At 40.3% G+C, this 72,089-nt stretch overlaps 1 protein-coding gene across 5 annotated transcripts; it reads left to right on the top strand.

Annotated features, from left to right (window-relative positions):
* Positions 1–30,845: 30,845 nt before the first annotated feature.
* On the top strand, positions 30,846–47,982 carry SKA1 (spindle and kinetochore associated complex subunit 1). 5 transcript variants are annotated; one of them, XM_078348163.1, is made up of 9 exons: positions 30,846–31,153; positions 31,619–31,714; positions 33,921–34,064; positions 36,179–36,303; positions 37,847–37,944; positions 40,353–40,490; positions 46,458–46,627; positions 47,425–47,534; positions 47,824–47,982. In XM_078348163.1, the coding sequence occupies exons 3-9, from the start codon at positions 34,049–34,051 to the stop codon at positions 47,866–47,868; spliced, it is 702 nt and encodes a 233-aa protein (XP_078204289.1). In that variant the 5' UTR covers positions 30,846–31,153; positions 31,619–31,714; positions 33,921–34,048; the 3' UTR covers positions 47,869–47,982. The 5 variants fall into 5 exon arrangements, with proteins under 5 accessions (XP_078204289.1, XP_078204290.1, XP_035126974.1 ...); XM_078348164.1 differs by having other exon boundaries at positions 30,846–30,997; XM_035271083.3 differs by lacking the exon at positions 33,921–34,064.
* Positions 47,983–72,089: the final 24,107 nt, after the last annotated feature.

A 72,089-nucleotide genomic window follows, 5' to 3' on the forward strand; every position in this document is an offset into this window, starting at 1 on the left:
GAAGGCTGACCCTATCCCCCTCTAATTGCTCTGCAGCTGCATTCCTGAGCCCCTACCTAGGCACCACACAAAGGCTGCCAGACATGTGGCAATTAAGCAAAGCCTAATTACAGCCATCCAGGCAGCTCGAGGGAGGACAGGGAAAACATATGTTGGTTATTCATACTTGTAAATTCCTGTTTGATACATATCTGTAAAAAATACCAGTTTCTGTCTTTTTTTTAAGAGACTGCCACCACAAAAGTCATAGGATGATATACTGTAGGCCTGTTACAAGTTAACAAACGATCTCTGTGCCTCTTATCAGCAGATAGATTACCTCACTCCTAAGACCCCTTATTCCCCCGCCAACTCACCCCATATAAACCACTGATTTTTTAAGCTCAGAGCTGCCTCCTCTGAGTGTTACAGGGCAGCCTGGCAGGTTAATAAAACTTTATAGCCTGACATTGGGTCTATTCTCCTTTCTTTTGGCTACCCACCAGCAGTAGAATACATATTTCTCTCAAGTACACACAGAACATTCTCCAAGATACACCATATATTATCCCACAAAAAATTATCAATCAATTAAAAAATATTGAAATCATACAAAATATCTTCTCCAGAAAAAATAGAAAGAAGCTATAACTCAGTAACAGATGGAAACTAGAAAATTCACAAATATTTTAAAATTAAACAACACATTTTTTAAAAATAAGCCAATGGGTCAAGAAGTCACAAATGGAATTAGAAAATCTTTGAGACAAATTAAAATGAAAACATAACATGCTAGCATTTATTGTATGCAGCCAAAACAGTGATCGGAGAGAAATATATAGCAATAGAGGCCTACATTTAAAAAGAAGATCTCAAATCAATAACTTAATTTTATACTTAGGAACTAGGAGAAAAGCAAACTAAACTTTAAGTTAGCAGAAGGGAGAACATCATAAAGATTAGAGTGGTGATAAATAAAATAGAGAATGAGAAAATAATAGAGAAAATCAACAAGAGTTTGTTCTTAGAAAAGATCAAGAGAATTGACAAACTTGTAGCTACTCTGATAGAAAAAGACAGTGAGGGAGGGAGGAAAGGAGAGACAGAGAGAGAAGGAGGAGGAGGAGGGGGAGAGAAGAAGAAAAGTGGAGAGAAAAAAGATGCAAATAATTAAAATCAGAAATAAAAGTGGGGGCCTTACCTCCAATCTTAAAGAAATAAAACGTTTTGGAGAGAATTCTATGAATTGTATATCAACAAATTAGATAAGCTAGATGAAATAGACAAATTCTTAGAAACACAAAAATGGGACTGCTTCCCCTACTGACTGGAGTTTGGAGCTCCGGGAAATCAGAGCCGCTTGTTGCGGACTCAAGAGGGAAGCCAGACCAGAGATTCCTGGGCAGAAGAGCACCATCAGTCTTATCGCTGCTATTTAGGCTGCCACAGTGGGTTGCTCAGATCCCAGCACTGGGAATCAATAAGTCAGACGTCGACTCAGAAACCTAATTAGAAAGGCGGTTCATCTACAATGAAGGGAAAAAAACAGCCTAAGAAGGCCGAGTATACTCAAAATCAGAACCCATCAGCAACGGAACAAGCCCTGATGGAAAAGGACTCATCAGCAACGGAACAAGCCCTGATGGAAAAGGACTCATCAGCAACCGAACAAGCCCTGATGGAAAAGGACTCATCAGTAACGGAACAAGCCCTGATGGAAAAGGACTGTGTTCCATTATCTGAAGTAGGCTTTAAAAGGTGGATGATAAGAAACTTCTGGGAGTTAAAGGAACTTGTTCTAACCCAATGTAAAGAAACTAAGAACTTTGAAAAAAGGTTCGATGAAATGTTGAAAAGAATAGACAATATAGAGAGGAATACAAATGAACTTATGGAGTTGAAAAATACAACACGAGAACTTAGTGAAATATGTATAAGCTTAAGCAGCCGAATGGATCAAGCAGAAGAAAGGATATCAGAGGCCGAAGACCAACTTAATGAAACAAAATGACAAGACAAGAATAGAGAAAAAAGGATAAAAAGGAATGAGCAAAGTCTCCAAGCAATATGGGACTATGTGAAAAGACCTAATATATGCTTGATTGGTGTACCTGAATGTGACGGAGAGAATGAATTCAAGCTGGAAAATACTCTCCAGGACATTATCTAGGAAAATTTTCCTAATTTAGCAAAGCAGGACACTATTCAACCCCAGGCAATACAGAGAACACCACAAAGATAGTCTTCAAGAAGACCAACCCCAAGGCACATAATCGTTAGAGTCACCAAGATCGAAATGAAGGAGAAAATATTAAGGGCAGCCAGAGAGAAAGATCAAGTTACCCATAAAGGTAAGCCTATTAGGCTTACAGCAGATCTCTCAATGGAAACCCTACAAGCTAGAAGAGAGTGGGGGCCAATATTCAATATACTTAATCAACAGAACTTTCAGCCCAGAATTTCATATCCTGCCAATTTAAGCTTTACAATTGAAGGAAAAATAAAATCTTTTAGGAACAAGCAAGTACTCAGAGATTTTATTACCACCAGGCCTGCTTTACAAGAACTTCTAAAAGAAGCATTATACACAGAAAGGAACAACAAGTATGACCCTTTCTAAAAATACACCAAAAAGTAAAGAGCATTAACACAAAGAAGAATTTTCATCAATGAAAGGACAAAATAGCCAGTTAATATCAAATGGCAGCAACCCTAAATTTAAATCGACCAAATCTCCCAATCAAAAGATACAGACAAAATCTAACGGTATATCCAAAGATATACATAGACTCAAAATAAAGGGTTGGAAAAAAAAAACATACCAACCAAATGGAGAGCAAAAATAAATAAATAAAAAGCAGGAGTTGCAATTTTCACATTTGACAAAATAGATTTCAAAGCTACAAGGATACAAGGGTAAAAGGATTAATGTAATAAGAGATCTTAACACCCAGATACATAAGACCCATAATGAGATTTAGATTCAATGAGACAGAAAATTGATAATGATATCCGGGACTGGAACTAAGATCCAGAACAAATAAACTCAATAGAGCTCTCCATTTTAAACACACAAAATATACATTATCCACAAAATCTAACGATATATCTAAAAATATACAAAGACTCAAAACAAGGGGATGGAAAAAAACTCACCAACCAAATGGAGAGCAAAAATAAATAAATAAAAAGCAGGAGTTGCAATTCTCACACTTAATAAAATAGATTTCAAAGCTACAAGGATGCAAGGGTAAAAGGATTAATGTAACAATAAGAGATCTTGACACCCAGATATATAAGACACATAATGAGATTTAGATTCAACGAGACAAAAAATCGATAACGATATCCAGGACTTGAACTCAGAGCCAGAACAAATAAACACAATAGAGGTCTCCATTTTAAACACATAAAATATGCATTAACCACTTTAAACACTCAAAATATTGATCAGCCATTATTGAAACCCATTTTAGGAATAAAGTAATATTCCTTTTTCCCTCTTTTTCTTTTTTTCCTCTTCTTTTTCTCTTTTTCCCTCTAAAAAGAGCAAAAGAAAAAAAAAGAAACTATTTATATATTAGGAATATTAGCTCTCTCTCAACTCTATTATTACTAAGAGGGGCCTAGTAACGACAAGGTCCTTTTCACATCAACTTCTTAGAGCCTAGATTTTGGTCTATAATATAAAAAAAAAAAAGAAACACAAAAATGATCAAAACAGACTCAAGAAGAAATTAAAAATTCCTAAGCAGATGTATAAGTAAAGAGATTGAGTGAGTAGCCTAAAATTTCCCGGGTAGTTGGCAGAGGCTGTGGAGAGAGGAATGAGGGGTTTCAGTTTGGAAAAATGAATGGTGATGCTTGGAGAACGATGTCAGTGTACTTCATGTCACGGAAGTGTACATATAAAAGTGGGTAAAATCGTACATTTTATGTTGTACATATTTTACCACCACAACAAAAAATACATTCATCAAGTTGAAAATTAAAAATAAATCTCTCAACAAAGAAAAGTCCAGGACCAAATGGTTCCACTGGTGAGTTACTAAACTTTAAAGAAGGATTAGCACAAATTCTTCCCAAACTTTTCTGGAATTGTAAAAGGACAGAACATTGCCTAACTCATTTGATGAGTTCTAATACCAAAGCAGATGAAGATATCACGAGAAAAGAAAACTACACAGCAATATTGCTTATGAATACAGATGTACAAAATCCCCAACAAAATGCTAGCAAACTGGATCTAGTAGCATAGTAAAAGAGATTATACACATTAAACTCCGTGATTGTTATGAACTGAATGTATCTGTCTTCCCAAAATTGACATGCTGAAATCTTAACCCTCATTGGTGAGACTGGATGCTTGTGGAGGCTAAAGACACTTGATTTCATATTCTTTTGTTTTGTTTTGAGACAGAGTCTTACTCTGTTGCCCAGGTGGAGTACAGTGGTGTGATCTTGGCTCACCGCAACCTCTGCCTCCTAGGTTCAATGATTCTCCTGCCTCAGCCACCCTAATTGCTGGGATTTCAGGGATGTGCCATAGCACCCAGTGCATTTGGAGTAAAGAGAGGTTTTTGCCATTTTGACCAAGCTGGTCTTGAATTCCTGGCCTCAAGTGATCTGCTTACCTCGGCTTCCCAAAGTGCCAAGATTAGAGGTGTGAACCACCACACCTCGCCATCTTATATGGTTATCCACTCTGTTGATTTCTTAGGAACCCCAGTTCTAGAAAGGCCTCCAAGATTTCTACTTTATTTACTCTTCCTGTGTAAGCCAAGACAACTTTGATGTTATGGTAAACATGTTGTTCCCATAAATCCTGCCTTAGGCAAATTATAGACTATGATGCACATAGCATCTTTTTCTTTCTCAAAAGAATATACTTTAATTGTCCTGCACATTCCTCCTGTAGCACCATACCCTTTCCCTGTGAATGTAATGCCTGGATTTGGGGGTAGTGATATGGAGATCTACAAGTCTTGCTACTGTCCCAAGACCATACCTCTCTCTAAGTTCCCCAATAAATTACCTTTTCCTGACAAACTGGATTTATCTACCTCACTCTTTGGTTTCCTGGCTCCTGCTTTTGGGGGTCACTTTGCACATACGGCCCTTTCACGAAACAATGATTTTCCCCTAAGATCAGGACCATGACAAGACTGGCTCTCATCACTGTCATTCAACATTTTACTACAAATTCTAGCCAGAGAATGAGACAAGAAAAAGAAATAAAAGGCATCCAACCTGGAAAATAAAAATTATCTCTAGACTTAGATAACATGATCCTATATTCAGAAAATCCAAAAGAATCTGCAAAAAGAAATTACTGGAACTAATAGACAAATTAAGCAAAGTTGCAAGACAAAACTTACAAGATCAAATTTTTAACCTGATAAAGTGCATCTATATAATATCTATAGCTACCATCACATTTAAATAGTGAAAGACTGAGTGCTTTTTCTCTAAGACTGACAATAATGTTTGCTGTTGGGAAAGGCAGTCATGCACAGCTTCTTCCCCTTTGCATGATTTCATATAAGAGTGGCCTTAGGCTGCAACATTTACTTGCAAAGATATAAGGAGCCCTCACAGACTGTGCTGGGCATATCTCTTTGTTTGGGAATATTTTTTCTGTTCTAGGCTTGATGTGTACTTCTTCATTCTGCTTGAGCATATGAATTATGTAGCACCTAGCGCACCCCACTGGTCTATCTGTTTCTGGAGGGAAGGGAATGGGGTTCTTTGCTTGCACTGTAGGAGGAGGGTGTGCAGACCAGCTCTCTGCATTGGCTGTGAGGAAAGACCTGTTGGCAATGGGGGACTGACATTCACTATTGAAGCTGATCTTGCTCTGTCTCTTCTCTATGTCAGTAGAGCATCCAGGGTCTGTGTTCCATCCAGACTGTGAGTCTGTGACTGTGTGAGTCACCCCCTTCTTGGCAGCCATGCATTGGGTTGACATCCTGGGACTGCTGCTTCTGGTAGGAGGGGTTGATAGGACAAGTTCTCTGCTCACATGGTGCTCATAGACTGGCAGTGGAGGTAGTGACAACTGCTGTGAAATAGCAGTGAGTGTTAAGAAGAAGGATGGGTGGCACATATTAGTCAGAGTGAGGAAGTGAGAGAAACAAGGCAGAAGGAGTGTCACAAAGCAGGTGAGAGAGGGGTATCCTGAGCAGGTGGCATTGGCAGAGAAGGCTGAGAATGGTCTACACTTCCAGTGTTTGTTTCTGAGTGGTGGGATAATGAATTTTTTGTTTTATTCTTTATATTGTGTGTGTGTGTGTGTGTGTGTGTGTGTGTGTGTGTGTGTGTGTGTGTGTTTGAGACAGGGTCTATCTCTATCACCCAGGCTGGAGTGCAGCAGCATGATCTCTGCTCACTGCAGCCTCCACCTCCTGGGTTCAAGAGATTCTCATGCCTCAGCCTCCTGAGTATCCGGGATTAGAGACATGCACCATCATGGCTGGCTAATTTTTAAATTTTTTGTAGAGTCAGGGTCTCACTATGTTTCCCAGGATAACATTTTCAATTAAAAACACGTGCTACTTTTTCATGTTAAATACAGTGAGTTCTAAGTTTCTCTTCAAAGAATCGGTATGTCAGTATGTTCAGTTCTTTGTTCTCCATTTTAAAGTTTAACTTCTTTATTCTCATTATCTCTTTGCCTCTAGTTTCAGTAAACAACCTTCCCACCAGTTCTAATCAGTAGTTCACATCTGTTTTCCTGGTCACCTTCTCCATCTTGAGTCATCCGTGGTCACCTGCTTTGTCCTGAGTCACACATGGCCACCTGCTTTGACTTGAGTCACCTTTAGTCACCTGTTTTGTAACTGTCTTTCTTGCTGAAACAGCTCACCCTGCCACTCTGGCTTATACCCCTGCTCTCTTTAAAATAGGCAATGGGAATTAGCTTTGACTTTGTGGGAATGGCACAGTAGTAGGGGCTACCTGCATCAGGGATAAGAACCCCTTCCTCTACCTTGTTCAGGTGTGCCCTCACCATTGCTTGATCCATGAGATGCACCCTACTATAGAAGTAAATTTGCCTTGCTGAGAAAATTTATGTTCTAGTCCTATTTCTTTTACAGCACTGAACATTTGTTTTTAACAATTTTGTGGCTCGTATGGGGAAGTCATTTTCCAGGAAGGGTTCTGGTCCTCTCTGGTGAGGAGGCATGCCCTGCTGCCTCATTGCAGAGGCCTCAGGGGTAAGGAATCAAGAATAAACCTGGACTCTCAGCAATGTGGGAGGAAAAGGCCTACAAATACCATGGTTATCATGTAACTCTGTGTACAAACCAAGGTAAGAAATGCCATGGGAGCTGGCAAAGTATTTCCTTGATGGTCAGGACTAAGGTAAGAAAAGCTGCAGGTGTGGCGAAGTATTCCTTGGTTGGGACATACCAGGGCAAGAAAAGCCAAGGGGGTGATGAAGTATTCCTTGCTTGGGGTATCTTGGAGGTTGAGAAGATGTCCCCTAAGCCTAATGTTAAAATATTAGAAGGATAAAGAAAAGACCTTAAAGAAATAATAATTAAAAGAACTCAAGAATCTGTACCCCACATTCAAAGCATTACAAAAACTTTCATATACAACAAGAAAAAGATAAAAGACCTATAAAATTCCTTAAAAGACTCAAAGACCAAATGATGAAATATGTGGGTCTAGAATTAGAAGACCCCTTTGGATGAGGAATGTTAAAGCTTCATTTTGTAACTAACAGTTGTCCAGATATTAACACGATGTTATAAAAGATAGAGAACTGGAAAGATAGACCTATAGAAGAGCTTCTAAAAGAAAGCCAAAAAGTATATGTAAGAAGAGAGACAAGAGAAACTGGGAGAAGGAAGAAGGGAGAAAGTGAAAAGGGAAATCAGAGAGAGGAAGAAACTGAGTGTGAGGAAGAGAGGACACAGGCAATGACAGAGAGAGAAAGAAAAAGAGAGAGCAAATGAGATAGAGACTTATGGAGGAAACCCTGTGAGTCTAACAATGAAAAATTTAGACAGAAACAGAAAGATTAGAGAGAGAGACAAAAGGAGAGAATGAGTGAGAGACTAGAAGAGACAGAGATCAGAGAGGGACACAGAAAGTGAGACTGGGGAGAGATAGTGTAGAAGAAAGAGGGAGGAAGAGACAAGAGACAAAGAAACAAAAAATGTGAGTGAGCAGGTAAGGAAAGAGATGAACAACTAGGAGACGGCAACTAGGAGACAAAGGACCTGGGAGACTGCCTGGGTGCCGTAGCACCCACACCATCCTCTTGCTGCCTGTCATTGGGAATCCCAGAGCTGGCCCTTAACAGAGGAGAGCTGACCTCACAGCAGCCTGAACCTGGCCAGCAGTGCCTTCACCATCTCCCTGCTCAGCAGCCTAAGTCCCAAACTATATGTGATGTAATTCTCAGAGTCTGTGGATGTATACAAATTTATACTCTGGTAAAATAAGTTACAGATAGTTGCCTAATATGTAAAACAAACAAAAACACTAATAAGCAAACTCTAAGAAGGTCACCCCTTGGAGGAAGGGACCCAGGATTAAGGCCATTCCAAAGTGTCCAAATTGATTATACTAAAATGGCCCCAAATAGGTTGCCTAAAGTACCTATTAATAACAGTAGATCACCTTTCTTACTGGGTAGAGGCTATTCAGTTTTCAGGTGCAACCATCAGTAATGTAGTTAAAGCATTAATTGAGAATATTATACCCAAGTTTAGATTAATAGAAAATATCATTTAGTGAAAACTCATTTCACTGAACATGTCATCAAAAAAATTACCCCAAGTACTAAACATAACAGAGGAATACCATACTCCCTGGCACCCACCTTCATCAGGAAGAGTATAGAGAATGAACCAAACTCTAAAAAGTCACTAACCAAATTAGTTTTAGAGACTTGGTTACCATAGACTAAATGCCTCCCCATTGCCTTGTTAAGAGACAGGACTGCCCCTCGAAAGGATGTTGGTTTATCCCCTTGTGAAATGCTATATGGGTTGCCTTATTTGCACTGCTGACATTCCTACCTTCGAAACAAAAGAAAACAAAACAAAATCAGTTTCTCAAGAACTATATACTTGGTCTGTCTTCCACTCTTCCCTCAGAACTAAAGGCCTTTTAGCACAGGCACTACCCCTAGAGTTCCCAGCACACCTGAATCAACCTGGAGATCATGTTTTCATTAAGAGCTAGAGAAAAGGAAAACTCAAACTGGCTTTGGAAGGACCCTACCTACTGCTTCTAACCACCAAGACCACAGTTTGAACAGCAGAAGGATGGTCTCATCACACCTGGGTCAAAAGAGCACCACCCCCTCTAGAATCAGGGGCCAACTCCAACTAAGGGCCAACTCCAACCAAGCTAAAGCTTTAACAGATTTGATCCTCTTATGTTGCATCTCTTTCTTTCCCCCTTCTATTACTAGTTCTCTAATTATTAATGTAATTAGGTCAAGTTCACTGCAAACTATTACTTTTGATGCTTGCCTTGTGATGCCCTGTGGAGATTTGCAAACCCAGAGGCAACTCTCTACTTCAGAAAATATCTTTGTCCTCCCTAGCTCTCCCCAGACTAAAAATCTGTTAACTGGGATAAGCTAGTTTAGGAAGAGTTTGATGAAGATTCCAGTATAAACTGGGAATCTCATCGTCCTAGAGCAGAACTTCCCTGCCAAAGCTGGTCCCATGCTCTATGAAATACTAAAGAGCAAGGATGGACCACCCCACCTAATACGTGCAGTTTCTTAAAACCATATATTCATTTTACTAAAGAAGTTACCCCTCCCAACTGTCAGCTGAACCAATGTAATCCAGTAGAGATTACTATCTCTGCCCCCCAGAATTCTCCCCCTTCATTAAGCTGTTTCTATAGTGTAGGAGCAGAAGTCTCAGGAAGGGACCCCATAGGATACTTTAAAATGCACTTCATTGCTCCCCAACCTCTGCACCCAATTCTCCCTCTCCTAAGCTCTCTGCTAACCAAACCTTTTCTTGTTATATACCAATTATAAAACCAAAGTAGCAGTTGTAGAGGTTAAATATTTAAAACAAACTATAGCAATTAAAACAGGTATCAGGATGCAAGTGCTTGGCTGAAATAGATTAAATATTCTGTTTGCACATTAAACAAAAGTAACTGTTATGTTTGTGCAACAGGCAGGCCAGAGACCTAAACTGTCCCCTTTCCACTTGAGTGGCCCTCTCACAGACTGGGCATAAGCTGTATGGTAGCTTTTTTCCAGACCCCACAGCCTGGGGTGATGAGTCATGCAAGACTCTTTCACTGCTGTTCCTTAAGGTCAAGAGCCCTGCAGGTCAGCCCCCAAGGGCCATCCAGCCTCCAGGCCCTAATGTTAACTTCACCTCCTGCCTTTCACAGCAGGAGAAAAAGTTAGCATTCCTTGGAGACTTAACAGGGTGCAGTGAAACCAAGTCTTTTCAAGAGCTTACCAATCAGTGCGCCCCTGTTCATTCCTGAGCAGATGTGTGGTGGAATTGTGGGGGACTATTGCTGGGTACTCTGCCAAGTAATTAGTGTGGCACTTGTGCTCTAGTCCAATTGGCCATCCCTTTCACCCTGGCATTTCATCAACAAAGAAAGATAAAAGCAAAGAACCATAAAACAAAAAATGCCCTCTTGAGTCCTTTAACCCTCATGTTTATATAAATACTACCAAAGTTCCATGAAGCGTACCAAATAAATTTAAGGCCTGTAATCAAATAGCTGCAGGATTTGAGTCCGTATTGTTCTGGTAGTTGACTATAAATAAAAATGTAAATTAAATAAATTACATCTATAACTAGCAACAATTGGTTAATTATACTAAGGATGCTATTAAAAGTATAGGTAAACAGTTAAGGCCTACTCATCAAATGGCTTAGGAAAATAAGGTGGCATTAAATATAAACTAGCAAAAAAAGTAGAGTTTGTGTCATAATTAAAACTCAATGTTGTATTTTATCCCTAATAACAATCCCCCCAATAAAACCATAGCAAAGGCGCTACAAGACCTTCTGCTTTATCCAATGAGCTAGCTAAAAATTCTAAAATAAATGATCCCTTCACTAATTTAATGGAAAAATGTTTTAGCAAATAAAAAGGACTTAAGTCCTCAATCCTGACTTCCCTTACTATTATACTAAGTGTGTTTATTCTTTGTAAGTGTTGTATTATCCCTTGCATCCAAAGGCTAATTCAGAGGCTTATAAAAACAGTACTTACTAAAACCTCCCTTAACTCTCCTCCACCTTATTCAGAGAAACTTCTTTTAGAAAATCAAGCAGAACAACTAAGCCAAGACACGTTAAGGAAGTTCGAAGAGAAAAAACTGCAAAATTCAAAAGGGAGAAACTGTTAAACACAGTGAGTTCTAAGTTTCCCTTCAAAGGATCAGTGTGTCAGTATGTTCAGTTCTTTGTTCTCCATTTTAAAGTTTAACTTCCTCATTCTCTTCATCTCCTTGCCCCTAGTTTCAGTAATGAACTTCCTGCCTGTTCTAATCTGTAGTTCACATCTATTCCCCCTCATCATCTGCTCAGTCCTGAGTCACCCCTGGTCACCTGCTCTGACCTTTAGTCACCTGCTCTGTAAACTGCTCACCCCACCATTCTGGCTCATACCCCTGATCTCTTTAATACAGCCAATAGGAATTAGCTTAGACTGTGCTGTCCAAACTTAGCCAATAGGGGAAACGGCACAGCAGCAGAAGCTACCTGCAACAGGGACTTTAAAAAAACCTTCCCCTTCCTTGTTCGGGTGTGCTCTCAACATTGGTCCATCCACGAGATACATCCTTCTATAGAAGTAAATTTGCCTTGCTGAGAAAAGTTATGTTTGAGTGCTATTTCTTTTGTGGCACCGAAAGTTTGTTTGTGACATTCAGAAAAAGGGAGTGCTAAAAAAGAGAGAGAAAGTTCAGCTTCATAAACTTTAAGAGCACTGCTTACTTCCTACATGTGGCCACATAGTCCTGGCTGCTTTTTGCTTTGCTGGTGGCTTCCAGAATGTTGCTGCCCTGCCACCTTGTGGCCATATGGCAAGTAAGTCTTCTAGCTAGAATTACATTAAAGCCAAAATATGTTTTCTCAAGTTTGAAGAAGATGACAAATATTCAGCATTCTAAGTAAGCTATGATTTGGTTAGAGCTTTATTGATACCATACAGAGATAAGGTGTTCTACTTTACGGTAATACCTCATCCTTTTGGCATCATCAAGAAACAGTTTCTCCATTCAAAGCTTAATTCTTGAGGACATACACAAACATTAAGTGAACATTCTCATCCATTTCTTAAACAGAGTGTATTTCCCACAAACCTTTTCCTTTAGAGCTCATGATTTTAAAAAACAATATCTCCTCAATGCATAGATAAGTTCAATCCATCACCAGGAAGAATCCAGGCATAGCTCATCAGAAATACAAGTGAATCCAGGGATGGTGGAGTGTTTTCTCTTTCCTTCCTTCCTTCCCTCCTTCCTTCCTTCCTTCCTTCCTTCCTTCCTTCCTTCCTTCCTTCCTTCCTTCCTTCCTTCTTTCTTTCTTTCTTTCTTTCTTTCTTTCTTTCTTTCTTCTTTCCTTTCTTTCGATACAGGGTCTTGTTCTGTCAACCAGGCTGGAGTACAGTGGCACAATTATAGCTCACTGCAGCCTCATCCTCCTGGGTTCAAGTGATCCTCCCATCTCAGGCTCCCAAGTAGCTGGGACTACGGTGCATGCCACCATACCTGACTAGTTTTTGTGTTTTTTGTAGAGACCTGGTTTCACCGTTTTGTCCAGGCTGGTCTCAAAATCCTGAGCTCAAGCAATCCGCGGGTAGGGCTTTTTCTATTGTTACCCTCTGTATTGATTTGTTTGGGTTGCCATAATAAAGTACCACAAACTGAGTGGCTTCTTACACAACATAAATTTATTGTCCATAGTGCTGGAGGTGAGAAGTCTGAAATCAAGGTATTGGCAGGATTTGTTACCTCTGAGGGGAAGATCTGCTCCTAGCCTCTCTCCTTGGCTTGAAGATACCCATCTTCTCCCTGCCTGTTCATATAATCATCCTGTGCCTGACTTCATGTCCAAATTTCCTCTTTTTTTATAAAGAAAATGGTCATATTGGTTTAGGGACCAGCTAATGACCTCATTTTAACTTGATTACCTCTGTAAAGACCCTATCTCCAAATAAGATCACAATCTGAGGTACTGGGGGTTAGGACTTTGAAATACAAATGGGGGGTGAGCAAAATTCAACTCCCAACACCTGTCTTGATGTTACATTTCAGTAGAAGACCAGTGAGCCTCAGGTAGGAACCTGGAAAGCCCTACTGTCATGTTTCCTTCCATCTTCCTTTTCTTTTCCCTCAATGGCTTTCAACTCTGATGCACATTAGAATTATCCAAGGAGTTTTTAAAATTTCTGATTCTGAACCCCACCCCTAGACCAACTAAATCAAAAGAAAACTCTAAGAGAAACCTAATCCAAGAAGGGATCAAGGAAGGCTTCTGATGGGAAGGGATTTGCTAAATTTTGAAAAATGGATGACTGAGACAGAGAATAATGAGGGGTGCAGAGAGAAGAACATCATGACCAAAGACTTAGTAGTGTCAGACAACATGGGTGGACTGGCAAGGCTTGTGTGTGTCCTAATGGCACAGGGAGGAGTGCAGGTCACACACAGGGGCACAGGAGCAACCCTACAGGCAGCTGTTGCTGTGAGATAAACGTCCACACAGGAGGTGCTGAAAGATAAAGCTGATGAGGCAGGCAGGGGCCAAATAAAGAGGGGATGCGTGCCTCAAGCAAAGGGGCCTGGACTTCCACATCAGTGTTTCAGAATTGGAGCTGCCATCATCCTGGAGCTCACTCCTGACTGTCATGTCAGGTATGGCTGCCCTCCTGTCAACTGCATCACCATTCTGATTCTACTTTCATAAGCAATGGCAAGTGAGTTCACTGTTATGACAAAGGATGTTGTTGCTAATCCTGAAGCTGCTGTGGATGGCAGTGAGGCAGACTAGAGTGGAAGTGGCAAGACCAGGAGCTGGGCAAGACCACCAGAGTGTAATGGATGGTGGAGAGGTCTAGACCCTAGTTAGGAGGGCAGACAGTTAAGAAATTCATTGTGTGAAGCGGGGCCAGGGGATGAGGTGATCAGCTGGATTATATGTTCCAGCCCAGGCACTGAGGTCAAGTGAATGGTTTGGCAGCAGGGTACAAGGGAAAAGGCAGAGGTGAAAATCTGGGCCAGTGAAGGTCCTTGGAACAGCTTCATCGAGTCTGGTGAGGGAGACCCAATCCACTCAACTGCGGAATGTGCATGTGACCACTACATGGTGAACAGAGCACTGTTCTGTTCCACATGTTACCACATCATGGTAGGGGCACACATGCTGCTCCCCTGAATGTAGCCAGGCTCTGGGAGAGCTCCCCTACACCTTGGACTCCTTCTGGGCAGCCTCAGTTTTTCTCAAACACCAATTGCATCTAGGAAGGTGAATCTACTGTGCCTGGGTTTGTCCCCTCCGCTATAACAGTGTTGCAATGTCACATGAAAGATTCCTATCATAATTTAACCATTTTCTAAATTATCTGGGAAGTTTATTTGGAGGTTTGGGAGTGCTCTCATGATGTATGATAACTCTTTGATTCAAAGATCTGCAATCTTGCAATTTATTATAACCATCTCTGAAGTATGTGAGTTGTTAATTCAATCTTAAAGTTTATATATAGAATGTATACCTCTGTATTCTTGGTTGTATCTACACAGAGGACTTCTAAAACACCAAAACTGCCTCATTATATAGATTTGCACATCATAATGGCAGTTAATAAAATGAAATTCTGTGTTTTCCTTTTTATAGCTAAATTTTCCTTAAAGAAAATAACTTTCAGAAGCTAAGCAAGAAAAATGCCTTGGCCTGGAAGATTAAAACGTATCTGGCAAAATGAAAATGTTAATATAAATGACATGAAAATGGTTCTGTCTGGCTTTCCCGTGGCCTGTTGTTAGAGATCAGAGAGGCAGTTGCCTCCGCAACTAATTGATTCTAGGGAATTTGGCAAACCTTACACTTTTCTAGCTCAGAAACTGGACAACTGCCCACTTTGTAAATGCCGATATAACAATACCCTTTAAAGTACTTTAAATGCATTGGGGAAAATCCCTATCAAATAAAAGTTATGCTTATGTAACTTATTGTAGTACTTGATTTCAAATATTTATATATAAAATACTAACGCCTGTTATGATAAATACTTTATCAAATTCAAAAAGAAGGTTAGTATGTGAACAGCATAATCTCAAGGCTTGTGCTGGTGTCTTCCATTTGCTCCCTAAGATTCACTCTCCATGGCTTTCCATCCAGCCCTGGACCCAGTGGAGGAATGTGGGTGCTGACCTAGGGTTTCTTTTACCTTCTGGCTTCAGGTTGGGTTCAGCCAACTGGTGTGGGGGTTACTAGCAAATGATCCATAGGTGGGAGGAGAATGGAGACAGGTATTTATTCTCCCCATGGGTGTTCTCTGAACCAATACTGAAGGCCCAGCTCTTGTCAAGTGACCCCTTCCATAGACCACCTCACCCCACAACCTTCAATCTTTGTGCTTAGAGGTAATAACACTTTCCTGAGATTGCAAGCCCCAGGGAACTCCATCATCACTTGGTATCTTCCATAAAATATCAGTATATTTTAAATAGTTCTTTTTATTAAATTCTGCTCCAGTAATACAAACTGAATTTTCTACCTTGAATGAAAACAGCACTACTCTTTTCCTTTGTGTGAATGAAGCATGGGGCAAACGGTGCTCAAATATAATCTCTGCTTATAAAAAAAAAAAAAAAAAAAAAAAAAAAAAAAAAAGGGCTACCACCTAGAGAAATTACTGATTCATTAAAAAAAAAAAAGAAATTTAGTACCACAAAACTGCTATGTTAACACATCTCTCCTTCCTTTCCTTCCTCCCTCCCTCCCTTCCTTCCTTTTCTTCTTTTTCTTTTTTTTGACAGAGTCTCCCTTTGTTGACCAGGTTGGAGTAAAGTGGCTCAATCTCAGCTCACTGCAACCTCCATCTCACAGGTTCAAGGGATTCTTGTGCCTCAGCCTCCCAAGGAGCTGGAACTACATGCATGTGCCACCATGCCCAGCTAATTTGTGGGGTTTTTTGCTTTTTTTTTTTTTTTTTTTGTATTTTTAGTAGAGATGAGGTTTCACCATGTCGCCTAGGCTTGTCTTGAACTCCTTAGCTCAGGTAATCAGGCGACCTCGGCCTACTGAAGTGCTAGGATTACAGGCATGAGCCCTGTGCCTGGCCTCCTTTTCTTTATGGAAGACACTGCTCCAATTTCCAGTCAGCTCTGAATTACTCTTTATTGTTGTTTTTAAAAAATTTTTTTAAATAGAGATGGGGGTCTCACTGTGTTGACCAGGCCTGAGGTCAGGAGTTGGAGTTGGCCTCAAACTCCTGGCCTCAAGTAATCCACCCATCTAGGCCTCCCCAAGTGCTGGGATTACAGGCATGAGCCACCATGCCTAGTCTCTGAGTCACTCTTGAGGTCAGTGCACTTGCAGCCTGTCAAGGTTTGTGGGGTTGTTCAGATATTATTATTGCTTGGGTTGGACATTTTATATCTACTTATGCAGCAGCCATCCTCTAGAACATGTGAACTAGAAGGAGGAAAGTTTTTCTTTTTTTGAGATGGAATTTCATTCTTGTCCAGGCTGGAGTGCAATGGTGTAATCTCGGTTCACTGCACCCTGAAGGAGGAAGGCTTTTCTTTCCATTATTGGACATTGTTAAATAAATTTTGTTATGTGTGTCTTTGTCCCTTCCCACCTTATTTTATTCTCTTATTCTCTAAACACATTCTGTCACACTAAAATGCTAGATAGTAACAGCTGGAGACATGAAAGTTTAGCCTTTCATAGTAAAAAAAATATATATATATATGTATGGGCTATAGACTGTATTGTGTTTCCCAATAATTCACATGTTGAAGCCCTATAACCTCCAACATGATTGACTTTGGAAATACAGCTTTTAGGAGGTAATTAAGGTTAATGAGGTCTCAAGGGTGGGGCTCATAGGATTGGTGGCCTTATATGAAGAGGAAGATCTCTCTCTCTGTTCATCACATGAAGATAGGATGAGAATGCAGCTACTTGGAAGTCAGGAAGTGGGCCCTCATCAGGAATTGAATCGGCTGGCACCTTGATTTTAAACTTCCCAGCCTCCAAGACAGTGAGAAATAAATGTTGTTTAAGCCACCTGGTCTATATTTTCTTATAGCAGCCTGAGCTAAAACAGTGTGTGGCTCATTTATGTCTATTGAAAATATAGGCTAGGTGAGGTGGCTCATTACTATAATCTAAGCACTTTGGGAGGCTAAGGTGAAAGGATTGCTTGAATTCAGGAGTTTGAGACCAGCTTGGGTAACATAGTGAGATCTCATATCTATTTATTTAAAAATTAAGTAATTAAATAGTTTTTAAAAAGGAAAATAGTTTTAAAAGAAAACATCCTACAATGCTGTAGCAATGTATGTTACCTCCTCAGCATATTTGCTTCTCATCCAAACTCCTCCTTTTTTCTGTTTGCTTTTTGTTTTTTTCTTTTTGGAGTCAAGGTCTCACTCTGTCACTCAGGCTGGAGTCCAGTGGCACAATCATAGTTCATTGTAACTTTGAACTCTTGGGCTCAAGCAATCCTCCCACCTCAGCATCCTGAGCTGGGACTGCAAGTGCATGCCACTCAGGTAATTCCTTTTTTTACATCAGATAATTTTTAAATTTTCTTTTTAGTAGAAATTGGGTCTTACTGAATTGACCAGGCTGGTATTGAACTACTGGCCTCATGATGCACTTGCTTCCACCTCCCAAAGTGCTGAGGTTACAGGTGTGAGCCCCTGCACCCAGCCCAACCTTCCTTTTTTATAAAAACTCATGCTGACTTTACTTTTTTATTAAAAGGATTAATACTTATAAAAACTCAAGAGTACATCAAAATGCAAAAATTAAAATAAAAATCACACCACATCCCACTGCTCAGAATTAATCATAATTACTATTAGTTGAGCATCATTTTACAGAACTCTTCTTAGCTATCTCTTCTGGTTCTCTCTGGTAAACTAGATGGCTTTGTTCTGATGCATTAAGAGGAGCTACCAACCTCCTCTTGCTTTACACCAAAATCTCCATTGTTTCCAAGGCACCCTTAGGCTTGAACTTCCCCACACCCTGTCTCAAAGTCAGTTCCTTTCTGCAGAACTTCAAGACTCTGTTCTTAAAGGCTGTCTCTCTCTTCATAGTCAGAACATCTGAACCAGTACCGTGGTGCTGGACGGGGATAGTGGCTGCTGGTCTTTTTAGCTTCCCTATCTTGGCATAGAACCTCTGCCCAATGAGTAAACTGCAGCAAGGGTGATTGGGACTCTAGTAGGCTTGTACTGCCAAACCCAGGGTAGAGCCTCTATCTTGGGAGTAGGGCTAGGTAGAGAAAGAGTCCCCAACCTTTTGGCCACACTCAGCATAAATTTAGCTATCTTACTCCATCAGGCTACTGTAACAGAATATTACAGACTGGGGTCATATATACCACAGAAATTTATTTCTCACAGTTCTGAAGGCTGGGTCAAAGATCAAGGTGCAAGCATATTCAGTGTCTGCTGAGAGTCTGATTCCTGGTTCATAGATGGCTGTATATGGCAGAATGACCTCACATGGCAGAGGGGTGAGGGAGCTCTTTGTAGTCTCTTTTATAAGAGCACTAGGCCCATTCATAAGCTGTGCCCTCATGACCTAATCACCTCCAAAAGGGCTTGTGTTCTAATAACATCACCAATTTGGAGAGGGACATAAACATTCATTCTACAGCATAAGCCTTGAGAACCAAAGTTGGGTGTTCTAATATAAAGAGAGAGAAGTAAGCTGTGTAATTTTTTATGAACTAGCCTTGGAATTCACGTGATATTGCTTTTGAAATAGTCTATTCATTGGCAATGAGTGACTAAGGCCAGTCTATTTTTAGAGGGAAGGGACTTAGACTCTACCCCTAGATGGAACGGTGTCAAAGAATTTGTGGGCACATTTTTAAACCACAAGAACATATGCATAGATATCTAGGGAGCACCATGTTGCAACATGTTATCATTTGAAAAATTTAAGTGAAAGGTGTATAAATATTTGGTATTCTACTCTTTTCATTTTTACGTATGGTTGAAATTTTTCAAAATAAAAAGTTGGCCGTTGTGGGGAATGTTACTCTGCAGTTGTCTGAGGCCAGCCTGATTTTCTTCCCCAATTGTAGCCAATTTGCTTTTTGCCTGGATGCTTGAAGAACTCTTTCTATAAGTTGTATGTTTCTAGTTGTAAAGTGTGTTTTAATAAATTTTCCTGGACTGCAATGTATGCCTCCATCTAGAGGTTCAATTTTTTCCCTCTAGGTAATCACCTTTATTACATCTTCTGAATTCTTCTGTTTCATATTTTGGGACTCTTTGCATTTAGGACACCAATTATCCTCATGTTAAATCATTTCTATATTCTGATTCAGTGGACTTTTATATATTTCCTTTAATTTCTTTTTTTTTAATGTCTGCATGCTATTTTGTTTATTTTTATTTTTTATTTTATTTTTTTATTGCATTTTAGGTTTTGGGGTACATGTGCAGAACGTGCAAGATAGTTGCATAGGTACACACATGGCAGTGTGTTTTGCTGCCTTCCTCCCCTTCACCCACAATTGTCATTTCTCCCCATGCTATCCCTCCCCAGCTCCCCCTGCCCCCGCTGTCCCTCCCCTATTCCCCCACAATAGACCCCAGTATGTAGTACCCCCTTCCCTGTGTCCATGTGTTCTCATTTTTCCTCTCCCACCTATGAGTGAGGATATGCGGTATTTCATTTTCTGTTCTTGTGTCAGTTTGCTGAGAATGATGTTCTCCAGATTCATCCATGTCCCTACAAATGACACAAACTCATCATTTTTGATTGCTGCATAATATTCCATGGTGTATATGTGCCATATTTTCCCAGTCCAGTCTATCATCGATGGGCATTTGGGTTGGTTCCAGCTCTTTGCTATTGTAAACAGTGCTGCAATGAACATTCGTGTGCATGTGTCCTTATAGTAGAACGATTTATAGTCCTTTGGATATATACCCAGTAACGGGATTGCTGGGTCAAATGGAATTTCTATTTCTAGGGCCTTGAGGAATCGCCACACTGTCTTCCACCAACAGTGTAAAAGTGTTCCTATTTCTCCACATCCTCTCCAGCATCTGTTGTCTCCAGATTTTTTAATGATCGCCATTATATCTGGCATGAGATGGTATCTCATGGTTTTGATATGCATCTCTCTAGTGACCAGTGATGATGAGCATTTTTTCATATGTTTGTTGGCCTCATGGATGTCTTCTTTTGTAAAGTGTCTGTTCATATCCTTTGCCCATTTTTGAATGGGCTTGTTTGTTTTTTTCCTCTAAATCTGTTTGAGTTCTTTGTAAATTCTGGATATCAGCCCTTTGTCAGATGGGTAAGCTGCAAAAATTTTTTCCCATTCTGTTGGTTGCCAATTCACTCTAGTGACCGTTTCTTTTGCTGTGCAGAAGCTGTGGAGTTTGATTAGGTCCCATTTGTCTATTTTGGCTTTTGTTCCAATGCTTTTGGTGTTTTGGTCATGAAGTCCTTGCCTACTCCTATGTCCTGATGGTTTTGCCTAGATTTTACTCTAGGGTTTTTATGGTGCCAGGTCTTATGTTTAAGTCTTTAATCCATCTGGAGTTAATTTTAGTGTAAGGTGTCAGGAAGGGGTCCAGTTTCTGCTTTCTGCACATGGCTAGCCAGTTTTCCCAACACCATTTGTTAAACAGGGAATCCTTTCCCAATTGCTTGTTTTTGTCAGGTTTATCAAAGATTGTATAATTGTAGATATGTTGTGTTGCCTCCGATGCCTCTGTTCTGTTCCATTGGTCTATATCTCTGTTTTGGTACCAGTACCATGCTGTTTTGATTACTGTAGCCTTGTAGTATAGTTTGAAGTCTGGTAATGTGATGCCTCCCACTTTGTTCTTTTTGCTTAGAATTGACTTGGCTATGCGGGCTCTCTTTTGGTTCCATATGAAGTTCATGGTGTTTTTTCCAGTTCTGTGAAGAAATTCAATGGTAGCTTGATGGGGATAGCACTGATTCTGTAAATTACTTTGGGCAGTATAGCCATTTTCACGATATTGATTCTTCCTAACCATGAACATGGAATGTTTCTCCATCTGTTTGTGTCCTCTCTGATTTCATTGAGCAGTGGTTTGTAGTTTTCCTTGAAGAGGTCTCTTAAGTTCCTTGTGAGTTGTATTCCTAGGTATTTTATTCTTTTTGTAGCAATTGTGAATGGCAGTTCGTTCTTGATTTGGCTCTCTTTAAGTCTGTTATTGGTGTATAGGAATGCTCGTGATTTTTGCACATTGATTTTATATCCTGAGACTTTGCTGAAGTTGCTTATCAGTTTCAGGAGTTTTTGCACTGAGGCGATGGGGTCTTCTAGGTATACTATCATGTCGTCTGCAAATAGTAACAATTTGGCTTCCACCTTTCCTATTTGAATACACTTTATTTCTTATTCTTGACTGATTGCTCTGGCTAGAACTTCCAGTACTATATTGAATAGGAGTGGTGAAAGAGGGCATCCTTGTCTAGTGCCACATTTCAAAGGGAATGCTTCCAGGTTTTGCCCATTCAGTATGATATTGGCTGTTGGTTTGTTGTAAATAGCTTTTATTACTTTGAGATACATTCCTTCAATACTGAGTTTATTGCGGGTTTTTAGCATAAAGGGCTGTTGAATTTTGTCAAATGCCTTCTCTGCGTCAATTGAGATAATCATGTGGTTTTTGTTTTTGGTTCTGTTTATGTGGTGAATTACGTTTATAGACTTACGTATGTTGAACCAGCCTTGCATCCCCAGGATGAATCCCACTTGATCATGATGGATAAGTTTTTTGATTTGCTGTTGCAGTCGGTTTGCCAGTATTTTATTGAAGATTTTTGCATCTATGTTCATCATGGATATTGGCCTGAAGTTTTCTTTTCTTGTTGGGTCTCTGCTGGGTTTTGGTATCAGGATGATGTTGGTCTCATAAAATGATTTGGGAAGAATTCCCTTTTTTTTGGATTATTTGGAATAGTTTCAGAAGGAATAGTACCAGCTCCTCTTTGTGTGTCTGGTAGAATTAGGCTGTGAACCCATCTGGACCTGGACTTTTTTTGTGTGGTAGGCTCTTAATTGCTGCCTCGGCTTCAGACCTTGTTATTGGTCTATTCATAGTTTCGGCTTCCTCCTGGTTTAGGCTTGGGAGGACACAGGTGTTCAGGAATTCTTCCATTTCTTCCAGGTTTACTAGTTTATGTGCATAGAGTTGTTTGTAGTATTCTCTGATGATGGTTTGAATTTCTGTGGAATCTGTGGTGATTTCCCCTTTATCATTTTTTATTGCATCTATTTGGTTGTTCTCTCTTTTCTTTTTTATCAGTCTGGCTAGTGGTGTATTTTGTTGATCTTTTCAAAAACCAGCTCTTGGATTTATTGATTTTTTGAAGGGCTTTTTGTGTCTCTATCTCCTTCAGTTCTGCTCTGATCTTAGTTATTTCTTGTCTTCTGCTAGGTTTTGAGTTTTTTTGATCTTGCTCCTCTAGTTCTTTCAGTTTTGATGATAGGGTGTCAATTTTGGATCTCTCCAGTCTTCTCATGTGGGCACTTATTGCTATATATTTTCCTCTGCACACTGCTTTAAATGTGTCCCAGAGATTCTGGTATGTTGTGGCTTCGTTCTCGTTGGTTTCGAAGAACTTCTTTATTTCTGCCTTCATTTCATTGTTTATCCAATCAACATTCAAGAGCCAGTTGTTCAGTTTCCATGAAGCTCTGCGGTTCTGAGTTAGTTTGTGAATTCTGAGTTCTAACTTGATTGCACTATCATCTGAGAGACTGTTTATTATTATGTCAGTTGTTTTGCATTTGCTGAGGAGTGCTTTACTTCCAATTATGTGGTTGATTTTAGAGTAGGTGTGATGTGGTGCTGAGAAGAATGTATATTCTGTGGATTTGGGGTGGAGAGTTCTATAAATGTCTATCAGGTTTGCTTGTTCCAGGTCTGAGTTCAAGCCCTGGATATCCTTGTTAATTTTCTGTCTCGTTGATCTGTCTAATATTGACAGTGGAGTGTTAAAGTCTCCCACTATTATTGTGTGGGAGTCTAAGTCTCTTTGTACATCGTTAAGAACTTGCCTTATATATCTGGGTGCTCCTATGTTGGATCCATATATATTTAGGATTGTTAGCTCTTCTTGTTGTATCAATCATTTTACCATTATGTAATGACCTTCTTTGTCTCTTTTGATCTTTGTTGCTTTAAAGTCTATTTTATCAGAGACAAGAATTGCAACTCCTGCTTTTTTTTGCTCTCCATTTGCTTGGTAAATCTTCCTCCATCCCTTTATTTTTAGCCTTTGTGTATCCTTGCATGTGAGATGGGTTTCCTGGATATAGCACACTGATGGGTTTTGATTTTTTATCCAATTTGCCAGTCTGTGTCTTTTGATTGGTGCATTTAGCCCATTTACATTTAAGGTTAATATTGTTATGTGTGAATTTGATACTGCCACTTTGATGCTAGCTGGCTGTTTTGCCCGTTAGTTGATGAAGATTCTTCATTTTGTTGATGCTCTTTAGCATTTAGTGTGTTTTTGGAATGGCTGGTACTGGTTGTTCCTTTCTATGTGTAGTGCCTCTTTCAGGAGCTCTTGTAAAGCAGGCCTGGTGGTGACAAAATCTCTGAGTACTTGCTTGTTGGCAAAGGATTTTCTTTTTCCTTCACTTATGAAGCTCAGTTTGGCTGGATATGAAATTCTGGGTTGAAAGTTCTTTTCTTTAAGGATGTTGAATATTGGCCCCCACTCTCTTCTTGCTTGTAGAGTTTCTGCTGAGAGATCTGCTGTGAATCTGATAGGCTTCCCTTTGTGGGTGACCCGACCTTTCTCTCTGGCTGCCCTTAGTATTTTCTCCTTCATTTCAACCCTGGTGAATCTGAGGATTATGTGCCTTGGGGTTGCTCTTCTTGCGGAATATCTTTGTGGTGTTCTCTGTATTTCCTGGATTTGAGTGTTGGCCTGCCTTGCTAGGTTGGGGAAAGTTTCCTGGATAATATCCTGAAGAGTATTTTCCAGCTTGGATTCGTTCTCTTTGTCTCCTTCTGGTACACCTATCAAATGTAGGCTAGGTCTCTTCACATAGTCCCACATTTCTTGGAGACTTTGTTCATTCCTTTTTGTGCTTTTTTCTCTAATATTGGTTTCTCATTTTATTTCATTGAGTTGATCTTCGACTTCTGATATTCTTTCTTCTGCTTGGTCAATTTGGCTGTTGAAACTTGTGCATGCTTCGCGAAGCTCTCATTTTGTGTTTTTCAGCTCCTTCAATTCATTCATATTCCTTTCTAAGTTGTCCATTCTTGTTATCATTTCCTCGAATCTTTTTTCAAATCTTTTTTCAAGGTTCTTGGTTTCTTTGCTTTGATTTAGAACATGTTCTTTTAGCTCACGGAAGTTTCTCATTATCCACCTTCTGAAGTCTGATTCTGTCATTTCATCACACTCATTTTCCATCCAGCTTTGTTCCCTTGCTGGTCAGGAGTTTTGGTCCTTTGTTAGAGGCGAGGTGTTTTGGTTTCAGGTGTTTTCCTCCTTTTTGCGCTGGTTTATTCCCATCTTTGTGGATTTATCCAACTGTCGTCTGAGTAGTTGCAGACTTTTCGATTGGGTCTCTGAGTGGACGCCCAGATTGTTGATGATGAAGTATTTCTGTTACTTAGTTTTCCTTCTAATAGTCTAGCCCCTCTGCTGTATGACTGCTGAGGTCCACTCCAGGCCCTGCTTGTCTGGGGTACACCTGTAGCAGCTGCAGAACAGTGAGGGATGCTACCAGTTTCTTCTTCTGCTTTGTCCCAGAATGATGCCCGCCAAATGTCAGTCTAATCAGTCCTTTTTGAGGTGACTCTTTGGATATACAGGGGTCAGGGAGCTGCTTGAGGAGATGGTCTATACTTTATAGGAGCTCAAGTGTTGTGCTGTGAGCTCCATTGTTCATTCAGAGCTGCTAGGCAGGTGTGTTTAAGTATGCTGCAGTAGAACTTATAAAACCCCTTTTTTTCTTCAGATGCTTTGTCTTGGGGAGTTAAGGCTTTCTTTGTGAGTATCCGTTGCACTGTCCTGCCCAGCTAGGAGGCAGTCTAGTCACTATTTGCCTGCTGAGGCTCCACCCTGCTATCGTGGGGTCCGCCTTCTTGCTGTGGGCTCTGCCCTGCTGCCACAGGCTCTGCGCTATTGCTGTGGGCTCTGCCCTACTGTCGTGGGCTCTGCCCTGTCACCATGGGCTCCGCCCTGTTGCCCATGGGCTACGCCCTGTTGGTGGAGTCTCTGTTATGGCATATTGCCTTGTCAATGGCAGTCTGCGTCAGCAATGGGAGTGTACCTCAGTAGGGGCAGGATGCCTCAGTAATGGTGGACGCCCCTCCTCCACCGAGCTGCACTGTCCTGGATTCAGCTGTGCCTGCAGTGAAACTCTCAACCCCGAGCGTTTGGAATCGCCATTTTGTTTGTCCCTGTGGTGGTGGGACCCGCCAAGCCAGATCACCTGGCTCCCTGCCTCAGAGCCCTTTCTCTCTTTTTTTTTTTTTAAGTGAATGGTTGACTCCCAGGTGTTTCAGTCACCCACTGATAGGGCACAGGGATCTGTGTGATTTCCCGTGCAGCGACCCACTGTGCCTGCTCAAATGTCACTTCCTGGGAATCTCCTGGTCTGGCTCACTGTCCAAGTCCCATTTAATCAGATGGATATGTTAATCTGCCCTCCCAAATCTCAGATTGCCAGTTTAACAGGCACCCAGACCAGTGCGTTTTGGCATTTTGTGTGGGGTGCCGCTGCGCTGTGGCGCCAGCCCATAAGGCTGTGCCAGCCGGGCTGCACTGCCATCCAGTGTCTCTCCTCCTCCTGGGAATTTCCCCGTTCTATGGGCAACAAAGATCCATCTGGAAATGCGGCTCGGACTCACCCTCTGTGTCTTCACTGAGAGCTGCAATCCTGAGTTGTTCCTACCGTGCCATCTTGGACTTCCACCACCTAGACTCTATTTGCTTTCATTTCTTTTCTTTCAGCTTCATGTACTGTGATGATCTTAAGCTTATCTTTTAACTTAGTTTTCAGTGGTGTCTTTATTCCTTCCTATCTGTACTTCAGTGTGTTGAATAGTGTTTGGATCCACACTTTGTATTTTTAAGTGTGATGATCTCTGTTTATCTCTTTCTGTTGCTGCTATTCTTCTCTATAGGATCTGACTTTAAATTAGTTAATGTATATACGATTTATACAAACAAATACACAGTTTATTACTATTCCTTTATGTATTCTCCCAGGTCAGTTTCTTTATCAATCTTTGCATGTTCTTCTTTTCTTGCCTCCTTCTTTATTTTCTTTCTTTGTTAGAGGCCCTGAAACAGTGTTCTACTTTTTTGCATTTCAAGGAGTGGTCCATCCCTTTACAGAATATGTCTAAACTTTCAGTAATTTTCCCAATGGGGAACCAGACTGAATTAGAGCCACGGCTACAAAGAGAGAAAGAAGAAAGGCTCTTTTCCAGTTGTTAATATTCAGATTTTCAATTATCAGATATGTGGCTTTTCAAATGACTTCAAGGGTGGTATTTGATTAGGAGACAGGATACTTATACTCTGTGCTCCAGAATCCTTCCTTTCCCTCCTTGATATCAAGTTTTAAAGTTTATTGCATTCCACTATCTCTCTCTCCTTGTTGGCAGTTATTAGTGATTTTTTGGGGAGAGGTTTTTTTGTTTGTTTTTAACTGATTTTGGTGCATCTTGTTAAGAAGTAGGGGAAGAAAAGCTGTGATGCAGTCTCAATTCTTTAAAACTTAGAAGTCCATCTCTTCTATAGCATCATATTTATATTTTTTAAGCAGGTTCACAGGAAGAAGGAAATACTTTTCACAAGACAAAGAACCTAGTGCTTTGAGCTGGAAGTGACCTCAGAAGCCATCCACTTTTGGGCTGGGCACTGTGGTTCATGTCTGTAATCCCAGCACTTTGGGAGACTGAGGTGGGCAGATCACCTGAGGTCAGGAGTTGGAGACCAGCCTGGCCAACATGGTGAAACCCTCTCTTCACTAAAAATACGAAAATTCACCTGGTTTGGTAGTTCATGCCTGTAATCCCAGCTACTCAGGAGCTTGAGGCAGGAGAATTGCTTGAAACCTGTAGAGGTAGAGGTTTGTAGTAAGCCATGATCACACCACTGCACTCCAGTCTGGGTGACAGAGCAAGACTCCATCTCAAAAAAAAAAAAAAAGCCATCCATTTTCCAAGTCCACAGAGCCATTTAATGACTGAGGAGAAAGTCTCCATCTTTTTTTTTTTCCATCTTCCCCTGTCTCATGTATGGGTGACATTTTAAACATCAGAAAGCAAGACTGAGAGAGAGAGAAAGAGAGAGGTAGTGAGAAGTTTTGCATGTTGGGTACCTTCCTTTCCTGCCTCTAGTCATAGTACACAGCACTGGGCCTTTGTTAGGGGCAGTTCTGGTGGCAGAGAAATTGGGGCTCTAAGTATAATATTTAAAAAGTGTATACTGGATAAAGATTCAATGCAGTAAAGAAAGAACACTAGGAAAATTGTAAGTCTTTTTTCTTCTTCCTCTCTTTTCTGGTTAAAAACAAATAAACCAACCAGCACTACCAGGACTACATATCATTTGAGGGCATGAGACATTGAAAAAGTAAAGAGTTTGATTTTCTGGAATGATCTGTCTCAGCTGCTATGACTGCTTATGAGAATTAAATTATCCCAGTGAGAAGAGTATTACAAGTACATGCAGTGGATTTTAAAACTGTCAGCTGGAAAAAGACTTTTAATAAGCCAAAGGACTGTAGATTAATAGTAAATGTAAAAACATAATCTGCCTTGGGTCAGATCTGATCACTGAGGCATCTCAGAATGTACCCCATCTATTTCAACGGGCCCTTCCTCTTCTGAATGAAGACTTATAAGCACCAGAGATCTATGAAGCTGTCCCAAAACTTATTGGATCAGTTGGTCACTTGTCATTGGTCAAAACAGTAATGTTTCCCAAGATGCCCAGAAATATGATCCTGTTGCTTAAAGAGATCCTCAATCCTAATTCTATAACAAGGCTTTTGGTTAATTCTGACTTGGGGACATCCAGAAGTTAAACCTGACATCTAGCTGTAAGAAAAAGACAAAGTAGAAATACAAAAAATAAAAATATTTTCTTTCAAAGTCAGCTGGGTATGAAAAATGTGGAATTAATAAATAATCTAGAATTGTTCATGTAATGGTGTAACATGAGAAAATTAAAGAGTGATGGATAAAATTTTCTTCCACCCTCTTAAGGTCTCTGGCTGGAACTGATATAATACAGATTAACAAGAGAAAAGCATACAACTATTAATATTTTTTCACTTGTACATGGGAATCCTCACAAGAAAAATAAAGACCCAAAATGCAGTTAGAGCTAAATGTTTACATACCAAAGTGGACACAGTAGTAAACTGAAAACATGACAAGGAAAAAGGGCGTAGATTCGGGCAATGAATCATGGTGAAGTGACTAGGAAGACACCGGTTAGCACAACAAGTTTTGTTTGTATAGATGTCTCTTGTCTTTGACTTCCCACTTTTAGTGATAAGAATGTTTCTTTCCTTTTGGTGTAGTGAGGACATCTCTCACATGGGACTTCCATCTTCTGCTTTCAGGAAGAAAAAAGAGGGCCAGTATGCCTTTCTTGCACCTGCTGTTTTTTAAGTGCTTTTCACTCAAAAGAAACAACATGCTACAGTTGCATGTTTTGAGGTGGTGTGCTCTGAACTCCTTCCCTACCCAGTACCTACACTCTCATTCTCCCTTACAAATAGAACTCCTATAGTCTGTTAAAAGAAAAACTTTAGCCCAATTAAATTTAACAGAGTTTACTTGAGTAAAGAATGATTCCACCAACAGGGTAGCCTCCCCAGACAGAGTAGGTCCAGAGAGACTTCAGCACAACCACATGGTGGAAGAAGATTTATAGACAGAAAAAGGAAAGTGATGTACAGAAAAGACAGTGAGGTACAGCAACAGCCCGATTGTTACAGTCAGCGTTTGCCTTATTTGAACAGTGTTTGAGCAGCTAGCCCCTTTGATTAGCCATAACACCGTGACTGACACAAGAGTATAGTCTGTTTACATCTTCATTTAGGTTATAGTTTGTGATACATAGAGAGGTCTTTAGGCAGAACCTAAAATATGTATGAAGGCAACTTTAGGCTAAACTTAAGTCTTGAGAATGCAATGTAACTGTCCAGATTACAAATTTTACAGATGATTTTTTTCCTTGCAGATAGGAGTGACCAGTGAGAAGCAGATGGAAGCCACTGGGTGTGGCTTCCAGCACAACGCTTTCAAGGTGCTGGTTCCGCTGGCAGCTAAGCCTATCACACAAGCCTCATGCTAGTTTCTGCTTCCTGGGACAAAGACCTGAGGGCGGGACTGGCAGCCTGAAGGCTCCAGTGCATAATAGCGAGGTGGAATCAAGGGCTGGAGGCAACCTTGCGGCGCTAACACTCCAGCCCTCAGTGCTTTTCCCTCTTTTTCAACAGGGAGAATTAAACTTTTGTTTTTCGTATTTCAAATTTATATTTGCTCTTACGTGGTAGGCCAGGTCTTACTAACAGCTGAACAAGCAGGCCTCTGTAACCACGGGTTAAATATTAAAAGGTGAAAGAGTCAGTGTCTTTATACAAAGGCTGGAATGTAACAAAAGCCTACAAAGAGTTTTGTCCAGGCCTTTCCTGGGCCTTGAAGCATGACAAGATAAAGAAGGAATCCTTAACAGGACCTGTTCAGGATTAAACAAGTTTTTCTTGGGGGTCTGAAAAAACTCCTCAGACCTCCACAAACAAGCTTACTGAGGGTCTGAAGGAACTGCCCAAACCTCTATGATTTAGCAGGCGACAAGATAAGGGTCACCACCCCTGGCACCTGGACCCATCTAGATTAAGTAAATTTACTGAGGCTCCAGAGGAAGGTCTTCAGGACTGATCTTGGTTATAGATTAAAATACATTATCCCTTATGTTCTTAGACACATGCACACTTACATGTAGACATATATAGCTGAGAAGGTATATAAGCTCTGGAAACCTTTGTAATTTTCACGATCTGGCGATATTTTCCAGGGCTCTTCCCTGTATCCGGTTACCGAAATAAACTCTCTTCTTTCCCAGTTCATCTGCATCTCTCTGTTAGACTAGGAGAATAAGCAGCCCAACCCCCGGTTTGGTACAGGAACACTTACAGAGGCTGTAAGCCCCAGAGGACAGGATTACTGTTTCTTCCACACAAACTTGGTTGTTCTTTGGCATTATCTGGGGTATTTTTTAAAATACTAAGGCTTGGGCCTCAGGTCTCCAGTGTCAGATTTCACCGACTTGGGGTGCGCCTTAGGCACTGAGAATGGCCGCCCCTGGTGACTCCAAGGTGCAGCAAATTTCGAAGACCACGTCTTGGATCCCCACCTTAAAACCCCACGCCTGGTACCTGCCTTGGCGGCGGTCGGGACTGCATGGCTGACTGAAGCTTAGTACCGCAGAGGTACCTCCGCGTCCTCCTATCGTCCGGAAGCCCCGCCTTCGCCCTCGCCCTCCCCCTCGCCCTCGCCCCGCCTTTCCCCGGCTCAGTCACGCCTCCTTCCCCGCCCAGCTGTGGCCCGGGATGACGCAAACCGCAAACTGCCACAGAGCCTGTGCTTCGGAAGTGCGCCTGCGCCGCGCCGCGCCGCGCCAGGGCTGGGCGGGCGGTTTGAATTTTGCTTCCGGAGTTGCGTCTCCCCATCACGGTCTTCCAGCGGAGACTGCAGTTGTCCGCGGCTGGAGACCCAGCGGCGAGTAGCCTTTTGCTCCCGGACTGACTCGAGGTTGGAGTCTGTGTGTTGGGGACCCAGACTTCGGAAGCGCCCGAGACACTGCTTGGCGGCTGGGGGCCGCGGGCCTCGCCTGGCGTAGGGGACGACGGGACTGGGCGCAGCGGTGGATGCTCTAGACCTGCCCCTTCGCTCTCACCCGCGGAGAGGGTGGGAAGCCTATTCTTTCCCATTTCTCTGCCTCCTTACCAATCCCAAACTGTAAAGCTCCAACCCCTCCCAGCATAGGAAAAATGGTTACCTGGGCCCGTTTCTTTGACAGTGTGACACATTTCTTTAAAATGTGTATTTTGCGTTTTTTAAAGAAAATACCAATGTTGTCTTTATATATAAATAGTGCATTTGTCCTCCTAAATCCTTAAGGAAAGGATCCAGGCTTAGCCCCTTTACCGTGGTTTGGGGGTCCATCGATGGCAGAAGGCTCTAAGACAAGTCAGTACTGTACCTTGGTTAGAAACGATGTTGTAGAACTGAAAGAAATTGCTCTTGAGTTTTTGTACTTAACCTTCAAGGACATGTGATTTACTTGATATTGACCATTCTTGGATTTCGAAAGTGAACAGAAATTTGGCTTTTCTTTTTACGAATATGGTTTTTTTTTTTTTTTTTTTCCAGAGGCTTAAAGGATGGCCTCAGATCTGGAACTGTTATGCTCTCATGTTAATGAAAAGATTGCCAATATTAAGAAAACCTTGTCATTAAGAAACTGTGGTAAGTAAAACAGATTTCATTGACTTTGTATATACAAAATGCATTTTGATTATTCCACTCTGAATGGTATCTTATGCTTGGTTAAGTGACTACATCTTAGGTAATTTTAGATTTTGAATAACAATTTTTTAAATTGTCCAATGCCAGTATTTTGAATATTGCAAAGGATACTAAAAATACAAGGTACATTGAACAATGAGCTGAATATTCATAAGAATTATTTACTTATGTTTTTTCTGACACACATATTGGTAAGATTTGAAGATTGGGTGGCATCCATGATTCTACAGCTAAGTGGAGATACATGCATTGCTTAATGATGGAGATGTGTTCTGACAAAAGCGTTACATGATTTTGTCATTGTGCAAACATCACATCATAGAGTATACGTAAATGTACGCAGACCTAGGTGGTACAGCCTACTACATATCTAGGCTATATAGCTTATTGCTCCTAGGCAACAAACCTGTATAGCATGTAACTGTACTGAATACTTTAGGCAAGTGTAACACAATGGTGAGTATTTGTGTATCTAAACATAGAGAAGATACAGTAAAATATTAAAAATGGGCTGAGCATGGTGGCTCATGCCTGTAATCCCAGCACTTTGGGAGGCCGAGGCAGGCAGATCTTGAGGTCAAGAGATCAAGACCATCCTGGCCAAAATAGTGAAACCCTGTCTCTACTAAAAATACAAAAATTAGCTGGCTGTGATGGTGCGCACTCAGCCACTTGGGAGGCTGAGGCAGGAGAATCACTTGAACCTGCAGTGAGCTGAGATTGCACCATTGCACTCCAGCCTGGTGACAGAGCAAGACTCCTTCTCAAAAAAAGAAAAGGAAAGATTAAAAATGGTACACCTGCATAGGCCACTTACCATGAATGGAGCTTGGAGAACTGGAAGTTGCTCTGGGTGAGACAGTGAGTGAATATGAAGGCCTAAGACATCACTGCATATACTACTGTAGACTTTATTAGTGCTATACACTTAGGCTACACTAAATTTATTTTTTTTTAAACCTTCTTCAATAATAAATTAATCTTAGCTTACTGTAACTTTTTTACTTAAACTTTTTTGTTTGGTTTAGCTTTTTTATTTTCTAATAACAGCTCAAAACAAATACATTGTACAGGTGTACAAAAATTTTTTATATCTTTATGAGCTTTTTTATTTTTTTACTTTTTAAGCTTTTTTGTCAAAAACGAATACACACACACACATATTAGCCTAGGCCTATTCAGAGTCAAGATCATCAGCATCTGTCTTCCACGTCCACATCTTGTTCCACTATAAGGTCTTCAGGGGCAGTCATCTCCTATGATAACAATGCCTTCTGGAATATTCCCTGAGGGACCTGCCTGAGGCTGTTTACAGTTAACTTTTTTTTTTAAATAAGTAGAAGAAGTACACTCTAAAAAGTATAGTATAGTAAATAACATGAACTAGTAACCGTTTATTATCAGTTATTATGTACTATACATAATTGTATGTGCTGTACTTTTATAACACTGGCAGTACAGTTTGTTTACACCAGCATCACCACAAGCATGTGAATAATGCATTGAACCATGATGTTATGATGGCTCCGATATCAGGAGACAACTGGAATGTTTCAGCTACGTTATAATCTTATGGGCTACTGTCATATTTGTGGTTCATTGTTGACTGAATCATTGTTATGTGGCCCATCAATGTATTAAAAGGCAAGTAAAAAAAAAAAAACTGATGCAGAGATCCATAGAGGTAAAAATAGTTCATAACCCATCTTACAGCCTGCTTTGGAGGAAGCTTATTACTCTATATCACTGAGAAAGAATTAATTGAAGATAAATTATTCAAGCATCCATGAACTTGAAGATTGTAAATATCTGAAAATATTTTGATGTGCTGAAATTGGATGATGCAGTGGAAGTTTAGAGAAGCGGATAATCCTTGTCAAATCAAAAATGTTATTTACAAAATTATATACTCCCTAATCTTATCTGGGAGGGTAAAGGTTTATTGGCAGACAGAATTCCATGTGCTGGGAAGGTTTATATTATTATGTATTATGGTTTGTATTATAAATCGGTAGTTTGAAAACTTTCTCAAATATGAAATTATGTTAGATATGCCCTTTCGAATTATACCTCCCCTCCCAGGGACCTTGATATTCTCAGTCCTTTATTGAGAACTTCTAATAAAGGAGCCTCATACATTTTTCAGATTATGGTTCACATACTCTGGAAAGTTAAAGCTCAAGGGACGGTGGGTTCATCTTAAGGAGCCCCTTACTTCACACCTGAGGAAACAGACTCTCAGAAGTCAGGTGGCTGGTCCAGGTCCTTCAGCTCATGTGTACTTGGTTGGGTGAGAGCTTCTGTTTCTTGATTTCCATGTTAGCCCTCTTTCTGTTTTGTTGCCATTTTTATTGAAATAATTTGTAAAAGACTTTTAGATGTTTAATAATTAGTCTTGTTTAGATTCTCTTTCTGAAGGTATGATTACTCTTGGATAAACAAAATTTGGAGGTCTCTAAAACCATCAAGCCTTGAATTTAAATGATCCACCAAAGCATGAGGCCTGGCTGAAGCAGCCAGACTCATTAGATTCCTACCTGCTTGTCAACTGTCATTTTATATGTGGGGAGAATAATTTTTCTATTTGGCTCCATAGCCTATAAAATAAAGCCTGGTAGTTTGTTTGCTACTTCGGCTTCTGTGACTGACTAGGTTACTACATAAAAGGTAGCGGCCAGGCACACGTCTGTGATAGCAGCACTTAGGGAGGCTGAGGCAGGCAGATCACTTGAGCTTAGGAGTCCGAGACCAGCCTGGTAACATAGTAAGACCACGTTTCTACAAAAAAAAAATAAAAAATTAGCCAAGCATGGTGGCGCTTACTTGTAGTCCCAGCCACTGAGGAGGCTGAGGTGGGAGGATTGCTTGTGCCTTTGAGGTTGAGGCTTCAGTGAACTGTGATGGTGCCAGTGAACTCCAGCCTGGGTGACGGAGCAAGACCCTGTCTAAAAAAACATGGTAAAAAACACCCTAAAATGTAGGTGATTAAAAGGTGAGATACCAGTGTATGGGGAAGAAATACTGTATTCAACTAATTCTACTGAAATTATTCTCAGTAGAGACATCAGTACTGTCATTTACTTATTAATTTGTTTTAGTTGTTATAAGCTGAATGCAAGTAGCATTGCTCTATTAGTTAGAATGACATACTCCTCATAATGATGATGAATGACAGTTATCATTTACTGTTAGGTTCTAGATGCAGTCCTAAGCCCATCTTATATGTACTTTCACTTATCTTTGCAGTAATGAGGTAGGTACTTGGTGTCTCTGACTTCAGGCCTTCTGCCTCGTTGATTCTACTGCCTCCATAATCTACAGATATTGCCAAAGTCTGCTTTTACTTATATGTATGTCACTATTAGATTGCTGGAAATGCAGATGGAAAGATCCAGTTATGAGGGTAGTTTTTCTTTTTTACTTTTAATCTGCCCTTAAATTTTTTTTAAAACTACTTCTTTTAATTCTAGGGAGGGAGGGACTCTGATTTTCTCATTCATCTCCAGTCTCTGAAAGCTGCTAGAGAGAGGTGCTAGGAGGTGGGATTGGGAATATGAGAATATACTACTTTATAAATGTCTTATGTTTGTTTTTGTCGGGTAGTCAGGGTTATCACCAACTTGTCTCTTTTTATCTTACCTTCTCTGCTTAGGGGTGGTTTGAATAGTGTGGATACTGTAAATATGAATTCCAAATCCATACTACAAAGTCCCAAAGAGAATTTCACCTCAACCTCACTCCTACTCCTGCCACAACACACACACGCACACGCTGAAGGGCCTGTCTAAAACATAAGCTTACTTCTCTGGTGAGTGATTACAACTTTCACTGAAAATGTATTAATGAAGAAGGCTCCTAGCCTTATTTGAACTTCTCACTTCCAGCATCCTGTGTTTTAAACCCCAAAGCCATGGATCTTACCCCCATTAAAATCAAATCTGTTCTGTTGCTGAGACTGATATCCTCCTGTCCAGCATCACTCCACACTCCTCAAATGAGGGCTGCTGCAGCCTCAGCTCACACATACTGCCTAGTATGGGGAGAACCGCAGTTCCCTCTTCATGTTGGAATCCTTGGAGATTTGCCTTTTTCTCATGAAAGCTTAGCTGTGGACATAGAAGGATGCTTGTTTTATCAAGCATTTCTAAGTGTTTTATGTGGTGGAATTTGCCAGAAAAAAGACTCAGGGGAGACGTTGTCCTTGCCCCTCCCCTCTTTCTCTTCTATACTACTTAGAGATGAGGTCTTAAGGTTATCCATGGAGTCAATTTCTAGGGGCTGAAGCAATAGTCCTTTTTTCACCCCTCTCAAAGGTACAGCTATCTGTTCAAGAGTTTGCATGAGTACTTGTAGTTACTGCTTTTCTATACACTTTGTTTTCTATCGTATTTTTGTTTATAATAGGCCAGGAACCTACCTTGAAGACTATGTTAAATAAAATAGGAGATGAGATCATTGTAGTAAATGAACTTCTAAATAAATTGGAATTGGAAATTCAGCATCAAGAACAAACCAACAATTCACTCAAGGTAATGTTTCTCTAATGAGGAAGCAGTAAAAAGGCAATACATACAAACTTCCTAATCATCAAGTAATTCTTAAAGATTCTTGGTTTATAATATTTTTGGTTTATAAATAATTAATGGTACAGTATGCCATTTATGTTTTATTTTCCTAGTATAATGGAGTTCAGAGCTCCACAGCTACTTTTTTCTGCTGATGGCCAATGGAATTGAACTTTACAAGAAAGGAAAGTTTGCTAATAATTCTTGGTAGCTTCAATTTAAACAATGATGTTCTGGTAGAGTGGTATGTAAACCTTGGGTGAGGAGATGTGGATTCTTACCTTGGCAGTCCTTGGTACTCCCTGCCACCCTGAGAAGCCGTTTTACCTCTTGGGGTTTCAAGATCCTCATTTGAAAAATAATAGATCATATTGAACTGTTTCTTAGCTCCCTTATATGTCTACATTTCTATATTTTTATAAAAGATAATATAAGGGTTCTTAAGTAAAGAAAAACTTGAGCCTTGTTCACATGCACATTTTATTCTAAATAAGCCTTTAAATTGACTTCATCTAATAAAAGTGTTTGTGCACTTGCTCGTGGGGAAATAATATGTACCATAATTATCTCACGTTGTTAGAGCCGGGGAAGTGCTCAGTGGGATTGAACAAGGGACCTCCCTGACCCCATTCAGCCTTATAATCCTTAAGGTCTGTAAAGATTTTTCAGCTATAGGAAATGACATGATTATGCCTGTCACTGTATTAGTCAAAATGGAATTGGTATCCACAAATGTCATTCACCTCTTCAAGGAAAAGACATTATATATATTCAAAACAGAAACCAATACTGGCATTTCAGTTCTAACCTGCCCAAGAATGTCCAGGATTAGGTGTGGGCCTAGAGAATGCTCAACTCAGAACTGAAGGCTATTTGGAATTTCTGTTCACATTGTGATTGAGAGTCAGATGGTGGGAATCCAAAGGCACAGAATATTTTTCTTATTAAAATTTGTATGAGTTCATGGCCTCAAGTTCTAGTAAAAGTTAGAGACCAAAAAACCCCAGCTATCAAATAGAAATTTTTGTGAAGCGGGGATGTAGGTAGCCTGCAGTGGAAGTCATCCCAAAGCAGTATCTCGTGCTTGCCAGCTGTATTACCACACTGTGATAACACAGTTACTGTTATACAGATAACACTGGGAAGCATTTGCTAAGACAACAAAAGCAATTTATGGGAGCGAAAAACATAAGTTCTTTATATATTTCTTAGTTGTCTCCCAAGAGTATTTGAGAAAGATTTAACTTCAGTCCTCCTTTGTAATTGCAATGTGATTATAGTGATCATTCTCAAAAAAAATCTAGTAGGGAAAAATATTATCACCATCCAAAAATAGCTCTAGAAACCAATTTTATATTGCTGGATTCATTGCTTTTTCACTTCATTCTGCATTTTCAGTATTCACAGTCACTGTGATCATGGTTCACTGTTTTCCCTGCTCTTTAGAATATCTTAAAACATGCATGGGGAGGACAGAGACTTATTTGTGAGCATTTTTAAATTTTAGGAACTCTGTGAATCCCTTGAAGAAGATTACAAAGACGTAGAACATCTTAAAGAAAACATTCCTTCCCATTTGCTACAAGTAAGAGTCACCCAGAGATGGTAAGTGTGTTTATAACTATTCTTGCTATCTGGATTTATAAACCCATGAAAACAAATACTTCAAAGCCTTTTGTTCTTTCATTTACTTGCAATTTTGTCAGTGATTATCTAGTTTTTGTCACCTATACTAAAAACAGTATTTCCTCCTATGTTCACCAGTTTTCTTATCTTGCTGTCTCAGGAAGATCTAACACCTCTTTCCTGGTTTCCCAAGGGCAAGTCTCTCTAGCCTCTTTTTCCACTCATTTCTTTCCCTTAGAGCAGTTTGTCAACCTCAGCCTCGTTGACATTTTAGGCAGGTTAATTCTTTGTTGTGAGAATAGGACATTGAGTAGTGTTATTGATCTCTGCCCACTAGATTCTGGTAGCATCCCTCCTATCCCAACCATTCCTGACAATGAAAACCATCTCCAGACATTGCCACCAACACTTGAGAACCACTGCCTTTGGGTAAAAATAAGCTTAAGGAACTTGCCATCTTAAAAATAGCCAAATAGGCTGGGCACAGTGGCTCACGCCTATAATCCTAGCATTTTAGGAAGCCAAGGCAGAAAGATTGCTTGGGCCCAGGAGTTTGAGACCAGCCTGGGCAACATGGTGAAATACCATCTCTGCAAAAAATACTAAAAATTAGCCAGACACAGTGGCACACGCCCCTGTAGTCCCAGCTACTCAGGGAGCTGACACAGGAGGATTGCTTGAGCCTGGGAGGCCAAGGCTGCGGTGGGTTCTAATGGTGCCACTGCACTCCAGTCTGGGCAACAGAGTGAGATCCTGCCACAAAAAAAAAAAAGGAACAATAAGCTTAGCGCTTTTTTTTCCTCAAATGTCTATTCTTTCTCTGTTCATTTACAAGGTGTGTCTGTGCTATGTCTTTTTCCCTGAGGCCCTAACACCTGGCTTTTGGCTGTCATTACCACCACACCTAGGAAATTGATTATTTGAAGATCAGGAAGAGGTCAAAAATCCCTCTTCAGACCTGGTTCTACTTCTGAGATCTCATTTTGCATACCACCTTTTTGTCTGAATTTCTGTTTTCTGCACTGCCACTGTGCTTTCTTAGTTGTCAGCCCACATCTCGGACTTAGCTGCCTCCTTTTTCTCTCCCCTATTTTAAATTATAGATCTCTCCTATCTGCTTTACTCATGCTTACTTAACCCCACTGTTAATGCTCTCAAATGTCCAACTTGATACGACATCTAGTTCCAGTGATTTAATGGCCTGCATTTTCTCCTCAAACTTTGCATCTTGAAGACCTGGCTTCTTGTTACCCACACATGAACCTGCTGCTCCCATCACCTCGGCAGGGACTTGCATCTTTATGCTGTCTCTATCTTTCCTGTCATTGGACATCCAGCAAGAATTTGGTCAGGGGGAATAGGAGGAATTTTCTTCTAAGCTCACTATGGCCTAGCTTCAACTCTCAGGGATAGATCAGAACAGACCCTTTCTGTAGGTTAAAATGGTTATTTTCAGCTGATGAACACAGCAGGGTATAAGGGAGCAATCAGGTGCTTCCTCAACACATGGTCAAGTACAGGTACAATTCAGCCAGTCTCACAATAGAATCTCATATGTTAGGATTTTTGGAAGGATTATGGTGCATTGAGCATTTTTATCTTGATAGCCTGTAGCATGGCCGAGTCACACCACGTCAGTAAGGCTGGCTGCCATCTGTGTCTGGCATTCGACTGTCATCTTGGGATCTCTCTTCCTGCCTTACTGGGGATTCCCTTTGCTTGCTTCTGAGTCTATCATCCCACTCAGTCCCCTACCATTTCTTGTATCTGATGTCATCTTTTCTATGTCTTGACTTGTTGCTGGCAACATCCCTGGCAGTTAAGCAACCTAGGAGCTACAGTGTTTCTAGACTTTGTTTGCTACTGGGACAGGAGCTGTATTAGTAGGGTTCTCACTCACTCTAAAAATTGGGCAGATGGAATCCAAGGATGACCCATGATCATTGCTGGCAACTAAAATGACTCTGCAATACACAGTTACTGACATGAGCAACCATCAGGATAAATTAGAATAAACAGAAGTCTAAGATAACTGATGTTTCCAGGTTCAGAGTTAGGAATGTCAGGAAGACAAGCTGTTAAGGGGTTAAGAGAAGCTATTAAGCCATAAAGCTGTTAACTTAGTGACTTTGAGGAGCCAGTGGGACAGCTGATAAAAATATCATGTTACATGTAAATAAATACAACTATATTATGGAAGATTTGGGAACTTAATTTTTCAATATTTCCTTCATTTAGATTTTCATGAACAATAGAAGTAGGGATAGAAAAAAATGTTGACAGTAAGATTTAACAGGATGAGTATGTATTTAATATTATTTTCAGTTGGGAAAACTTTGCAGTATGCTGCTTTCTGACAGTTGCCTGTTTGCATCTCTGTTCTGTAGTGTTAAGGGATCAGATCTTGATCCTGAAGAACCAGACAAAGCTGTGGAACCTGAACCCATAAAGAAGCCCCCCAAGGAGCAAAGAAGTATTAAGGAAATGCCATTTATAACTTGTGATGAGTTCAATGGTGTGCCTTCGTAAGTATTTAAGATAAATTTTAATGTTCACCTCCTTAACATAAATGATTATTTAAATCATAAAGCTTAATTCTATTAATTGTAAATGCTGTGTTCAAATATTGATCTTTTATAAAATAGTTTCATGTTATACTATGAAAATGCAGTAAATTTTTTGAAGATTTTTGTTGTAAAACCCCTTCATAGAGAGATTTATAGGTGGATCAATTCATTGCTTCAGTCCTCTCTAGGACCTTTTTGTGTTACAGATTTACCAATTATATTATAGAAGTAGCCTCAGTTTTCTGGTAATTTTAAGGAAATTGTGTTTTATAGATTTGAGAATGAGAATGGAGAGTGTTATGAGTGTTTGGTTTCCATGTGTGCATTGCACCCCATGCTTGTTTGAGCCTGTGCTATATTCCAGGTCTTAGGTCACTGAGAATAGAGGAATAAATAAGACAAAATGTTTCCACCAGACGGAGGTCTCCCTTGCTTCTTACATATGGCAATAATGGGGAACCAATTAGGAAAATCCACATTTTTAAACTCAATTCCAGGGCTTTGTTTAACTTAGCTTGATGTCAGATTTCTTGTTACCTTTTTATTATACAAATAATATATGTTGCTAGAAAGTGTTTGTTGTTAGAAAATAAAACTCATCTGTAATTCTACCATTCAGATAATATAGGGTATAGCTTTCCAGATTTTATTTAGTTGCTATAATAGGTATTTCTCATACCTGTTATTATAGCAATGTAGTTATACTGTAAATACAACTTACTATTCTTTTATTGTGATAATTTTCCTATCATTAACTAGTAGTCATATAATATTTCATCATGTAGCTATCCAATACCTTACTTTTTTTTTTTTTTTTTTTTTTTGAGACGGAGTTTTGCTCTTGTTACCCAGGCTGGAGTGCAATAGCTCAATCTCGGCTCAACGCAACCTCCGCCTCCTGAGTTCAGGCAATTTTCCTGCCTCAGCCTCCCGAGTAGCTGGCATTACAGGCACGTACCACCATGCCCAGCTAATTTTTTGTATTTTTAGTAGAGACGGGGTTTCACCATGTTGACCAGGATGGTCTCGATCTCTTGACCTTGTGATCCACCCACCTCGGCCTCCCAAAGTGCTGGGATTACAGGTGTGAGCCACCGTGCCCAGCCCCCAATAATTTATTTAAGCATTTCTTAATGAAATATTTGTGTTGACTTTATTGTTATAAATAATGGTACAGTGAAATATCTTTTAGACAAGGCTGTTTTTTAGTTTTTTATTTCTTTGGGATAGCGTCTTAGGAGGAGAGTCCCTGAGGCAAAGGTAATGATTATTTTGCTTTCCAGAGAGTTCTTCATACAAGTTTGTTTTGGTGGTTGTTTTATTTAATAAAGTATATTTCTTAGAACCTTTGTTAGGTTTACAGAAAAATTGAGCAGATAGTACCATGTTCTCATACCCCTTCTCCCCTGCACACCATTTTCCCTAGTAACAGAGCATCTGTTACAGTTGTCAAACCAATATTGATGCATTACTATTAACTAACGTCCTTAGTTTATGTTAAGATTAATTCTGTGTTGTACATTCTATGGGTTTTGACGAATGCATACTGTCATGTGTCTACTACTACCATATCATACAGAAGAATTTCACTGTCCTAAGAAGTTTCACTGTCCTTAAACTGCCCTGTATCCCACCTCTTTCCATCTCCCACTGAACCCCAGAATGTTATATGGTTAGAGTCATACTGTAGCCTTTTCTGACCGGCTTCTTTTACTTAGAAATAAGGATTTATGATCCTTTGTGTCTTTTTGTGGTTTGATCGCTCATTTCTTTTTAGCACTGAATAGTAATCCATTGTATGGATATACCAGTTTTTTTTTGTTTTTTTTTTTTTATTGCATTTTAGGTTTTGGGGTACATGAGCAGAACATGCAAGGCAGTTGTGTAGGTACACACATGGCAGTGTGTTTTGCTTCCTTTCTCCCCTTCACCCACAATTGGCATTTCTCCCCAGGCTATCCCTCCCTACCTCCCCCTCCCACTGGCCCTCCCCTTTTCCCCCCAATAGACCCCAGTGTTTAGTACTCACCTTTCTGTGTCCATGTGTTCTCATTTTTCATCACCCGCCTATGAGTGAGAATATGCAGTGTTTCATTTTCTGTTCTTGTGTCAGTTTGCTGAGAATGATGTTCTCTATTCACCTATTGAAGCAATCTTAGTTGCTTTCATTTTGGAGCACTTATGAATAAAGTGTGCTTATTCATGTGCAGGTTTTGTGTGGACATAAGTTTTCACCTCATTTGGGTAAATACTTAGGAGTATAACTGCTGGATCATATAAGAGTATGTTCAGTTTTGTAGAAACCTGCCAATGGCTATACTATTTTACATTCCTACCAGCAATGACAGAATATTCCTCTTGCTCCAGATACTCCTTTTCATTTGGTATTGTCAGTGTTCTGGATTTTGGCCATTGTAATAGGCATATAGTGGTAGCTAATTATTTTGCCTTATAATTCCCTAGTGACATTTGACATTGAGGATCTTTTCATATTCATATACTTATTTTCCACTTGTATATTTTCTTTGATGAGATATCTATCCAGATATTGAGCCCATTTTTAAAGTGGGTTGTTTTCTTCTTATTGAATTTTAAGAGTTCTTAGCATATCTTTCTTTCTCTCCTCTGGTATTCCCATTAACTATATGATATACCTTTTGTGATTGCCTCACACTTCTTGGATTTTCTGTTCTTTTTTTATTTCTCTTTGCATTTTAGTTTAGGAAGTATTGACATAATCTATTGATTTATCTTCAAGTTCACTGATTTTTAGTTTGGGAAGTATCGACGTAATCTATTGATGTCTCTTCAAGTCACTGATTCTATCTTTAGCCAAGTCTAGTCTACTACTACATCACTTTATTTCTAGCATTTCCTTTTGATTCTTTTGTAGAGTTTCCATCTGTCCTTTCTTTGTCTGTCTATTCTTGAATTTTATCCTTTTTCCATTAGAGTCCTTAGCATATTAAACATAGTTATTTGAATTAGTGGTTTGATACTTCCAAAATCTCTGTTGTTTCTCAGTCTGCTTCTGATGCTTGTGTTGTATCTCAGCCTGTATTTTTTCTTATGCCTAGTAATTTTTTGTTGAAAGCTGCACAGGATGTATCTTGATAATATGATCTAAAGTAAATTGGCTTTTAGTGTGAGATTTTTGTCTAGGAGCTGGGCTACGTTTAGTGGTTGCTATGGTTGTACATGTCAGAAGCTTCAGTTTCTTCTAGTTCCCATTTCTTTTGTCTTCCCTGTTGTCTTTGGATTTCCTTAGAAATTTTTTCTTAGTAGATTCTGTATCTTGTAGCTTGCTCAGTGTTAGTCCACTAATATAATTCTGTAACTTTGTTGTAGTGATTGTAAGGTGTTGGAGGGAGGAAGCATTCTACAATCTTATGATTAAATCTCAGGCTTTTTAGGGCCCCTGCATCTCTGGGCTGTGACCTTCTAAGGTGTTTCTTAGCTAGATGGGGCTGAAATCTTCTAATTACCCTTCCCCTAGGTCAGATAAGTTTCTAGTAATGTAGTTTTCCTTGAGGGCAGGTCTTTGTTTTGGATAACAGAACTGCTCTACTTTACCCTGGCCTATTTCAGAATAATTACTTTTTCCCTTCTTTTGCTCAAGCTCAAGAGAATTTTTGTCTGATCCTCACCTTGAAAACCTGGGGGGAAGGCAGGGATGGTTCCTGGAAGTAAAACTTATGAAAGTAATGGGGGTTCCCTAAACTGGATCCCCATGAGTTTTTAACTTTCAAGCTAGTTCAAACTGAACCTTATCAGTTTGTCAAGTTACTATTTAAGTGTTCCTACAGTTACTCAGTCTGGTGGCTTCTGTTTCCAGGAAGGTGTGATTCTCTGTATTTTCTTGTCTCTCCTGTTCTGGGGGCAGTGTTTGGCCCTGTGACCTCGATTCTCTGAGAAGAGTTACCAGCTTTCAGTTTGTTCTTGTGAGGATAGGAGTGACAGTTTCCAAGCTCTTAACATGTCAGAGTGCTACATACCAATTTTTACTCCTGTTGGTAGTGTGTGAGAATGCCCAATCTAATCTCATACCCGCTAGTGTTACTTACTACTTAAAAATTGCTGCCAATTAGCCACTTGAAAAATACCTGGCTCTTTCACAATTCTTAGACTAGTGATAAGGATGACATTGTTCTATAGTCTTTGTGTGTGTGGGGGTGAGGGGTTACTTTGTCATTTACTTTACTTTTTTTTTTTTTTTTTTTTTACTACTGTTTTTGTTTTTGAGACAGTCTCACTCTGTCCCCCAGGCTGGAGTGCAATGGCATGATCTCGGCTCCCTGCAACCTCTGTTTCCTGGGCTTAAGCAATTCTCATGCTTCAGCCTCCCAAGTAGCTGGGATCACAGGCATGCACTACCACATCCAGCTATTTTTTGTATTTTCAGTAGAGACCAGGTTTCACTGTGTTGGCCAGGCTGGTCTCAAACTCAAGTCATCTACCTGCCACGGCCTTCCAAAGTGCTGAGATTACAGGTGTGAGCCACCACACTGGTGGTCATTCCCTTTATTGACAGCTTTATTTTCATGAAAACTGTTTGGTGTTCTGATGTTATTAGCTTTGGTTTTTGTTGTTGTTGCTCATTGGCTAAGCTAATGTGAAGAACAGGTGTCTGTGAGGAACAGTGGAGTAAAGGATTTTTATAAAATGCTTCCATGAAGAGCTATTGGAGGGAAATTAGAATGGTCATGGTAGAGATTCATTTTTCAACTATGGGGTTATTTAATGAATGAGTAATGAAGTTAGAAGATTGGGATAAAAAATCATGTTTTCCAAGCATAGAGTCTTTATTTACTTAAAAAAAAAATGGTACTGAGAGTGGAGTTAAAGTGGAAAACATTGGCAGAGATTAGGGATGACTATTGAGGAAATTAAGGTGGTAATTGAGAGGATTTAAAAGAATTCATAAGTGCATTGTGGAGAGCTGAGGTTTAAGAGTTTGTGGAAATTGTGGTTAGAAAAAACGGGAGCAAAAACGAATTTAGAAAAGAGAGCAATAATGAAAATGCATTTTTTGGAAATATGAACATTTTCTTTTAAATAAACTTCTATATCCTCGTATCAAGGAAATTTTGACTAGAAAGCTGCCACTTTGAATAGAAGTGAAGGACAGAGCTTAATCTACTGAAGTTTCAATGTGTTGAAGAGACAAATTGAAGCAGATCATCAAGTTTTGTTTTTGGTGTGTTCAAAACATTCAAAATTGAGAGTCTCCTATTTTTATATTTTAAGACTCCACGGTGCCTGGGAGGATGGGCAAGAGGGAGGTTGAAGAGTATAATTTAGAGTGAAAGAGACAGTGTTCTAAGGGAAATTGAGCTAGGGCATAAAAAACATCATGGCTACTCTTTGGTTCTCCTCTGTCCTGGCAGCTTCCAGTAATATCCCTTTACTCCTGGATATCCCCTACCCCATCAGTTCTCCTTTGTCTTAATTATCATTGTCATCTTTGTTGTGGTCTTCCCCTTCACTTTCCCTTCCTTCTCCTCCCTTTTTTTCTTTCTTTCTCTGAAAAAATAATATGTTTTTGCATAGCACTAAAGTGCTATGAGTTGTATAATTTATTAATATTTAAATTTTTCCTTTACTCACAAACATTTAAAAATGTTTAAATTTACGTGTTGCAGTTAATCAGTCCATTTGAATCAGAATTTGAGAGCTTAATTAAAATTAAAATATAAATTCTCCATCGGTAAAAAAATAGAAGTTAACAATTAGAGAAGGTTAGCACTGATATGTTGTCACCTCTATTTAATTCAGCTGTCTGGTTTATTTGGAAGTTGATATAGATTGTTTTTATAAAGGGTACTGTAGTTTTAGTATTGTACAAAGTTGTCATACTTAAGTTTTCAAGGAAAGTAATTTTGTATGATTCTTTAAAACAATAATTAACCATATACTTTTTTACAGGTACATGAAATCCCGCTTAACCTATGGTCAAATTAATGATGTTATTAAAGAAATCAACAAGGCAGTAATGAGTAAATATAAAATCCTGTATCAACCAAAAAAGTCTATGAATTCTGTGGCCAGAAATCTCTATCACAGATTTATTAATGAAGAAACGAAGGATACCAAAGGTAAAATGGTAGCATATATATGTGTACATGTGAACTGTTCAGAATATAACTAAATCATGAGAAGTATAGCTAGTTCTAGAAAACTCTAAATCTAGTGTTAATTCCCAACCAGGAGCAGTTATCCTACCAGGGGACATTTTACCATGTCTGGAGACATATTGGATTGTTACAGCTGGGTGCTCCTGGCATCTAGTAGATAGAGGCCAGGGATGCTGCTATAACAGACAGTGCACAGGATGGCACCCAGAAGATGAATTATCTGGCCTACATTGTCTATAGTGCTGAGCCTGAGAAACACTGCTGTAGAGTTTATTGTGAACTATGCCCAATGTTTTAAGAATTAGAATAGCAATAACAGCTAGTTCTGCTGATAAAGCACTTACTGTAAAACAGAGAGTGTGCCAAGAGCTTCAGTCCTTACAATTACCATATCACTTACTATTACTACCCCCAATTTGCAGAGTAGGCAAAGAGAACTTAACTTACTTGTCCAAGGTCATCCAGTTAAGTAATAGCACTGCTATGAGCTTTATTCTGTTAACCACTACATCACCTTGCCTCTTAAAAATTGCATCATTCAAGAGATACCAACAGATAGCTAGTAACCTGGTAAATATCATGCATGCAACTTCTATTGATAGAATAATTATTATTTTAGCAAGAATACTAGTTCTTGGTTTTATTGGATACTAACAGTAAAAAAGAGATTAATACCATTCATATTCATAATTTAATGCATTAAAGACTCTTTTGCAAGTTGGCCTTATAAAAATTAACACTAATACCTTTATTTTTAGGTCATTATTTTATAGTGGAAGCTGACATAAAGGAGTTCACGACTTTGAAAGTTGACAAAAAGTTTCATGTGATACTGAGTATTTTACGACACTGCCGGAGACTATCAGAGGTCCGAGGGGGAGGACTTACTCGTTATGTTATAACCTGAGTCCCTTGTGAGCTTTTGAATGGACCAACATTAGGGTATAGAGGCCATTTCTAGATATGATTTCTTTAGCTTTTTTTTTTTTGAGACAGGGTCTAGCTTTGTCATGCAGGCTAGAGTGCAATGGCACAAACATGACTGACTGCAGCTTCAACCTCCCAGGCTTAAGTAATCCTTTCATCTCAGCCTCCTGAATAGCTGGGACTACAAGTCTGCGACACCATGCCTGACTAATTTTTGTGCTTCTTTGTAGAGATGGGGTTTCACTATGTTGTCTAAGCTGGTCTCGAACTCCTGAGCTCAAGCAATCCACCCTCCTCAGCCTCCTAAAGTGCTAGGATTACAGGTGTGAGCCACCATGCCTGGCCTATTCTTGTTTGTTAAAAAATAAATATTTTCTGAACAAAGCTTATATGTCTTCAAGATTCACTTCCTTTCACCAGACATTTAACTACCTGTTGAATAAGCCTCTGTATTGGGCACATAATGGAACTAAAAAATGTTCATGTCTAGTTTTTGTGTTGAATAGACAATGCTGCAGACCCCAATTAGATTGGGTAGAGATCAGCATGCACCTGTAGACGTAGGTACTCAGGAAGCTGAGACAGGAGAATTGCTTGAACCCCGGAGGTGAAGGTTGCAGTGAGCCGAGATCGTGCCACTGTACTCCACTCCAGCCAGGGCAACAGAGTGAGACTCCATCTCAAAAAGAAAAAAAAAAAGATTGGGTACAGATGTGATATTGGAATACTGGAAGAAAAAGATCAAGATGAGGTTAGGATACCCAGGCCCTTTGGACTTAAAGATCACTCGTGTCTAAATTCCATCGATGGCATTTCAGTCTATAGGAAAACTTCCTGGAAGCTGGATTTGGAGACAGCTTATCATCTGATTATTGTGCTTTCCTATAGGTTCTTAGGGAGTAGCTTACCTGAAATGCATTTAGTGTATACCAGTCTGTAAACTTCAACCTATAATGAAAGTGTAATAAATGTACATTGAGTTGATGTGATATTGTGATATAATAATAAATATATATTTGATCTTCCTATCCAGTGTCTTGTTCAGAGCTCCTAAAACCCTTGTAATTTCCAAAGTGATGGAGTACATCTTTTATTCTAATATTTGGTGTTTGACCCCAGTTCCTGACACAAAGCTCCTAAATTCCTTTGAATTTCCTAGTGGTAGGAGAATTTTTTGTTCCAATGAGGTAACTCTTGATGGGCACCTGGATAACTCAGGATGGGGGCTGCTCACAAAGACTGCATCATGATTGAAAGTTTCAAATTTTCAGTCTCCCACCTCCAGAGAGGGGAGAGGGGCTGGAGATTGAATGAATAATCCATCATGCCTACATCAACAAGACATAAAAACCCCTTAACTGTGGAGTTCAGGGAGCTTCAGGGTTGGCAAACATTATGATGTGCCAGGAAGGTGATGCACTCCAGCTTTACAAAGACAGCAAGTCCTATGCTCAGGACCCTTCTGGATCTTGCCCCAGGTACCCCTTCATCTGGCCGTTGTTCATCTGTATCCTTTGTAATAGCATTAAACTGGTAAAGACAAAGCATTTCCTTGAGTTCTGTATTGCCGTATCAAATTATCAAACCTGAGGAGGGGGTTGTGGGAACCCCATGTGTAGCCATGTTTGACAGAAGTATGGACAACCTGGGGACCCACTAGTTGTGATGGTGTTTGAAGTTGGGGACAGTTTTGTGGGACAGAGCCGTTAACCTCTGGGGTCTGCATTATCTCCAGGTATTTAGTGTCAGAATTGAATTAAACATGGAATACCCTGCTGGTGTCTAAAGAGTTGGAAAATTGGTTGGGATGGGGAAAAAACCCCACACATTTGGTGTCAGAAATATTAAGTGAATGTAGTATAGAAGAAAACAGGCTTTTCCCTTTTAAATGAAAAAGATGATAAAACAATGTGTGAGTAGATTGATAGTGGTCAAGAAAAATGGGTAATGGGATTGTAAGAACTTAGCCATGTTTCTCTCACGCACCTGGGGAGACTGGTCTATCTATGTGCCATCTGCTTGGCAGACTTGTCCCTGTAGCAGAGAAAAAAATGTGTCTCACCAAGCCTGCGGCCTGGTTAACACCATTACTGTGATGAACACAGAGTACCTTGTAGACACTGCATATTTATTGTTACTCTTTCGCTTTCCTTAATTTAAATGCAGTCATGTTTAACTTTTCATGCCTCAACTTAAAAATAAAGACATTATTCTTTAAGTCTTGTTTGATTTTTGACATGGTTTGGCTGTGCCCCTACCCATATCTCACCTTGAATTGTAATCCCTATGTATCAAGGGCAGGGCCAGGTGGAGATAATTGAATCACAGGGGCGGGTTTTTCCCATGCTGTTCTCGTGGTAGTTAATAAGTCTCACAAGATCTGATGGTTTTATAAATAGGAGTTCCCCTGCACAAGCTCTCTTGTCTGCTCCCATGTAAGACGTGACTTATTTGCCTTCCGCCCATGAGGCTTCTCAAGCCATGAGGAACTGTGAGTCCATTAAACGTCTTTCCTTTATAAATTACCTAGTCTTGGGTATGTCTTTATTAGCAGTGTGAGAACAGACTACTACCATTTTTCCCCGTTAAAAAAAAACCGTTTTCTCATTTCTTTGTGAAACTAATGTCAAATGACTGTGTAAGTTTGTTTCATTTTGAAAGAATGCCTATTGTGGTGCCTCTGGGAGCTTGAGAGAGGATAAAGCTTGCAAACCTCTAGCTTTGGCATTTCCCAAATTGCATGTCTTTGCATGCTAGTGTCAACATAGTAGATGGGGTTTTTCTTTTGTCTTTTTTTTTGGAGCCAGAATCTCCCACTCTGATGCCCAGACTGGAGTACAGTGGCATGATATCAGTTCACTGCCTCCACCTCCCTGATTGAAGCCATCCTCCCACCTCAGCCTCCCAAGTAGCTGGGACCACAGGTGCATGCCATCATGCCTGGCTATTTTTTTGTATTTTTTGTAGAGATGGAGTCTTACTATGTTGCCCAGGCTGGTCTTGAACTCCCAGGCTAAAGCAATCCTCCCACCTTGGCCTCCCAAAGTGTTGGGATTATAGGTGTGAACCACCGCACCCAGCCTATAGATGGTTTTAACAAGGATTCTGTGGTTATAGTGAGGAAGGAAACCCAGGCATCTGGGATCAACTCCCCTTCAACTTCCACACTGCATTTCAATAGAAGAAAAAGTGGGCCCACTGGTGCCTCCTGAATCTTCCTGTAAATAACAGGCTTGGTACTGGGGAAACTCTCCGGAAGACACTGTTTTTACTTAAACAAAATCAAACCTCCATCCAGATACCAGAGTCTTTTCACCTGTGAGTCCTAAAACTGTAAACCCAGAAACCTTTTCACATGTGAGTCCTAAAGCTGTAAATCCAAAGCCCTTTCACTCGTGATTTCTAAGCCTGTAAACCTAAAATTCTTTCATGTGTAATATCTAGAGTATAAGCCTATATAAAGGCAAAACCTTCCTTTGTTAAATGAGCTGGGTAATTTGGAACCATCTCCCAGCTGTAATAATAAACTCTTTCCTTCTTTCCTTCTATGCGATGTGCTCAGTTAAGTAAAGGTAGGCAGATTTTTTTTTATTCCATGACTTCCAAAGTCCTTCATTTTACCCATTTATTTCCTAAGTCTCCAACAGAGATAGGCTGTGGAGTGGGACACACATTCTACTTGTAGACTATGAGTTACTTCTATTACCTCTTTCACTGTTTTTGAGGAATACATCTTAATATCTCTGGGCATACTAATGCTCCATGAAATACATTTTGGGGACATAAAGCAATCTCACATAAAGCAATCTGTTTTGAAACCCCACTCATTTTTATTAATGATATTTCATTACCACAGTCTTGTTAGTACATATATGTATGTAAAAGACATCTATTGAGGCAGTGTAATGGACTTTGGGGTGAGAAGGCTAACCATAGTTCAAATCCTGGATATGCTACTGACACATAGTACAAGCTTCAGTCAATCTCTAAGAAGCACAGTCTTCTTTTTTTTTTAATTTATTTATTTTTATTTTTCTTATATGTATTTTATTGCGTTTTAGGTTTTGGGGTACATGTGAAGAACATGCAAGATTGTTGCATAGGTACACATGTGGCAGTGTGATTTGCTGCCTTCCTCCCCTTCACCTATATCTGGCATCTCTCCCCATGCTCTCTCCCCAACTCCCCACCCCCCGCTGTCCCTTCCCTATTTCCCCTCAACAGACCCCAATGTGTAGTGCTCCCCTCCCTGTGTCCATGTGTTCCCATTGCTCAACACCCATCTATGAGTGAGAACATGAGGTGTTTGATTTTCTGTTCTTGTGTCAGTTTGCTGAGAATGATGGTTTCCAGGTTCAACCATGTCCCCACAAAGGACATGAACTCATCATTTTTGATGGCTGCATAATATTCCATGGTGTATATGTGCCACATTTTCCCTGTCCAGTCTATCATCAATGGGCATTTGGGTTGGTTCCAGTATTTTGCTGTTGTAAACTGTGCTGCAATGAACATTCATGTGCATGTGTCCTTGTAGAATGATTTCTAATCCTTTGGATATATACCCAATAATGGGATTGCTGGGTCAAATGGAATTTCTATTTCTAGGTCCTTGAGGAATCGCCACTGTCTTCCACAATGGTTGAACTAATTTACACTCCCACCAACAGTGTAAAAGTAGAACCACAGTTTTCTTATCTTCTGCAACGAGATAATCACAGCAGTCACCTGGTTGTCCTTGCTGACTCCACTTAGTGGTAGGTGAGAGAAGTACTGGTGAAGCTTGAGAGTGCAATTAAAGGGAGCTGGGTATCGTAAAAACCAGCCCGATTGAAGCAGGAAAATAGGGTCTAGAGGCAGAGAACATGAGGCTGGTTCAAACTTCAGCTATGACAGAAAATATCCTCTCCATAGGCCAAGTAAATGACTTGATAACTTCATTCTCTTCATTTACATAGGCACACCCCAAGTAGAGGGTATTTAAACTCCAAAAAATTATGAGGCCTTTGAGACCCTGTGCTCAGGCCCGCTCCCACACTGTAGAGTGTACTTTCATTTTCAGTAAAACCTTCATTCCTTCCTTGCTTTGTTTCTGCGTTTTGTCCAATTCTTTGCTCAAGACGCCAAGAACCTGGACACCCTCCACCATTAACACAATGTCTGGTCAGCCACCAAGCTTGCTAAAGTGCCCAGTGACAGTGATACTACAATGTGGTATAGAGAGGAGAGGAGAAAGGGGAGCCAGTACAAGGACGGCCTGCAGGGCAAGTTCCTGGCAGATGTCTGGACAGCACATGGACTCCTCTGCTCAAAGCATCTTGCCGTGGATCCTGTGGACTGTGGCTTAAACATAACTGCCAGTGCCCTCCAGGAAGACTACCAGTTGGACGAGGGTCCCCTGGGTGTAAGCTGCTATGGAAGGGATAAGACGGGGTTTCTTGCCTCTGGGCTGTGCAAGGAAGCCGCTGCTTAGAGGGAAGGAGAGGACTAAAACCTGCTGTTGAGGTAGAGATTTTTTGAAAGAAAAGATGGTAGCAATCACTTCATGGGTAGTCACTGTGGTCCCAGACCATACTGAGGGGCCACTGTCTCTCATGACCAATAACAAGATGCAGATGAACTGGGGAGAAAGTGTTTTTCTGCAACCAGTTACAGGGAGAAGGTCTGAAAATGATCGCCAGACCAACTCAAAATTACAAAGTTTTCCACAGCTTATATATACTTTCTAAGCTATATGTCTACGTGTAAGTTTGTATTCATCTAATGATATAAGTGATTAACTTCTTTCAGTCTGTAAGGTCTGAGCCCTGAAGGACCTTCCTCTGGAGCCTCAGGAAATTTACTTAATTTAAATGGGTTCAGGTGCTGGAGTTATTACCCTTGTCTCCTGCTAAATCACAGAGGTTGGAGAGTTCCTTCAGACCCCCAATAAACTTGTCTGTGGAGGCCTGGGGAGTTTCTTCAGACCCACAATCAAACTTGTTTAATCCTAACTAGGTCTGTTAAGAATTCTTTCATTATTTTGTCATACTTTAAGGCCCAGGAAAGGCCTAGGCAAAACTCTTGGTGGGCTTTTGTTACATTCCAGCCTCTGTATAAGGGCACTGGCTTACTCAGTACTGAAACAGTTGTTATGGAGGCCTGCATTTCTGAGACCTGGCCTGCCACAACTAGGGAGACAAGATTTTTTTTTGTTTTTCAACATTTTTATTATGATATATTTGGATGTGGATGGTCTTGTGTTTGTTCTACTCGGAGTTCTTTGAGCTTCCTGATAAGTAAATTAATGTTTTTTAATTAAATTTGGGAAGTTTTCAGCTATTCTTTCGTGTGTGTGTGTGTGTGTGTACGTGCTCCTTTCTCTTGACTTCTGTACTTGTATTACAAATATACTGGTGCACTTAAAGGTGCCCACTTTTCTCTGAAACTCTGCTCATTTGTCTTTATTTTCTCTTCTATTATCTCTATTCTTTCTTTCTCTGTATTCTTCAAATATGTAATTTCTATTGATCTGTCTTCAAGTTTGCCGATTCTTTGGTTCCTGTTTTTGTGCTTTTGAACTCCAGTATTTTCATTGGGTTCTTTCTTACATTTCTGTCTCTGTATTGATACTCTCTATTTGATGAGACCATTGCCACTAGGATGCCTTTAATTCTTTAAACCTGGTTCCCTTTAGATCTTTGAATACATGTATAAAAGCTGCAGTGACTTGGCTGAGCTAGTTCAGTGATTTGACTGTCTTCTTTCTTGATCTTTCCATTAAGCTTCTGGCAATTCTGCCTCTGTTGGTATCATACCCGGTTGTTAGCCTCTGCTAATTGCTAGGTGATTGCTCTATTGTTCTTGACAATGCCTTGGGGCATAAATTGCTGTACAATCTGATTCAATTGAAGTCAAGCCCCTTGGCAGGGACAGGGTATTGCCAGTCTTTGAGCCTTCCTTCCACCTCCTGTGGACAGACCCTCTGTACTATGGAGTAGGAGCTGGGGGGAAAGGAGGAACTGTTTTTCACCAGCTGCCCCACCCAGATCTTGTCTATGGAGCAGGAGCCATGGATGTGGGGTAGGGGGTAGCAACAGGAACTGGTATCATCAGCCACCTATTTGCTTTGCTGTGATTTGTAGGGAGCTAGTTTTCCAGTTTCCCTTACCAGATGGCTTCTGGCAGGGTTTGGCCAATAGGAGGTGCTAGATTGGCATGTTGGAGAGGGGGAGAAGCCAGGAATTTCTCTCTCTAGCTTTGCTTTGGGTTAGTATCCATGGCAGGCTGCTTCTCCTCTGTGGCACTGACTACTCCAGCCAGCCATCTTTTTGTGGTTCCATTTCCCAGTGGGCAGTGGGAAATGATGCAGTGTTATTCTCCACTCTGTAGGTTGAAACTATAGTTGTAGTTTTATCAGGATGGCCTGGAAAATAGCCTCTGGTAATACCACTTTCTCCAATAGTCCCTTGGGTCTTAGTGTTCCCAGACCAAACTGAAGGTCAGTCTGCTATTTCTCGTGGCCCAATAACAAAATGGAGATGAACTGGGAAGAAAGAGAGTTTTTATTTCTGCAACCAGTTATAGGAAGAAGGCCTGGAAATTATCCCCAGACCAATTCAGTTACAGAATTTTCCAGCGCTTATATACCTTCTAAGCGACATGTCTATATGTAAGTATGCATTTTCCTCTAAAGACATAAGTGATTAACTTCTAATCTGTAAGATCTGAGTCTTGAAGACTTTTCCCCTGGAGCCTCAGTAAATTTACTTCATCTAAATGGGTCCAGGTGCTGAGGTGATTACCCTTATCTTGTCTCCTGCTAAATCATCGAGATCTGGGGAGTTCCTTCAGACCCCTAAAAAAACTTGCTTGTGGAAACTACTGGGGAGTTTCTTTAGATTCCCAATAAAACTTGTTTAATCATGCTTTAAGGTACAGGAAAGGCCTGGGCAAAACTGTTGGGCTTTTGTTACATTCCAGCCTTTGTACAAGGATACTGGCTCTTTCAGCTTTTAATATTGAATTAGGCCACTCAGTGCTGAAACATTTGTTATGGAGGCCTGCACTAGTGAGACCGGGCCTGATGTACTAATACAGCAGTCGTGTCTTGCTGCAGAAAACCTCTTAGTCACTTCACTATTTGACTGGCTTCTTTGCTCTTCCATCACCCATGTATTTAATTTCTTGTTTTAAATTCCACCCCTGCTCCCCGCCACATTGAAATACCTACAGTGGTTTCTGTTTTCCTGACTAGAACCTGATTCCCACTAGCCAAATTAGGAACGATTTAAGCATAAGCATAAAATAATACTAATAATACTATTTGACTCAAGCACATATAAAAATACATGCATTCATTATGATTCCCCCCAAAAAGAGAAAGCCCAGATTGCTAGTATTGGTGGACTCTTCTACACCAACTTTTTTCTCTGAACATTGTTAATTAAAGTAAAAAAGTTATCCTGCTTTTCAGGCAGAATCATATTTCAGGATAACCAAATCATCCAAGTGGATAAGGGAAACTTCTCTACAGAAAGAGGCCAGCTAAATATGTCAAATGAATGGTAAAAGCAGAAAATTACTTTTTTGTAACTGCTAACAAAACAATTGATTTACATAAGGGTCATCAATGGATGCTAAAATCATAAGGTAAACACTGGTGGGAAACCATGCCTTTGCTTGCTAGTCAGAGGAGGGGAGCAGTAACTTTAAATGGAGAGATTTGGCTCTCATTACTTGGGCAGACTGCATATTCCAAGTATGGATGGGAGAATTCTATATCCCGTTCCCATATGCTCTTTCAATGTGATGTCAACACTCCTCCGTCAAGAGGCAGGATCTTTGTTCCCTTTCTCTGAATCCAGGCTATCTTTGTAACTGTTTCAGCCTACCAGGCGGAGAAGCAACACTGCATGATTTCTAAGGCTGGCTCTTAAAAGACAATATGGCTTTCATTTGGTTCTCTTTCTCTCTTGGGATGCTTGCTCTTAGAACCCCTGTCCCTACGTTGTGAGAAAGCCAAGGCCACATGGAAAGTTCACATAAATGCTATTACTATCTGCCAGTCATGTGAGCAACTGAACCTCCAGATGATTCCAGCTCCCAACCTTCATGTAAGGTGTTTTTTTTGCTGAGGTTCCAGATATCAAGAAGCAAAGACAAGCTGTCCCATCTATGCTTTGTTCAAATTCAGGACTTGCAGAAGTCATGAAAAATACTAGATAATTGTGGTGGTTTAAAGACATGTTTTTGCATAATTCGTTATGTATATTTACAAGTGTGTGGTTTTATTTCCAAATATTTTGGGATTTTTCTAGGTATGTTTGTGTTACTGATTTTTAGTTTAATTCCGTGTCGCTCTGAGAACGTCCTTTGCATGATTTCTATTTTATGTTAAGGTGTGATTTCTGGACTGGGGATGTGGTCTATCTTAGTGAATATTCCATATGAGCTTGAGAAGAATGTGTATTCCACTGTTGGATGAAGTATTCTATAAATGTCAATTAAATCCAGTTGACCAATGGTACTGTTCAGCTCAACCACATCTATATGGTTTTTCTGCCCTGCTGAATCCATCAATTACTGATGGAGGGTATTGAAGTCTCCAACTGTAATAGTGACTGTCTATTTCTCTTACAGTTCCATCAGTTTTTGCCTTATATATTTTGATACTCTGTTGTTAGGTACACACACATTAAGTATTATGTCTTTTTGGAGAATTTATCCCTTTATCATTAATGTCTCTCTCTTCCTGATTATTTCCTTTGTTCTGAAGTTGTCTTTGTCTATAACTTATATATAGGTACCTTAGCTTTCTTTCAATTAGTGTTAGCAAGGTGTATGTATCTTTTTCCATTCTTTTGTTTTTAATCTGTTTGCATCTTTATATTTAAAATGGTTTCCTTTTAGACAGCCTCTACCTGGATCTTGGTTTTTTTAAAATCTACTCTGACAGTGTCTGTCCTTTAATTGATATATTTAGACAATTTACCTCTAAAGTGATTAATGATATATTTAGGTTAATATCCACCATATTTGCTACTGTTTCTATTTCTGGCACCTGTTTGTTTCTTTTATCAAAACATTCCCTTCTTTTTCTGACTTCTCTGGTTTTTAACTAAGGATTTTATATCATTCCATTTTCTCTCCTCTCTTAGCATATAATCTTTTTTTAAAACATTTTCTTTTCTTTTTTTTTTTTTTTTTTAATTTTTTATTGGATTATAGGTTTTGGGGTACATGAGCAGAGCATGCAAGACAGTTGCGTAGGTACACACATGGCAGTGTGCTTTGCTTTTCTTCTCCCCTTCACCCACGTTTGGCATTTCTCCCCAGGCTATCCCTCCCCACCTCCCCCTCCCACTGGCCCTCCCCTTTTCCCCCCAATAGACCCCAGTGTTTAGTACTCCCCTTTCTGTGTGCATGTGTTCTCATTTTTCATCACCCGCCTATGAGTGAGAATATGCGGTGTTTCATTTTCTGTTCTTGTGTCAGTTTGCTGAGGATGATGTTCTCCAGATTCATCCATGTCCCTACAAACGACACGAACTCATCATTTCTGATTGCTGCATAATATTCCATGGTGTATATGTGCCACATTTTTCCAATCCAGTCTATTATCAATGGGCATTTGGGTTGATTCCATGTCTTTGCTATTGTAAACAGTGCTGCAATGAACATTCGTGTACATGTGTCCTTATAGTAGAACGATTTATAGTCTTTTGGATATATACCCAGTAATGGGATTGCTGGGTCAAATGGAATTTCTATTTCTAAGGCCTTGAGGAATCGCCACACTGTCTTCCACAATGGTTGAACTAATTTACACTCCCACCAACAGTGTAAAAGTGTTCCTTTTTCTCCACATCCTCTCCAACATCTGTTGTCTCCAGATTTTTTAATGATCACCATTCTAACTGGCGTGAGATGGTATCTCAATGTGGTTTTGATTTGCATCTCTCTGACGACCAGTGACGATGAGCATTTTTTCATATGATTGTTGGCCTCATATATGTCTTCTTTCGTAAAGTATCTGTTCATATCCTTTGCCCACTTTTGAATGGGCTTGTTTGTTTTTTTCCTGTAAATCTGCTTGAGTTGTTTGTAAATTCTGGATATCAGCCCTTTGTCAGATGGGTAGACTGCGAAAATTTTTTCCCATTCTGTTGGTTGCCGATTCACTCTAGTGACTGTTTCTTTTGCCGTGCAGAAGCTGTGGAGTTTCATTAGGTCCCATTTGTCTATTTTGGCTTTTGTTGCCAATGCTTTTGGTGTTTTGTTCATGAAGTCCTTGCCTACTCCTATGTCCTGGATAGTTTTGCCTAGATTTCTTTCTAGGGTTTTTATGGTGCCAGGTCTTATGTTTAAGTCTTTAATCCATCTGGAGTTAATTTTAGTGTAAGGTGTCAGGAAGGGGTCTAGTTTCTGCTTTCTGCACATGGCTAGCCAGTTTTCCCAACACCATTTGTTAAACATGGAATCCTTGCCCCATTGCTTGTTTTTGTCAGGTTTATCAAAGATTGTATAGTTGTATGTATGTTGTGTTGCCTCCGGTGCCTCTGTTTTGTTCCATTGGTCTATATCTCTGTTTTGGTACCAGTACCATGCTGTTTTGATTACTGTAGCCTTGTAGTATAGTTTGAAATCCGGTAGTGTGATGCACCCCGCTGTGTTCTTTTTGCTTAGAATTGACTTGGCTATGCGGGCTCTCTTTTGGTTCCATATGAAGTTCATGGTGGTTTTTTCCAGTTCTGTGAAGAAAGTCAATGGTAGCTTGATGGGGATAGCGTTGATTCTGTAAATTACTTTGGGCAGTATAGCCATTTTCACGATATTAATTCTTCCTAACCATGAACATGGAATGTTTCTCCATCTGTTTGTGTCCTCTCTGATTTCGTTGAGCAGTGGTTTGTAGTTCTCCTTGAAGAGGTCCCTTACGTTCCTTGTGAGTTGTATTCCAAGGTATTTTATTCTTTTTGTAGCAATTGCGAATGGCAGTTCGTTCTTGATTTGGCTTTCTTTAAGTCTGTTATTGGTGTCGACGAACGCTTGTGATTTTTGCACATTGATTTTATATCCTGAGACTTTGCTGAAGTTGTTTATCAGTTTCAGGAGTTTTTGGGCTGAGGCGATGGGGTCTTCTAGGTATACTATCATGTCGTCTGCAAATAGAGACAATTTGGCTTCCACCTTTCCTATTTGAATACCCTTTATTTCTTATTCTTGCCTGATTGCTCTGGCTAGAACTTCCAGTACTATATTGAATAGGAGTGGTGAGAGAGGACATCCTTGTCTAGTGCCAGATTTCAAAGGGAATGCTTCCAGTTTTTGCCCATTCAGTATGATATTGGCTGTTGGTTTGTCGTTAATAGCTTTTATTACTTTGAGATACGTTCCATCGATACCGAGTTTATTGAGGGTTTTTAGCATAAAGGGCTGTTGAATTTTGTCAAATGCCTTCTCTGAGTCAATTGAGATAATCATGTGGTTTTTGTTTTTGGTTCTGTTTATGTGGTGAATTATGTTGATAGACTTGCGTATGTTGAACCAGCCTTGCATCCCCGGGATGAATCCTACTTGATCATGATGAATAAGTTTTTTGATTTGCTGTTGCAATCGGCTTGCCAATATTTTATTGAAGATTTTTGCATCTATGTTCATCATGGATATTGGCCTGAAGTTTTTTTTTCTCGTTGGGTCTCTGCCGGGTTTTGGTATCAGGATGATGTTGGTCTCATAAAATGATTTGGGAAGGATTCCCTCTTTTTGGATTGTTTGAAATAGTTTTAGAAGGAATGCTACCAGCTCCTCCTTGTGTGTCTGGTAGAATTCGGCTGTGAACCCGTCTGGACCTGGGCTTTTTTTGTGAGGTAGGCTCTTAATTGCTGCCTCGACTTCAGATCTTGTTATTGGTCTATTCATAGTTTCAGCTTCCTCCTGGTTTAGGCTTGGGAGGACACAGGAGTCCAGGAATTTATCCATTTCTTCCAGGTTTACTAGTTTATGCGCATATAGTTGTTTGTAATATTCTCTGATGATGGTTTGAATTTCTGTGGAATCTGTGGTGATTTCCCCTTTATCATTTTTTATTGCATCTATTTGGTTGTTCTCTCTTTTCTTTTTAATCAATCTGGCTAGTGGTCTATTTTGTTGATCTTTTCAAAAAACCAGCTCTTTGATTTATTGATTTTTTGAAGGGTTTTTCGTGTCTCAATCTCCTTCAGCTCAGCTCTGATCTTAGTAATTTCTTGTCTTCTGCTGGGTTTTGAGTTTTTTTGATCTTGCTCCTCTAGCTCTTTCAATTTTGATGATAGGGTGTCAATTTTGGATCTCTCCATTCTCCTCATATGGGCACTTATTGCTATATACTTTCCTCTAGAGACTGCTTTAAATGTGTCCCAGAGGTTCTGGCACGTTGTGTCTTCGTTCTCATTAGTTTCGAAGAACTTCTTTATTTCTGCCTTCATTTCGTTGTTTACGCAGTCAACATTCAAGAGCCAGTTGTTCAGTTTCCATGAAGCTGTGCGGTTCTGGGTCGGTTTCTGAATTCTGAGTTCTAACTTGATTGCACTATGGTCTGAGAGGCTGTTTGTTATGATTTCAGTTGTTTTGCATTTGTTGAGCAGTGCTCTACTTCCAATTATGTGGTCAGTTTTAGAGTAGGTGTGATGTGGTGCTGAGAAGAATGTGTATTCTGTGGATTTGGGGTGGAGAGTTCTGTAAATGTCCACCAGGTTTGCTTGCTCCAGGTCTGAGTTGAAGCCCTGGATATCCTTGTTGATTTTCTGTCTGGTTGATCTGTCTAGTATTGACAGTGGAGTGTTAAAGTCTCCCACTATTACTGTGTGGGAGTCTAAGTCCTTTTGTAAGTCATTAAGAACTTGCCTTATGTATCTGGGTGCTCCTGTGTTGGGTCCATATATGTTTAGGATCGTTAGCTCTTCTTGTTGTATCGATCCTTTTACCATTATGTAATGGCCTTCTTTGTCTCTTTTGATCTTTGTTGCTTTAAAGTCTATTTTATCAGAGATGAGAATTGCAACTCCTGCTTTTTTTTGCTTTCCATTAGCTTGGTAAATCTTCCTCCATCCCATTATTTTGAGCCTTTGTGTATCCTTGCATGTGAGATGGGTTTCCTGGATACAGCACACTGATGGGTTTTGGATTTTTATTCAATTTGCCAGTCTGTGTCTTTTGATTGGTGCATTGAGTCCATTTACATTTAGGGTTAATATTGTTATGTGTGAATTTGATACTGCCATTTTGATGCTAAGTGGCTGTTTTGCCTGTTAGTTGTTGTAGATTCTTCATTATGTTGAAGCTCTTTAGCATTCAGTGTGATTTTGGAATGGTTGGTACTGATTGATCCTTTCTATGTGTAGTACCTCTTTTAGGAGCTCTTGTAAAGCAGGCCTGGTGGTGACAAAATCTCTGAGTACTTGCTTGTTCGCAAAGGATTTTATTCTTCCTTCACTTCTGAAGCTCAGTTTGGCTGGATATGAAATTCTGGGTTGAAAGTTCTTTTCTTTAAGAATGTTGAATATTGGCCCCCACTCTCTTCTGGCTTGTAGTGTTTCTGCCGAGAGATCTGCTGTGAGTCTGATGGGCTTCCCTTTGTGGGTGACCCGACCTTTCTCTCTGGCTGCCCTTAGTATTCTCTCCTTTATTTCAACCCTGTTGAATCTGACGATTATGTGCCTTGTGGTTGCTCTTCTTGTGGAGTATCTTTGTGGTGTTCTCTGTATTTCCTGCAATTGAGTGTTGGCTTGTCTTGCTAGGTGGGGGAAATTTTCCTGGATGATGTCCTGAAGAGTATTTTCCAGCTTGGATTCATTCTCTTCGTCCCCTTCTGGTACACCTATCAAACGTAGGTTAGGTCTTTTCACATAGTCCCACATTTCTTGGAGACTTTGTTCATTCCTTTTTGCGCTTTTTTCTCTGATCTTGGTTTCTCGTTTTATTTCATTGAGTTGGTCTTCGACTTCAGATATTCTTTCTTCTGCTTGGTCAATTCGGCTATTGAAACTTGTTTTTGCTTCGCGAAGTTCTCGTATTGTGTTTTTCAGCTCCTTTAATTCATTCATATTCCTCTCTAAGGTATCCATTCTTGTTATCATTTCCTCGAATCTTTTTTCAAATCTTTTTTCAAGGTTCTTAGTTTCTTTGCATTGATTTAATACATGATCTTTTAGCTCACAAAAGTTTCTCATTATCCATCTTCTGAAGTCTAATTCCGTCATTTCGTCACAGTCATTCTCCGTCCAGCTTTGCTCCCTTGCTGGTGAGGAGTTTTGGTCCTTTCTGGGAGGCGAGGTGTTCTGGTTTCGGGTGTTTTCCTCCTTTTTGCGCTGGTTTCTTCCCATCTTTGTGGATTTGTCCGCTGGTCGTCTGCGTAGTTGCTGACTTTTTGTTTGGGTCTCTGAGTGGACACCCAGAATGTTGATGATGAAGTATTTCTGTTGCTTGGTTTTCCTTCTACCAGTCTAGCCCCTTCGCTGTACAACTGCTGAGGTCCGCTCCAGACCCTGCTTGTCTGGGGTGCACCTCTAGTAGCTGTGGCACAGCGAGGGATGCTACCAGTTTCTTTTTCTGCTCTCTTTGTCCCAGGATGATGCCTGCCTAATGTCAGTCTTTTGGATATAGAGGGGTCAGGGAGCTGCTTGAGGAGACAGTTTGTACTTTATAGGGGTTTAATTGCTGAGCTGTGCACTCTGTTGTTCATTCAGGGCTGTTAGGCTGCTATGTTTTATTCTGCTGCAACAGAGCTCATTAAAAAACCCTTTTTTTTTTTTTTTTTCCTCAAATGCTCTGTGTTGAGGGGTTTGGGCTTTATTTTTGGATGTCCGATCAGGTGTCCTGCCCAGCTAGGAGGCAGACTAGCCACTGTTTGGCTGTCGAGGCTCTGCCCTGCTGTTGTGTGATTCGCGCTGTTCCTGCAGGCTCTGCTGTGGTCTCTGCCACGCCCTGCGGCGGAGTCTCTTTGTTGTAGCGTGTTGCCTCAGCAACGGCAGGCTGCATCAGCGGTGGGCATGTATCTCAGTAGGGACGGGTTGCCTCGGCAACGGCTGGCTGTGTCAGCAATGGGCGTGTATCTCAGTTGGGGCGGGTTGCCTCGGCAATGGCTGGCTGCGTCAGCAGTGGGTGTGTATCTCAGTTGGGGCAGGTTGCCTCGGTAGTGGTGGATGCCCCTCCCCCACAGAGCGTCTCGGACCGTCTGCTCGGGATAGTTTGAAATCGCGGTTTTGTTCGTCCCACTGGGTATCCCAATCCCTGCAATCCCCTGGGCTGGCCTACTGTCCAAGTCTCGTTCAGTCTCAAGTCCAGCCCTCTCAAGTCTCAGGTTGCCGGTTCAACAGGGCACCCGGACAAGCGCGCCCTGTGGGGATTGCTGGGTAGGGCCGGCCGCCACCGCCCCGGCTGCTGGCTTCGCCAGGCAGACCTACTGCCTGGCGTCCCGTGTCTTTTTTATACTTGGGAGTTTCCCCGTTCTGTGGGCAACAAAGATCAGTCTGGAAATGCCGCTCTGACTCACCGTTTGCGGATTCAACGAGAAGAGCTCCAATCCTGGGTTGTTCTCACAGCGCCATCTTGAGTCCTCTCCCCTTTTTTTTTTTCTTTTTTTCTTTTCAGAGACAGAGTCTCACTCCGTCACCAGGCACCAGGCTGGAGTGCAGTGGCATGACCTCGGCTCACTGCAACCTCCGCCTCCCGGGTTCGAGCAATTCTCCTGCCTCAGCCTCCCAAGTAGCTGGGACTACAGGCGTGCATCACCATGCCCAGCTAATTTATTTTTATTTTCACTTTTTAGTAGAGACAGCGTTTCACCATGTTGGCCAGGATGGTCTCGATCTCTTGACCTCGTGATTCACCCGCCTTGGCCTCCCAAAGTGCTGGAATTACAGGCGTGAGCCACCATGCCCAGCCTAAAACATTTTTCTATTGTTTGTCCTAGAGTTTGCAGTATATATTTACAATTAATCTAAGTCCAATTTCAAATAACAGTATACCAGTTCATGGGTAGTATATGTACCTTATACAAGAATATGTCCAATTTCTTCTTACCATGCCTTGTAAGATTGAGTATTCATTTCACTTATCCACAAATTATAATAGCCTAAAACATTGTTGCTATTATTATTTTAAATCAACAGTAACCTATTAGATCAATTAAGAACACAAAATATACAAGATTTTGTTTTATCTTCATTGATTCCTTCTCCAACTGCTAAAAATATATGTCAGATTAAATTTCTGACATATATCATTTTCCTTCTGCCTGAAGAAATTCTTTTAACATTTCTTGCAAAGCAGATCAACTGGCAACAAATTCCCTTAGATTTATTTGTCTAAAAAGTCTTTATTTTTCTTTTACTCTTGAACGATAATTTTCTGGTGTTTTTTTCTTTCAACTCCCTTAAATATATCACTTCTTATCTTCTTGTTTGCATAGTTTTTGATGAGAAGTCTGATGTGATTTATTCTTGTTGCTTTTACAGGTGAAGTGGGGTGTTTTGTTTGTTTGTTTTCCCTGATTTCTTCCAATATTTTCTCTTTTTCTTTGGCTTTCTGTATTTTAATATAATATGCTCTGGTGTTGGTTTTTTGATATTTATCTTCGGTGTTCTCTAGGATTCTTAGATATGTGATTTGTATCTGTCACTGATTTTGGGAAATTCCAGGCACTGCTGCTTCAAATATTTGTTTCTCTCCATCCTCTTTGTATTCCTTCTGGTATTTCAATTACATGTATGTTTCCCAACTGTTCACTCATTAGTCCTATGTCCTGGGACACAGGTTATTTACTCCTAAGGCCCTTCTGTTGTTTTCATAGAAAGCCAAAGCTATTTAGTAAGCCCCTCAAACTTAGCAGGATTCAATATCCAAACTTTGTCTCCCTTTTTGTAGGTAGCAGCTGATGTCATTACTCAACTCTTTCTCCGTCCCACTGTTGCTTTCCAATGAACTCCTTGGAGACTCCTCTTCTGAATGGAATGTGTAAGTAGATTTGGGGGCTTTTCCCTCTGTGGCTCTTTCTTCTCTGTAATTTTGCCCTCTATTTTCAGCCATTCTGGCACTTCCCAATCCTCCCATTGACACCTCAAGCCAGTAAGACTGATTTCTATTTGAGTTTCAGTTGTAGGGCTACTGACTTAGGAATACCCTCAGGGAAAAACTTGTCTCAATGTAGATCTTACCCAGTGTAATTCCTTTCTTTCTGCAGACCTATTCTTTTAAATGTTTTTAACTTTTAAGTTTCGGGTACATGTGAAGGTTTGTTACACAGGTAAACTCATGTCATGGTGGTTTGTTGTACCATGTTAATTATTTCATCACTCAGGTATTAAGCCCACTACCAATAGTTATGTTTTCTGCTCCTCTCCCTCCTGCCCTCCACCCTCAAGTACACCCCACTGTCTGCCGTTCCCTTCTTTGTATTCATGAGTTCTCATCATTTAGCTCCCACTTACAAGTGAGAACATGTATTTGGTTTTATGTTCCTGCACTAGTTTGCTAAGGATGATAGCCTCCAGTTCCATCCATGTTATCACAAAAGACATGATCTTGTTCTATTTTATGGCTGCAGAGTATTCCATGGTGTATATGAACCACATTTTCTTTATCTAATCTGTCATTGACAGGCATTTAGGTTGATTCTATATCTCTGCTATTGTGAATAGTTCTGTAATGCACATTTGTGTGCATGTATCTTTATTACTCTGGGTATATGCCCAGTAATGGGATTGCGGGGTCAAATGGTACTTTTGCTTTTAGCTCTTTGAGGAATTGCCATACTGCTTTCCAAAATTTTTCAAACTAATTTACACTTATCCAAACAGCAAAGATGGCGGCCCACCCTTCCCTCTGGGAGCTCCCGCACAGGAAGGTTTACAGTCTGTTGACTGGAGAATACCAGCAAGGGTGGGTGGAGACCCAGGTTGGAAGGTCCCACCAAGTGAGCAGGAATGGGATCGGGCACCTGCTTTAAGAAAAGCAGTCTGGCCGTATTTTCATAGTGCAGCTGTGCTGTGCTGGGAGACCACTTCTACCCACATTCAGCGGGGAGTGGCTAAGTCATCCAACCAGCAAAGATGGCGACCCATCCCTTCCTTTGAGAGCTCCATCCCAGGGAGGTTTAAAATCTCTGTTGGCCAGAAAACTCCAGCAGGGGTGGCTGGAGACCTTGGTTGGGAGGTCCTGCCCGTTAGGAGGAATGGGTTTAGGGACTCGCTTTAAAAAGCAGTCTGGACACATTTTTGTAGAGCAGCTATCCTGTGCTGGGGGATCCCTTCCACTTCTGGTTGGCTTGGACTCTCCAAAGCCCCAGGGCTGAAATGGCTAAGTTGCTCAAACAGCAAAGATGGCAGCCTGCTTTTCACCCTGGGAACTTCGTCTCAGTGCAATGCTGCTGCCAGTCACTGGCTGGAATTCCAAGCCAGTGGGTCTCACCTGAGGTGCTGTGTTGAAGTGGGGCCTACAGACTGTAGTTTCTCAGCCTCCTGGATTCGACCTCTTTCCTCGGGGTATATACAAGGCTCTAACCTCCCACTTTGCCAGAGTTGCAGCTCCTTTTGCCAGGAAGCCCAGAAAGCCTTGGGATTGAAGGTTCCCAAGTTTCCATACATGTCCGAGTGGCTGCTCTGCCAAGACTCCGCATAGCTCTCTCTATCAGACTGAAAGCCCTGGTGGAGTGGGTTCATAAGGGGATCTCCAGACCTGAGAGTTGCAAAGATCCGTGAGAGAAGTGTGGGTTCCCGGGGTCACACATTCACTCACAGCTTCCCTGCGCTGGGGAGGTTCCCCTGGCTCCATGTTGCTCCTGAGTGGGCTGTCATCTTGCCTTGCTTTTCTCCACTCTCCGTGGGTGGAATTGTTTCCTTGACCAGCCCCAATGCAAGCACCTGGATATTTCCGTGGAAGGTTCTGTATTTACTTGCACTTTTATTCCTCTCCATGAGAGCCATGCACAGTAGCTCTTTGTAGTCAGCCATCTTGGCCCCCTCCCTCGAAGACATACTCTCATCTCCAGTTCTGCCGGCTTTGGTCATTTTCAAAAGCCTTCAAATAGTTGGTTTTTTAATATTATAAATATAATTTACAATTGTTATCTATGGGAGCGTTAGTACGTTTTAAGCTACTCCATTACTGGAACCAGAACCTAGGAGGCTATCTCTTTACCTTTTTGACTAGAGCAACAAAATATCCTTTTAGAGTGTAGACAGTACTCCTCATCCTTCTTGGTTACTGGTAATCCAAAAGGTTATGTGCCTGCTGCATTTTCTGTAGGGTCCGTTAATATTTTCCTACTGAGAGTATAGGGTAAGGAGAGCCACATTTTTCTGTTTCGAACATTTGTATTTTGTATTTAAGATTTTCTTCAAGAAAATCACATGTATAGTGGGCCCTCCATATCTCCGGGTTCTACATCCAGGGGGATTCAACCAACCATGGATGGAAAATTTTTTTAAATGATGAAGAATAACAATACAACAAATTAACAAGTTAAAAATACAGCATAACTATTTACATAGCATTTACATTGTATTAGGTCTTACCAGTAATCTAAAGATGATTTAAAGCATACAGGAGGATGTGCATAGGTTAAATGTAAATACTACACAGTTTTGTATAAGAAACTTAAGCATCCTTGGATTCTGGGTATCTGCAGAGGGTCCTGGAACCAATATCCCCCAGATATTGAGAGACAACTGTATATCTACACTTAATTCTGGCCTGTTCCCACAACTTGGATAAATGTTGAGAGAATTGTGACTCTATTTATATTTTTATTATCAAAGCTAATAATTAAGGTAAATACCTTTGCCAGTTGTCTCTTCTCCTGTCCTTCATATTATCAGAAGCAGCTTTTGGTATTCGTAATCTAGAAATAAATAACTCACTTCTGGTAAGCATTTCCAAGTTAGAGAGCATGATAAATCATACCAATCATTTGTTTCCCTGAATTAAACACCCAAACCTCTCCTGTTCCTTATGTAGGGCATGGAGGTAGGTGTTCTCTTCTATTCTGAGGTTCTCCTTGGAGGTGGGATTGGATTCAGAGATGTATTTCATAAACACCATTGCCACTATGAGTGTGAGCTAGCTTCTGCCTTGGAGAAGGCAGCTCTTGCTGCTTCCTTAACTTGCTCTGAGATGAGACTCCTGGATTTGCAGCAGCCCTGCCATGTAAACTGCCAGATTTCCAGTTCTAGAGCCTGGATTGTCCTTTTCAGATTAGAAAGCAGCAGTGTTCTAACGCTGCAGCCTGGAAGTTCATGTTGCAGATGTGATTTGCTGCTTGTGTATGCCATCAGGGCAGACACACAATGATTTTCAAAAATCATGTTTTTTATAACAGTCATTTGCAACATTAAGTGATTGGACACCAAGGATCTTGGTGGAGTCTAATGGCGAATTTTATAAGGGGTTAAATCTCATATGATGTTGACAATCCTCTGGATAGCTATAATCTCAGAAGGTGAGAGTCTATTCCCTGCTGCAGAAGATCACATGGATTATTTATAAGGATGAAAAGCAGCTATCCCAGTCTCCTTAGCCTTTAATTTCTCTTCCTTATCTGATTCGACCTCCTATGTTGGCCATTTCTCAGTCATCCTTTCTGTCTACTCTTTGGTTCATCCTGCATCTATTCCTAAACCCAGGCCTATCGTCAGCCTCTCCTGGCTGCCTGTGGTCTGAACATTTGGTCTCCTGAAATACATTCCTTTGTGCCCTTTTTAACCAGTGGCTTCTGGGAAGATCATGAGAGAAACTTTCTCATAGTAGGTTTTTGTCTTTTCTCCCCTACTCTAATTGACAAGATAGATCTGTTTATGTACTTGACAAATATCTATTGAGCATCTGCTTTGATTTGGGGACTGTCTTAAGAACTAGGATCAGTGATATCAAGAAAGATAGAAGGTTTTGCTTCCACAAAGCTCACATTCTAGGAAGGATTACAGCTAAGTAAATGAAAAATAGTAGTGTGATAAATGCTTTGATGTGGGCATGTAGGATATTACAGGGACATATGAAAACATCTAATATAGATGTGATTTGGATATTTGTCCTTTCCAAATTTTATGCTGAAATTGTAATCCCCAATGTTGGAAGTGGGGCCTGAGTGGAGGTACTTTGGTCACAGGGGCGGATCCTTCATGGCTTGGTGCTGTCGCCTTGAGAGTGAGTTCTCATGAAAGTGTGTGGCACCTCTGCCTGTCTCTCTTGCTCCAGCTATCCCCATGTGACATGCCTGCTCCCTCTTCCCCTCTCCCATGACTGGAAGGTTCCTGAGACCCTCACCAGAAGCAGGCGCTGGAGCCATGCTGGTACAGCCTGCAGAACCCTGAGGTTCAATCAAACCTCTTTTCTTTATATATTACCCAGCCTCAGTTGTATATAGGAATGCGAGAATAGCCTAACACAAGGGATCAAGGAGGACTTCCTGAGGGAAGTTGCACCTAGGCTTAAGCCTGAGAGTGATTAGGAAGAGATAGGTTCCAAGTAGAAGGAACAGTACCTAATATAGCCGTAAATGACACATATCCAGGTGAGAATCCAGGCTTATGCCCAACCTTCAACTATATCTTGTACTAACCCTTTTCCTCGCTGCTTAAGAGAGCATATAGAATATAAAGTGAGCAATAAGTCATTGTAGGGATATATACAAATCTGCTCTAACATTTTAAAAAGAAAATTATAAGTTATTTACAGATTGTTAACTAAGAGTCCAGATATGATCCATAGACATGCACTTTCAGAATTATTTAATGTTCTAGACATAGTGTCTTATGAATAGACATTTATAAGGAAACAAAAAAGTCATAAGGGCTGGGCACAGTGGCTCATGCCTGTAATGCCAGCACTTTGGAAGGCCGAGGCCGGCAGATCAAGACCAGCCTGGCCAACATGGCGAAACCCTGTCTCTACTAAAAATACAAAAAAGTAGCTGGGTGCCTACAATCCCAGCTACTCAGGAGGCTGAGGTAGGAGAATCGCTTGAACCCGGGAAGCAGAGGTTGCAGTGAGCTGAGATCGCACCACTGTACTCCAGCCTGGGCAGCAAAGTGAGACACCATCTCAAGAAAAAAGAAAAAGAAAAAGTCATTAGAAAATGCAGCATCTCCCCAAAGGTAATCGCTATTAAGAATGAAGATACATTCTTCTAGTATTTTTCCTTTCCAAAAAGATATACATTATTAAACTTATAAAAAGAGCCTTATATAATACATGTATGACTGGCTTTTAAAATGTAATGGATTATAAACATTTTTGCATGTTAGTAAATACTGTTCTGTAATATAGTTTAAATACCTACAGGCTGGGTGCGGTGGCTCACATCTGTAATCCCAGCACTTTGGGAGGCCAAGGTGGGCGGATCACTTGAGGTTAGTCAGTTCGAGAACAGCCTGGCCAACATGGTGAAACCCTGTTTCTGCCAAAAAATACAAAAATTAGCCAGGTGTGGTTGCACACTCGTGTAGTCCCAGCTACTCTGGAAGCTGAGGCAGGATAATTGCTTGAACACAGGATGCAGAGTTTGCAGTGAGCTGATATCATACCACTGCACTCCAGCCTCCTGGTTTAATCCCAGGGATTAAAGCCTGAGCGATAAACCATTAATCATAATTAAAATAGACATAAATGGGATTGTTTATGGTCTTACACCTATTTTAGTTTGGAGCATCATTAAAAATTAGTCTAAATTTACTGTGTCCAGATAGGCTTGACTTGTTGGATTTGAATGTGTGGGCTGCTTAAAAACATAAATAAAAATAAATAAGTAAATAAAAAATAAATATATAGTTTCTCATGTGATATATTTACTTAGGTCCATATTGTTAGGCATTTTAGATGCTTCCAAATTCTTATAAACGTTATATCTCAAAAAAGTCTAAGTTGTGTAGATAAATCTTTCTAGCTTTAGAACTTCTAAAAGCATTTCTTTTTTTTTTCTTAAGTTGAATTTGAGACCCACTCATCATACCTTGATTAGGTGATACAACAAAAGAAAAATTTGGTTGTGAAAGCATCAAGAGTAGAAAAGGCATCATGAATTTATTTTTATAAATAAGGCTTTCAATTTGTTATTTTCATAACTTTATGATTTGTTGATATTTATTTACCAAAGTTCTACAGAACGTTGAAAAATATGAAAAGCCATGGGATTTAACCATGCAATCAAAATTATAATATTTTTAAATGACGTTTACCATTACATCAGAATGGAATGGTTTTAGGTCTGAAAAAAATATTTACCATTACAAAACATAGGAGGATAATTTTAAAACTTGCCTTCATAATTTGTAGTCAAATTTGATAGGAAACTAACACTACATGTAAATTCACAGGGAGGTTGAGTCATTCCAAGTTCAGATCGTTTCAAGCATTTAAAACTATACAAATGGCAAACCATTAATCATAATTAAAATCAACATAAATGGGATTGTTTATGGACCTATGATACCGATTTTAGTTTGGAGCATCATAAACAATTAGTCTGAATTTACTGCGTCCA

This window comes from Callithrix jacchus, chromosome 13, assembly GCF_049354715.1.
Source record: "Callithrix jacchus isolate 240 chromosome 13, calJac240_pri, whole genome shotgun sequence".
Taxonomy (NCBI): Eukaryota; Metazoa; Chordata; class Mammalia; order Primates; family Cebidae; genus Callithrix; species Callithrix jacchus.

What these genes read in the sequence shown, in the direction of transcription:
- SKA1 (XM_035271083.3), top strand. Translation starts at nt 31,630, where the DNA reads ATGGCCTCAGATCTGGAACTGTTATGCTCTCATGTTAATGAAAAGATT. An exon ending in GAGTTCAATGGTGTGCCTTC is followed by an intron (nt 40,491 to 46,457) that starts GTAAGTATTTAA and finishes ACTTTTTTACAG; the next exon opens with GTACATGAAATCCCGCTTAA. An exon ending in ACTGCCGGAGACTATCAGAG is followed by an intron (nt 47,535 to 47,823) that starts GTCCGAGGGGGA and finishes GCTTCTTTGTAG; the next exon opens with AGATGGGGTTTCACTATGTT.